We start from the raw sequence: 72089 nt of genomic DNA, 5'->3' as shown, positions 1-72089 counted from the left end.
TTGAAGAGGAGAGAGAGAGAAAGCAGGAGAGCACTCCGTCCGCTCAGCCAGAAACCCCCTCATCGTATCCCCCAGAGAGTCCCCAGTCCATTCACTCAGATGGGCCAGCTGAGTGGCCACATAGTATAGTCTGAGATCTGGGAGGCTTGCTCCGCCAGACATCTGAGATCTGCACATCGTTCTTATAGAGACCCGCGCCTGCCTGCCACTCCATATAAATGAGGATAAAACTCCCTCAATAACAGTAAAGATCTTCTTGGGAAGGTAGACCGGGGAATTCTGTAGAGCATAGAGAAACTTTGGCTGCATCACCATTTTAAATAAATTGACCCTACCCAGGACAGACCGCGGTAATTTTTTCCAGCTATGTGCCTTTTCTTTAAATGTCGCTAGTATGGGGTCAATATTTTGGGCCATATAGCTACGCGCCATAGGAGTAATCCAGATGCCTAGATATTTGAATCGCAGTGTCCATTGCAAAGGATACGCCCCCTGTGTGTTTTCGGGAAGAAGGCCAGAGATAGGAAAAATGTGGGACTTGTCCCAGTTAATTAGCAGACCGGAAAAGATACCAAAATTCTCCACTACCTGTAATGCTGTTCGTAGGGAGTCATCAGAGTCTTGCAGGAAGAGTAGCATGTCATCCGCGTATAGCGCCACCACATCCACATGACCCCCAATCTCAACTCCCCTGACCCCGCCATCACCTCGCAGCAGGGCGGCCAACGGCTCCACGGCCATCGCAAACAGAGCAGGAGACAGGGGGCAGCCCTGTCGAGTGCCCCTCTCCAGTGCAAAAAGCTCAGACGTGAAACCATTGGCCGTCACACGAGCCACAGGCAAGGAATACAGTAATTGGATAAAGCCAATAAATCGAGGACCAAAGGCAAATTTCTCCAGCACCCCCCATAGGTACCTCCACTCTACGGAGTCGAACGCTTTGGCCGCATCAAGGGACACCACCACCGCGTCCGATCCCCCCACATCATTTCTCTGGAGATGACAGAACAATCTACGTAAATTTTGGGCCGTGGACTTGCCCGGCATAAAGCCCGTCTGGTCTGGATGAATTATCGTTGTAATTACCAAATTCAATCGAGATGCCAAGATTTTTGCCAGTATTTTTACATCAGTGTTGAGGAGGGAAATGGGTCGATAGGACTCGGGGTGCAGGGGGTCTTTCCCTGGTTTCAGCAGGACAATTATATTGGCCTCGGCCATAGAGCGCGGGAGGGCCCCACCCTTTAAGAGTAGTTCAAACAGTTGTAGGAGATAGGGGGCAAAAAAAGTAATGTATTTTTTATAGACCTCACCCGGAAGTCCATCTGATCCCGGTGCCTTAGACGCCGGGAGAGACAGGATCGCGGCCTCCACCTCCTCCACCGTGATAGGCGCATCCAGAGCCCCAGAGTCCTCCCGGGACAAGCATGGCAAGGTCAGCTGAGCCAAAAAATCCCCCAGCTGATCATCAGAGTAACCGGCTCGGGAGGCATAGAGCGAGGAATAATAACTACGGAAAGTCTCCGCCACCTTTGATCCAGAGTAACACATTTGGCCAGCAGAGTTTTTCACACACTGAATTACTGTTCTAGGGGAATCAGACCGGGCCAAAAAGGCCAAATAGCTGCCATTCATCTCAGCCCGAAAATACTGCTCATGTCCCGCAAAAAGGAGTCTACGCCTGGATTTCTCAAATAAACAATCCGACCACTCACTCTGCGCGTTCTTCCACAACAATTCATCAGACCGCAAATGGGTATTAAGATATTGAGATTCCAACTGCTGGCACAAATATTCCAACCGCATCTCCTCCCTCTTACCGAACGCTTTAACTTCAGAGATCCGCTTTATAAAGGAGCCCCGCAGAAACGCCTTAAAGGCATCATGCTTCATTGTCAGAACACTGTATAGTGAATTATCTTCCTGGAACCCTTCCCAGGCGGCCATCAGATCCTCACCCTTCCCCAGCAGAGTCAACCAAAAGGGATTAAGCTTCCACATTTTTGCTCCCCGCTCCCAACCCATATTAACTGTGACCAAAACAGGAGAATGATCCGATATGCCCCTAGGGAGATAGTCCACCGCCAGCACGTCCGGGGACAAACCATGGGAAACCAACACCAAATCAATACGAGAAAAAGCGTGATGGGTAGCGGACTGACAGGAGAACCGAGTGGCCGCGGGATTTCGCCATCTCCATATATCCACCAGCCCCATCTCCCCCACCAGTCTTGCGAATGAGGTAGGGGACGCCAGGGGAGGGGAAGATGCAACCGACTCCCTCCACCTGTCCATGCCACCATCCATGACATTGTTAAAATCTCCTAGACATATCACAGGGGTAGCAGGGGACCGGGCCAGAAAACGGGCAGCGTGCCGGAGGACCTCATTGTTATATGGCGGCGGGACATATACTGCTAATATATTAAACAGTCGGCTGTTAATATGGGCTCGTAGGAAGACGTACCTGCCATACTGGTCAGTTTCACATTCATCCATATGAAATTGTACGGACTTTTTAATCATTACAGAAACGCCTCTAGCATTGCTAGAGAAGGTGGAATGATACACGTGACTGACCCAGGGCTTTCTAAGCGCCAACACTCTACCTCCATGCAAATGTGTTTCAGAAAGACAAATTATGTCTGCCTGATATTTTTTAACCTGAGTCAGGACTAACGATCTTTTGATTTTTTCATTCAATCCCCGAACGTTCCAGCTGAGCAGACGGAGCCCCTCAGAAACAGTAGACATAGAAATCATAACGGAGAGGGATAACAGGATAGGTTAAAGAGACATATAGCGGAGCCTGGCATCGCAGCATAGCAACGTTGAGCCAACAGTACATAGGGACAGGAATAACCAGTCCCCCTACGTTCCTGGAGGCATAAGAGCACAGAGCAACATAATGCAGAAAATACGCGTCTTTGCAAAATACGCACAGAGCTAAAAAGTGATGGCTTGGAAAAAAATAAACTAACCCCCCCCGCACCCACCCTATATCACCTAATAACGCAGTGTAGCAGAACACACACATAGGCAAAGATTGATGGCATGAAAAAAAACAAACTAACCCCCCCCACACCCACCCTGTATCACCTTGCGAACATAAGGTATACCTGGATCCCATAACTCCCACCAAAGTAACTAAGCTAAGGGATAGGGGCCTAACTAAGATCCCAAAGAAATGCCCCTACACTATCTTCGGCATAAACTCTCCACAGAGTACCAGTAGAAGTAGTACCCTAACCCTGGGGGAAAAAAAAAGAAAAACATATCTAGCAGCGTACCCCAACGTATAAAAACGAAACAAGGATTAATATCAACATTAGGCTGCTCAGCATTACCCCCCTGGTACATTGCATATATATCCACAGCATGACTAGCGTAACATGATTTGAAACAGTTAGGCTTAGCCAGCAATAAGAAAGTAACAAATCAACAAATGTATGATAATACATCAACGAGGAGGACGAGGCTGTCGTTCCAACCATGCAACAGCATCTTGAGGAGTGGAGAAGAAATGAGTGGTGTTATCGGACACCACCCTCAGTTTGGCCGGGAACAGCATAGAGTATTGTATATTGCGGTCACGGAGTTGACGCTTAACATGCAGAAACTGTGATCTACTCTTTTGCACCTCCAGGGCAAAGTCAGGGAAAACGGATATATTATGTCCATCTAGTTGGATAGGGCCCTGTGTCCGGGCCATGCGGAGTATAGCGTCACGGTCCTTAAAATGTAGGAAACGAGCAATAAATGTTCTAGCCGGAGCCCCGGGTGGTGGCGGTCTAGGCGGGAGCCTGTGCGCTCGTTCCACCGCGAATTGAGAGGTAAATGCTTCTTTGCCAAATAATTTAATAAGCCAATTTTCCAGAAAGGATTCCGGGGAGGTGCCCTCTGCCCTCTCAGGGAGCCCAACAAACCGAACGTTGTTGCGCCGTAGTCTCCCCTCGATATCGGACATTTTACTCTGCATAGATATCACCTGGGTAGACAAATCGGCCACTTTCAATTGTAAGGGTGATGTAGTATCTTCTAGAGCCGATATCCGATGCTCAGTTTCACCCACTCTTTCTCGGATTTTCTGTAGATCCTGTCTTAGGAGAGAGACGTCCGCCTGGACTTGCCCAATCTTGTCCGTGACCCTCTGCTCAGACGCAAAAATGGCCTGTAGTATTTGCTGGGTAGACTGAACCTGCTCAGTGGGGTCGGGGGCAGCGACCTCAGCCGCAGGCGGGGATGGGTCAGTGTCACCCTGCTTTGCCGAGTGAGTTGCCTGTTGTGACCTAGCAAATTTCGCCAGTTTTGCAGCGGCGTTCGCCGCGCTCTGACCTCCTTTCACCATTGCAGCACTGGACGCGAAGTCAGGACCCCAAGGATATTACAGCAAAAAAGTCCCTGAGCAGTGTCAGGTCAGCACAGGTGCTGGAGCCGCTCGGATCGGGCAGATATGATAAATAATAATGTAGCAGAGTAGAGCAGGCTTATGGGCACACACCGCAGAGTAGGTTATATGCAGAGAATAGGAGCTCAGCTGGTTCAGCACAAGAGCAAAACTATGTGGTTATTGCAGATTTGCAGGGAGTATATAAGGACTGTGCTGTTTCCTTCCTTATTATTGCCCTCTATTCCCTTCCTCCTTCTGTATATTCAGGAACTCCTCAATGGATGTAGGGGGGAGTAATATTTTTTTTTTTTTTTGGGGCACCACACTTTTGAGCATTTATTAAGCCCAGGAGGGAGATAGAGAGGCAGCCCCAGCCACAGCTCAATTCACTGTACTGCACCACAGGAAGGCGCTGGGAGACAAGCTTCACATAAGGAGAATAGAAAAAAAAAAAAAAAAAAGGAAGATGGCGGCTTCGCGGGCTTTCCTCCCCGCACTCACCCGCCCGCTGGGTCTTCTGGCAGGTACCGCTGCTCCCGGCCGTCAGTCAGGATCTCCTCCGTCTCCGATCCCCAGCTGGGGGATCACTGCAGGGCCGCCGTCAGGAGCGCTGTCACGTGTCTTACGCGTCTTCCCTCGAGCTCCGGCACGCAGAGAGGCAGGGAGCCGGGCTAGCACACTGGAGGGGTCAGATATAAGGAGCCGCTTCACGCTCCCGGCCAGCGCGGATGACAGCAGGGGTAGCACACCTTCCTATGCCTGCAGGCAGATCTCAGGAGTCACGGGTTAGGGGTATACGGATATTTGAGCAGGATTATTATGGAGAGCTAGAGCTGCACACTGCTACTCCATTCCGATCCAAGCCACGCCCCAACTGCCACAAATTTACCACAAGAGCATCCTGCACACACAAGGCAGAACAGGAAGCCGGTTTGGTTAATGTGAATGGACAAGTCCTGCTTACCAGCAGCTGCATAATGCTTCTACAATGACAACTCATCCTTCATGTCTCCTCTGTCTTCTTATTCCAGGCGACAGTGGCGGCTTTATAATTATTGGTCGATAATGTTGCTGCCATGCAGACTCCACACCCACTTCCCCCACTACCAGCTGTAATAGTTATTCCGCTACCAGATGCATTCAATATTTCCCGCACCTTTTGGATTGTAAGCTCATTTGGATGTTATTTATTTGCGTCATGGTCCACCCACTGTGACGGAAGCGTCGGAGGTCGGCACAGGAAGACACCCCAGGTGAAGGTCTGGAATCACCCTTAGAAGCTCTCACTTCTCATGAAGAAATGCAGGCGCACACAGGCAGGGAGATGGGTTGAGGTGGGAGGGTACCGCACCCTGGAGTGGCAAGGGAGGTTGTCACCTGTCCCCATTGGGAGATACTAGGCAGCTATCACAGTCAAAAGGCACTTAGCCTAAAGTCCCATCCCTAAAAATAAGATTTTACTCACCGGTAAATCTATTTCTCGTAGTCCGTAGTGGATGCTGGGAACTCCGAAAGGACCATGGGGAATAGCGGCTCCGCAGGAGACTGGGCACAACTAAAGAAAGCTTTTAGGTCACCTGGTGTGCACTGGCTCCTCCCACTAAGACCCTCCTCCAGACTTCAGTTAGGATACTGTGCCCGGACGAGCTGACATAATAAGGAAGGATTTTGAATCCCGGGTAAGACTCTTACCAGCCACACCAATCACACCGTATAACTCGTGATACCATACCCAGTTTAACAGTATGAAAACAACTGAGCCTCTCAACAGATGGCTCAACAATAACCCTTTAGTTAACAATAACTATGTACAAGTATTGCAGACAATCCGCACTTGGGACGGGCGCCCAGCATCCACTACGGACTATGAGAAATAGATTTACCGGTGAGTAAAATCTTATTTTCTCTGACGTCCTAGTGGATGCTGGGAACTCCGTAAGGACCATGGGGATTATACCAAAGCTCCCAAACGGGCGGGAGAGTGAAGATGACTCTGCAGCACCGAATGAGAGAACTCAAGGTCCTCCTCAGCCAGGGTATCAAATTTGTAGAATTTTGCAAACGTGTTTGCCCCTGACCAAGTAGCAGCTCGGCAAAGTTGTAAAGCCGAGACCCCTCGGGCAGCCGCCCAAGATGAGCCCACCTTCCTTGTGGAATGGGCTTTTACTGATTTAGGATGCGGCAGTCCAGCCGCAGAATGCGCCAGCTGAATTGTGCTACAAATCCAGCGAGCAATAGTCTGCTTAGAACCAGGAGCACCCAGCTTGTTGGGTGCATACAGGATAAATAGCGAGTCAGTTTTCCTGACTAGCCGTCCTGGAAACATAAATTTTCAAGGCCCTGACTACGTCCAGCAACTTGGAATCCTCCAAGTCCCTAGTAGCCGCAGGCACCACAATAGGTTGGTTCAAGTGAAAAGCTGATACCACCTTAGGGAGAAACTGGGGACGAGTCCTCAATTCCGCCCTATCCATATGGAAAATCAGATAAGGGCTTTTACATGACAAAGCCGCCAATTCTGACACACGCCTGGCCGAAGCCAAGGCCAATAACATGACCACCTTCCACGTGAGATATTTTAGATCCACGGTTTTAAGTGGCTCAAACCAATGTGATTTTAAGAAACTCAACACCACGTTGAGATCCCAAGGTGCCACTGGAGGCACAAACGGGGGCTGAATATGCAGCACTCCTTTCACAAACGTCTGAACTTCAGGTAGTGAAGCTAGTTCTTTCTGGAAGAAAATCGACAGAGCCGAGATCTGTACCTTAATGGAGCCTAATTTCAGGCCCATAGTCACTCCTGCTTGTAGGAAATGCAGAAATCGACCTAGTTGAAATTCCTCTGTTGGGGCCTTTTTGGCCTCACACCAAGCAACATATTTCCGCCATATGCGGTGATAATGCTTTACAGTTACATCTTTCCTGGCTTTAATCAGCGTAGGAATGACTTCCTCCGGAATGCCCTTTTCCTTCAGGATCCGGCGTTCAACCGCCATGCCGTCAAACGCAGCCGCGGTAAGTCTTGGAACAGACAGGGCCCCTGCTGCAGCAGGTCCTGTCTGAGCGGCAGAGGCCATGGGTCCTCTGAGATCATCTCTTGAAGTTCCGGGTACCACGCTCGTCTTGGCCAATCCGGAACCACGAGTATTGTTCTTACTCCTCGTTTTCTTATTATTCTCAGTACCCTTGGTATGAGAGGCAGAGGAGGGAACACATAAACTGACTGGTACACCCACGGTGTCACTAGAGCGTCCACAGCTATCGCCTGAGGGTCCCTTGACCTGGCGCAATATCTCTCTAGTTTTTTGTTTAGGCGGGACGCCATCATGTCCACCTGTGGTCGTTCCCATCGATTTACAATCAGCGTGAAGACTTCTGGATGAAGTCCCCACTCTCCCGGGTGGAGGTCGTGCCTGCTGAGAAAGTCTGCTTCCCAGTTGTCCACTCCCGGAATGAACACTGCTGACAGTGCTAGTACGTGATTTTCCGCCCATCGGAGAATCCTTGTGGCTTCTGCCATTGCCATCCTGCTTCTTGTGCCGCCCTGTCGATTTACATGGGCGACTGCCGTGATGTTGTCTGACTGGATCAGTACTGGCTGGTGTAGAAGCAGGGATTTTGCCTGACTTAGGGCATTGTAAATGGCCCTTAGTTCCAGAATATTTATGTGTAGGGAAGTTTCCTGACTCGACCATAGTCCTTGGAAGTTTCTTCCCTGTGTGACTGCCTCCCAGCCTCGAAGGCTGGCATCCGTGGTCACCAGGACCCAGTCCTGTATGCCGAATCTGCGGCCCTCTAGAAGATGAGCACTCTGCAGCCACCACAGCAGAGACACCCTGGTTCTTGGAGACAGGGTTATTAGGCGATGCATCTGAAGATGCGATCCGGACCATTGGTCCAACAGGTCCCACTGAAAGATTCTGGCATGGAACCTGCCGAAAGGAATTGCTTCGTAAGAAGCTACCATCTTTCCCAGGACCCGCGTGCAGTGATGCACCGATACCTGTTTCGGTTTCAGGAGGTCTCTGACTAGAGATGACAGCTCCTTGGCTTTCTCCTCCGGGAGAAACACTTTTTTCTGGACTGTATCCAGAATCATACCCAGGAACAGTAGACGTGTCGTCGGAACCAGCTGTGATTTTGGAATATTCAGAATCCAACCGTGCTGGTGTAGCACCTCCTGAGATAGTGCTACTCCCACCAACAACTGCTCCTTGGACCTCGCCTTTATTAGGAGATCGTCCAAGTACGGGATAATTAAAACTCCCTTTCTTCGAAGGAGTATCATCATTTCCGCCATTACCTTGGTAAACACCCTCGGTGCCGTGGAGAGTCCAAACGGCAGCGTCTGGAATTGGTAATGGCAATCCTGTACCACAAATCTGAGGTACTCCTGGTGAGGATAGTAAATGGGGACATGCAGGTAAGCATCCTTGATGTCCAGGGATACCATGCAATCCCCCTCGTCCAGGCCTGCAATAACCGCCCTGAGCGATTCCATCTTGAACTTGAATTTTTTTATGTATGTGTTCAAGGATCTCAAATTTAAAATGGGTCTCACCGAACCGTCCGGTTTCGGTACCACAAACAGTGTGGAATAGTAACCCCGTCCTTGTTGAAGTAGGGGCACCTTGACTATCACCTGCTGGGAATACAGCTTGTGAATTGCCTCTAGCACAGCCTCCCTGCCTGAGGGAGTTGTCGGCAAGGCAGATTTTAGGAACCGGTGGGGTGGAGACGCCTCGAATTCCAGTTTGTACCCTTGAGATACTATTTGCAGGATCCAGGGATCCACCTGTGAGCGAGCCCACTGATCGCTGAAATTTTTGAGGCGGCCCCCCACCGTACCTGGCTCCGCCTGTGGAGCCCCACCGTCATGCGGCGGACTTGGAAGAAGCGGGGGAGGACTTTTGCTCCTGGGAACCTGCTGTTTGTTGCAGCCTTTTTCCCCTACCTCTGCCTCTGGACAGAAAGGACCCGCCTTTTCCACGCCTGTTTTTCTGAGTCCAAAAGGACTGTACCTGATAAAACGGCGCCTTTTTAGGCTGTGAGGGAACATGGGGTAAAAATGCTGACTTCCCAGCAGTTGCTGTGGAAACTAGGTCCGAGAGACCATCCCCGAATAACTCCTCACCCTTATAAGGCAAAACTTCCATGTGCCTTTTTGAATCTGCATCTCCTGTCCACTGGCGAGTCCATAAGCCTCTCCTAGCAGAAATGGACAATGCACTTATTTTAGATGCCAGCCGGCAGATCTCCCTCTGTGCATCTCTCATGTATAAGACTGAGTCTTTTATATGCTCTATGGTTAGCAGAATAGTGTCCCTGTCTAGGGTGTCAATATTTTCTGACAGGGAATCTGACCACGCAGCGGCAGCACTGCACATCCATGCTGACGCAATAGCTGGTCTAAGTATAATGCCTGAGTGTGTATATACAGACTTCAGGATCGCCTCCTGCTTTCTATCAGCAGGTTCCTTGAGGGCGGCCGTATCCGGAGACGGTAGTGCCACCTTTTTAGACAAACGTGTGAGCGCTTTATCCACCCTAGGGGGTGTCTCCCAACGTGACCTATCCTCTGGCGGGAAAGGGAACGCCATTAGTAACTTCTTAGAGATTACCAATCTTTTATCAGGGAAAGCCCACGCTTCTTCACACACTTCATTTAATTCTTCTGATGGGGGAAAAACTACGGGTAGTTTTTTCTCCCCGAACATAATACCCTTTTTAGTGGTACCTGGGTTTATATCAGAAATTTGTAACACCTCTTTCATTGCTTCAATCATGCAACGAATGGCCTTAGTGGACATTAGACTAGACTCGTCGTCGTCGACACTGGTGTCAGTATCCGTGTCGACATCTGCGTCTGCCATCTGAGGTAGCGGGCGTTTTAGAGCCCCCGATGGTCTTTGAGACGCCTGGACAGGCACGAGCTGAGAAGCCGGCTGTCCCGCATTTGGCATGTCGTCAAATTTTTTGTGTAAGGAGTCGACACGTGCACGCAATTCCTTCCATAAGTCCATCCACTCAGGTGTCTGCCCCGCAGGGGGTGACATCCCTTCTATAGGCATCTGCTCCGCCTCCACATCATTATCCTCATCAAACATGTCGACACAGCCGTACCGACACACCGCACACACACAGGGAATGCTCTAACAGAGGACAGGACCCACCAAAGCCCTTTGGGGAGACAGAGTGAGAGTATGCTAGCACACACCAGAGCGCTATATAATGCAGGGCCTAACTGAATTATGTCCCCTATAGCTGCTGTTATATATACTGTGCCTAAATTTAGTGCCCCCCCTCTCTTTTTTACCCTTTTCTGTAGTGTAGACTGCAGGGGAGAGCCAGGGAGCTTCCTTCCAGCGGAGCTGTGAGGGAGAAATGGCGCCAGTGTGCTGAAGGAGATAGCTCCGCCCCTTTTTCGCGGACTATTCTCCCGCTTTTTTATGGATTCTGGCAGGGGTAATTATCACATATATAGCCTCTAGGGCTATATATTGTGGTATTTTTGCCAGCCAAGGTGTTTTTATTGCTGCTCAGGGCGCCCCCCCCTAGCGCCCTGCACCCTCAGTGACCGGAGTGTGAAGTGTGTATGAGGAGCAATGGCGCACAGCTGCAGTGCTGTGCGCTACCTTGGTGAAGACAGAAGTCTTCATGCCGCCGATTTTCCGGACCTCTTCTTGCTTCTGGCTCTGTAAGGGGGACGGCGGCGCGGCTCCGGGACCGAACACCAAGGCCAGTTCCATGCGGTCGATCCCTCTGGAGCTAATGGTGTCCAGTAGCCTAAGAAGCCCAAGCTAGCTGCAAGCAGGTAGGTTCGCTTCTTTCTCCCCTTAGTCCCTCGCTGCAGTGAGCCTGTCGCCAGCAGGTCTCACTGTAAAATAAAAAACCTAATTATATACTTTCTTTCTAGAAGCTCAGGAGAGCCCCTAGTGTGCATCCAACCTCGGCCGGGCACAAAATCTAACTGAGGCTTGGAGGAGGGTCATAGTGGGAGGAGCCAGTGCACACCAGGTGACCTAAAAGCTTTCTTTAGTTGTGCCCAGTCTCCTGCGGAGCCGCTATTCCCCATGGTCCTTTCGGAGTTCCCAGCATCCACTAGGACGTCAGAGAAATAATGACTATAATAGGATAATAGTGACAGTAGCCCCAGACACTGACAGCCATCTTCCCAAAGGTAATTATCTCTGAGAGTATTAGGGTTAGGACCGAGGGGGAGATGGGAGCTTAAGCCACCCCCTTCTAAATGTAGCCCTTGCCGCCACCAGAGGACAGTAAGGGTTAGGGTGGGTGTGGGAGGGTTGAGCCTACTTGCCCCCCTAACTTGTCAGGATTCCTGGGTTCAGGATGCCAGGGTCAGTCATGTGACATCCCGAACACCGGGATATTGTATCACACCCGTTCCAAGATGGCGGCAGCAGCAGCCTGAAACGACACAGGACTCACCCCAGACTATGACGACCACCACAAGCAGCATCAGTCACCATGCAGGTGTTTCTGACTCTGGCGTGTGGATAAAGCAGCAGAGACCACGGCTGCCGCCCCCTGCGATCTGCGGCTCTGCATAGAGCCCGGCCTCCCTTAGTGAATCAGGCCCAGACTGCGGCGGAGAGATCTGGGAGCAGATTGTGGTTCAGTAGGGTTCCCCGGCTTCTCTGCTGACTGCAGTACTACACAGCGGGTGTCGCCACCTCTCAGTACCACAAGAACCGCGGCACAGCAGTGGCAGGCTGTGGAGCGCAGAGAACATGCAGCCAACGCTGATGGCTGCCAGGCCACTGGGACTGATGGTTTCAAGCATACATTTTATCTGCAATCATTGGAAACCTCCAGATGACCCACCACCAGTGGTATTCCAAGGAGACAATTCATCTCACAGAAATATATAAGCAGATATGGTGGGGAACGTCGGGGTTTGGTGCAGCAAACGTCTGCCAGACAGATCTCAGCGTCATTATACTCCCTCTGGTAGTAAGGATGTTGACAGCTTAAGGGTTAGAATGACGCTGCGGGTAGGAATGCTATGTCAACATGCCGACATTGTGGCAGTGTCGACATAACATCAATATTTGACATTCTGGATGCTGATATTTTGTACCACAGCCCTCCCCCTGGGAATCCTAGATGTGTTCCACAGACACTAAATATCCTCAGTGGATATAGAAAAATAGCGGACCGGATTATTAGATCTACAATAAAAAGGTCTACAGTCAATAGGTCTACCACTAATGCTAGACATGCATTAGGTCAAAAGGTCACCACAGAATAGGTAGACAGTAGAAAAGGTCGACATGGATATGGTCGACACAAAAAAAAGTAGTCACAATTTTATCTTTTTGGGTGTTTTGTCACTTTTCTGCCACAACATTAGTGTACTGCTTCGCTCGCCATGCCGGCCAGGTGGCTCGCTCCACTACCGCTGCGCACAGCACAAGTTACTAATCCCAATCGTAGTCCACGTGGATGGGAAAGTATGTAAACATTGAAAAATAAAAAAACTTATGTCTACCATGTGTGTCGACCATTATGTCTACCATTAGTGGTAGACCTATTGACTGTAGACCTTTTTAGTGTAAATCTACAGTCCAGATACCAAAAATAGCGCTGTGTAATATTGCCTCATTTGTTGCTATCAATATTGGAAACAAAACTATAAGTGGCCGCACCCTTAAAACAGTAACAGCACCAAAACCAGGAACGGTCTGTGGCCAGAACCAGTTCCAGGGTACAGCATGCAACCGGCCCCTACCGAGTCCTGACGCGTTTCAGCAATCCTAAATACACACACAGGTAAAACACACACATCCTTGAAAAAAGTTGTACTAAACAACTAAAACATTGGAAGTACCCTGATGTGTCTGCTATACTTTTATTGGAGTCCTTGGAGTACTGCCCCTATGAAGAGACATACCTTGACGTTCAGCTTGTCTCTCTTTATTTAAGGATTCCGTGGCTTTTTACCATTCTCACTATCCCTCCGTTTAGTCTTGGTGCTGATTTTCCTCTTGCGGCCGCATCCAGTGATGTTGGCTACAGTACAAGGACTTGCAATTTAAAAAAAATAAAAAAATATTTGCATCTGTAATCACAGGAACACCAAGCTGTTTGGAGATGGTGACATAGCCTTTACCTTTACAATATTTGTCTATCATTTTCTTTCTGGTCTTCTCCGGCAACTCTCTCCTTTGCTTTCTTTGGTTCATGTTCAGTGTGGTACACACAATGATACCAAACAGCAGTGACTACTTTTCTCCATTTACATAAAGTGAATGACTGATTAGACATTTGAAGATATGTGGGATGGGAATTCAAGAAAGCAATTAGTTTGAAATATCACTAGAATACATGTACTATCTTTTCTAACGGGTAATAAATCTTGCCAGGCCACTTTCAAATACATTTGGTTTTATTCTATGACATAGTAAAGGCCTGCAGGTGTACATGGGACAATCACATGTCATCACTTTTCAGGAGGAATGACACATGATGTCAATGACCTGTATCTGGTCTGATAAATCACCCCTAAGACTGGTGGTTCTGCAGGCATGGGGGTATATGCAATTGCGGTCGAATTCCCGAAATTGTCGAATTTCGGGTCATTTTCGACCAAAAAAAAAAATCGCCTATGCAATTCAGTGCTTTCCGACCAAAAAACGGACTTTCAAAATTCGACTTTTTGAAATTCGAATTTTTGCAAATTCGACTTTTCTGCAATGATACAAGTGCTGCAATTCGACCAAAGCATATTCAATTCAAGTTTGGAAATTCGACAGCAGTGCTTTTAGACAGCAAATTCGTCATTTTCAATCCGCCACACTTTGGAGGGTGAAAACAAATAAAAAAAATTTAAACATGTTTTTTTTTGTGTTTTTTTTTTGGGGAATAGCAGATCTATTTATATTAGAAGGGATTAGGTACTTTTTTTTTTTTTTTTGGAGGCACAAATATTATTTATATATTTTTTTAAATATTATTTTTATTTATTTATTTTTTTTATGCTGGAACGGTGAAATCATAAAAAAAAATGGCGTGGGGTCCCCCCTCCAAAGCATAACCAGCCTCGGGCTCTTCGAGCTGGTCCTGGTTCTAAAAATGCGGGGAAAAATTGACAGGGGATCCCCCGTATTTTTAAAACCAGCACCGGGCTCTGCGCCTGGTGCCAAAAATACGGGGGACAAAAAGAGTAGGGGTCCCCCGTATTTTTAACACCAGCATCGGGCTCCACTAGCTGGACAGATAATGCCACAGCCGGGGGTCACTTTTATGCCGTGCCCTGCGGCCGTGGCATTAAATATCCAACTAGTCACCCCTGGCCGGGGTACCCTGGGGGAGTGGGGACCCCTTCAATCAAGGGGTCCCCCCCCCCCAGCCACCCAAGGGCCAGGGGTGAAGCCCGAGGCTGTCCCCCCCCATCCAATGGGCTGCGGATGGGGGGGCTGATAGCCTTTTGTGATAATAAAAAGATATTGTTTTTTCCAGTAGTACTACAAGTCCCAGCAAGCCTCCCCCGCAAGCTGGTACTTGGAGAACCACAAGTACCAGCATGCGGGAGAAAAACGGGCCCGCTGGTACCTGTAGTACTACTGGGGGAAAAATACCCAAATAAAAACAGGACACACACACCGTCGACAGTAAAACTTTATTTCATACGTCGACACACACATACTTACCTATGTTCACACGCCGACATCGGTCCTCTTCTCCATGTAGAATCCACGGATACCTGAAAAGAAAAGATCAATATACTCACCTCAGCCATGGTCCAGAGATAAATCCACGTACTTGGCAAAAAAACAAACCGAACACCCGCTCCATGCCGGACTGAAAGGGGTCCCATGCTGACACATGGGACACCTTTCCACGAATGAGACCTGTCAGTGACAGCTGTCACAGAAAGGTCTCTAAGCCAATCAGGAAGCGCAACTTCGTTGCGCTCACCTGATTGGCTGTGCGCTGTCTGTACTGTGACAGCACATCGCAAAGCCGCTCCATTACTTTCAATGGTGGGAACTTAGCGGCTAGCGGTAAGGTCACCCGCCGGTCAGCGGCTGACCCCACCGCTACCCGCAAAGTTCCCACCATTGAAAGTAATGGAGCGGCTTTGCGATGTGCTGTCACAGTACAGACAGCGCACAGCCAATCAGGTGAGCGCCACGGAAGTAGCGCTTCCTGATTGGCTGAAGGGACTTCAGTGACAGGAGTCACGTGATGTCCCGGCATTCGGGAGAAAGGGGTCTGATGTGAAAGCATTGGACCCCTTTCTAGTCCGGTATGGAGCGGGTATTTGCGTTTTCTTTTTTTTTTACAAGTACGTGGATTTATCTCTCTGGACGTGGATTTATCTCTGGACGCTGGAAGGTGAGTATCATTTTTTCACAGGTACCCTCGGATCGTCGGAGACCGTGGCAGTCGGCGTGTCAACATAGGTAAGTATGTGTGTGTCGGTAGTGTGTAATAAAGTTTTACTGTCACGGTGTGTGTGTCCCCTGTTTTTTTTGGGGTATTTTTTTCCCAGTAGTACTACAGGTACCAGCGGGCCCGTTTTTCTCCCGCATGCTGGTACTTGTGGTTCTCCAAGTACCAGCTTGCGGAGGAGGCTTGCTGGGACTTGTAGTACTACTGGAAAAAACAATATCTTTTTATTATCACAAAAGGCTATCAGCCCCCCCATCCGCAGCCCATTGGATAGGGGGGGGGACAGCCTCGGGCTTCACCCCTGGCCCTTGGGTGGCTGGGGGGGGGACCCCTTGATTGAAGGGGTCCCCACTCCCCCAGCCAGGGGTGACTAGTTGGATATTTAATGCCACGGCCGCAGGGCACGGCATAAAAGTGACCCCCGGCTGTGGCATTATCTGTCCAGCTAGTGGAGCCCGATGCTGGTGTTAAAAATACGGGGGACCCCTACTCTTTTTGTCCCCCGTATTTTTGGCACCAGCACCAGGCGCAGAGCCCGGTGCTGGTTTTAAAAATACGGGGGATCCCTGGCCAATTTTTCCCCGGATTTTTAGAACCAGGACCAGCTCGATGAGCCCGAGGCTGGTTATGCTTTGGAGGGGGAACCCCACGCCATTTTTTTTTCTGGTTTTTCCCGTTTTTTCCCGTTTTTTAAAATCGCGGCAAAATCCGCCAAATCGGCCGATTTTCGCCCGCGACTCTGGCGAATCCGTTTTTCATTGAAAATGGTGAATTCCGGAAGCCACCTTCCGGAATTCACCTGGCGAATTTAGTCGAATTAAAAAACGGCGAAAAATTGCCGCGATTCGCCGTGAATTGCATATACCCCATGGTCTTCAGCGGTTTGGGGAGAAGGCTCCATGGCTGCAGACATCCTCCTGGTGCGGTGTTTCTCAGCAAAGCCATCATTGTGTGCACAGCAGCTTTCTGGCAGTCAGCACAGTGGCCCGCCCCGGAGCCGCTGTCAGATCCTGTGTCGGTATCCATGGGCAGAAAGGTAGAACCAAGTCTCTAGGACTCCCGTTTGCTACTAAGAACTAGTTACCCAGGGAGTAACTTATCCCTGCTTACACTGCCAGAGGTGCGTCGCTGGGAGACACTAAGTACTGTGACTAGCAACACAAAGAACACACCACACTTACACACATGCTCGCCTGTCACAGCTGACACACAGGAATGATACATCAGGAAAAGAGGAAGTCACACTACACACCATACAGGGTTTTCTTCATGTCCTGACAAAGGCAGCGCTTCTCAAACCTGGTCATTAACAGGCCAGGTTTTAAGGATATCCATTGCTTGCGCACAGGTGAATTAATTAGTACCAAAGTCATTTTGATTTAACCATTTGTGACCAACCACGGATATCCTTAAAACCTGGACTTTCGGGAGCCTTGAACACAAGAGTTTCTGAACCACTGGGCCAACACATTTATTGATGGCTGGGAGTTCAGACTGAAAATACACCTCATCCGTTCCGGTGTATGGCGGCTTCTCTGTGTATAATAATAATGGGAGGATTTACTGCAACAAGCCAGAACCAGTTATATGGGTGCGGAGGGCTGAACAGGACCGAGGGTTATTACAGGTGGGTGGAGGAACTAGAATATATTCTACACACATACAGCATGGAGAGGATCATTCCGCATTGTTGCTAGGAGACAGGAACAGATGAAAGCGCCAAAGTCAGGTTTTTTTTGTTCTTTTAATCTAATTAACAAGAAGGTAGTTGGAACGACAGAACTGAAATGATGGTTTAGGAATGTGGGAGACAACAAATCCAGGTGGAAGACAATAGGACCGACCGTCTCCAGGATGACGTGTGTAAAGGCGGAACAGCGGAGTGCTTTATCAATGGTCTGTAATGTTTACTGTAACACTAGTGATCCTAGGACCAGCGCCACCTGCTGCCAATATGGAGCCTATGCGGCTATAGCTTGCTGTATAAAGGTTAAACATCACCGGCACATAATCTTCCCTTTGTTGGTCTGATGTTTATAATAAAGCGCTGCGAATATACTGGTGCTATGTAAATAACGTTTAATCTTCTCCTCTGATTCGGGACAGATAGGCCTCCCACCCGGCTCTCCGGTACATCTCAGCCGCTTCGTGTCGATTGGCTGCTGACAAGATTCCACGTCCCACAATGATGATGTCAGATCCTCTGCTAGCGATGACCTCATGAGGCGTACGATACTGCTGACCTAAAGCGTCGCCTATAATGGAAACAGGAAAAAAACCTCAGTGAGTGGCCACAAAGGAGGAATAAAAATAGGATTTTAATTACCTACCGGTAAATCCTTTTCTCGTAGTCCATAGAGGATACTGGGGTCCACATTAGTACCATGGGGTATAGACTGGTCCACTAGGAGCCACAGGCATTTTAAGAACTTGATAGTGTGGGCTGGCTAGTCCCTCTCTGCCCCTCCTACCAGACTCAGTCTAGGAAACTATATCCTTTGAGAGAAGGATATAAAAAGGATAGTGGTGAGATTCCGAACCAGCACACACAAACCAGAGGAAAGCCAAGCTAACCAAACTTTAAAACCAGGAACAGCAACCACTGAACCAGCAATACTTAACCAAGTAACAGTGCAGGAAGAAACGAAGCAGTGGGCAGGGGGGCCCAGCATCCTCTACAGACTACGCGAAAAGGATTTACCGGTAGGTAATTAAAATCCTATTTTCTCTTACATCCTAGAGGATACTGGGGTCCACATTAGTACCATAGGGATGTACCAAAGCTCCCAAACCGGGTGGGGGAGTGCTGAGGTTCCTGCAGAACTGATTTACCAAACTGAAGGTCCTCAGAGGCCAAAGTATCGAACTTGTAGAACTTCGCAAACATGTTCGAACCTGACCAAGTAGCAGCTCGGCAGAGCTGTAGAGCAGAGACACCCCGGGCAGCCGCCCAGGAAGAACCCACGACCTAGTAGATTGGGCCTGTACAGATTTTGAACACGGCAAACCTGCCGTGGAATAAGCATGTTGGATAGTGAGCCTGATCCAGCGTGCAATTATCTGCTTTGAAGCAGGACACCCAATTTTATTGGGATCATAGAGAACAAACTGAGTCAGATTTTCTGTGATGAGCTGTCCGCTTCACAAATCTTCAAAGCCCTTACAACATCCAAGGAATTTGAAGTAGTAGAGGTGTCGGTAACCACCGGGACCACAATAGGTTGGTTGATATGTAATGCAGACACCACCTTTGGAAGAAATTGCTGACGAGTTCTCAATTCAGCCCTATCTTCATGAAAAATTAAATATGGGCTTTTGTGAGACAACGCCCACAGCTCCGACACACACCTCGCAGAAGCCAAGACCAACAGCGTGACGGCCTTCCGCGTAAGAAACTTGACGTCAACGTCCTGTAAAGGCTCAAACCAATCAGACTGCAGGAACTGCAACACCACGTTGAGATCCCAAGGTGCTGTAGGAGGCACAAAGGGCGGGTGGATGTGCAGAACTGCCTTCAAAAATGTCTGAATCTCAGGGAGAGAAGCCAATTGTTTCTGGAAGAAAATGAATAAGGTCGAAATCTGGACTTTTAAGGAGCCCATCCATAGGCCCACATCCACATCTGACTGCAGAAAAAGGAGAAAACGTCCCCGTTGACATTCCACCGCAGGAAATCTCCTGTTCTCACACCGAGAGACGTATTTTTTCCAGATACGGTGGGAATGTTTAGACGTTACCCCCTTTCTGGTTGTATCAGGGTTGGAATAACCCTATCCGGGATCCCTTTCTGGGCTAGAATTTGACAATCAACCTCCATGCCGTCAAACGAAGCCGCGGTAAGTCTTGATACACGGATGGCCCCTGTTGGAGAAGGTCCTCACGAAGAGGTAGAGGCCACGGGTACTCTAGGAGCATCTCCAGTAGATCCACATACCAGGCCATTCTTGGCCAGTCCGGGGCAATGAGAATTGCTTGAACCTTTTCCCTTTTTATTGAGAATCTTTGGGATCAATGGGAGTGGTGGAATCACATACACCATCTGGTAGACCCACTGATTGTGGGTCCCTCGACCTGCAACAATACCGATTGAGCTTCTTGTTGAGACAAGAGGCCATCATGTCGATTTGTGGAATTCCCCACCGACGTGTCAAGCACCCGATCACCTCCGGGTGAAGGCCCCACTCTCCTCAGTGGTCTACTCCCGGAATGAAGATTGCAGACAACGCCACAGCGTGCCTTTCTTCCCAGAGGATAATCCTTGTTACCTCTGACATTGATGCTCTGCTCTTCGTTCTGGCCTGTCGGTTTATGTACATTACTGCAGTCACATTGTCCGACTGGACCTGAATGGCTTCATCTTGAAGAAGATGTGATGCCTGTAGACTGGCGTTGTATATGGCCCTTAGTACCAGAAGGTTGATCGGAAGAAAGGCTTCCCGACTTGACCATCCTCCTTGGACCTGTTCCCCCTGGGTGACTGCTCCTCAACCTCTGAGGCTTGCGTCTGTGGTTAGCAGATTCCAATTTTGAATCCAGAACCTCCGGCCTTCGGTCAGGTGTGAAGTCTGAAGCCACCACAGAAGAGAAAGCCTGGATTTTGGCGACAGACGGATCCTCTGGTGCATGTGAAGATGCGATCCGGCCATTTGTCCAACAGATCCGGCTGGAAGGGCCTTGTGTGAAACCTTCCGTACTGCAGCGCCTCGTAAGCTGCCACCATCTTCACCAGAAGGCGAATGCATAGATGCATCGATATCCAGGTTTGTCTTAGAACATCTCGCACCATCGACTGGATCACCAATGCCTTTTCTAACATATCCAGTATCATCCCCAGGAACGGAAGCCTCCGTGTTGGTTCCAGATGAGATTTTGGTAGGTTCAGAATCCACCCGTGATCCTGGAGCAGTCGGGTTGAGAGGGCAATGTTGTCCAACAACCTCTTCCTGGATGGTGGTTTTATTAGCAGTTCATCCAGGTATGGTATGTTCACTCCCTGTTTGCGGAGGAGAAACATCATCTCTGCCATTACCTTGGTGAACACCCGTGGTGCCGTAGAGAGGCCAAATGGCAGGGCCTGGAACTGGTAGTGACAGTCCTCTAAGGCAAACCTTAGATAAGCTTGATGAGGCGGACAAATTGGAATATGAAGGTACGCATCCTTGATATCCAGAGACACCAAGAATTCCCCTTCCTCTAGATCTGAGATCACCGCTCTCAGAGACTCCATCTTGAACTTGAACACCCGTAAGTACGGGTTCAACGACTTGAGAGTTAAAATGGGCCTTAACGAACCGTCCGGTTTCTGAACTACAAACAGGTTGGAATTACAACTCTGACCTTGTAGCTGAAGTGGAACTGGAACAGTGACCCGAGTCTGTACCAGTTTCAGAACTGCTTCCTGTAAAGTCATACTTGCTTCTTGAGAAGCTGGTAAGCATGATTTGAAAAATCTGTGAGGTGGGAGTTCCTGAAACTCCAGTCTGTAGCCCTGGGCTATAAGATCTTTGACCCAGGAATTCTGGCATGATGTTGCCCATATGTGACTGAAGAGTCTCAAAACGGGCTCCCACCTGCCTGTCTTCCAGGCAGTGCGGTCCACCGTCATGCTGAAAGCTTAGAGGAAGCAGAGGGGTTCTGTTCCTGTGGACCTGCAGTTGCTGGTTTTCTGTGTTTACCTCTATTGCCTTTAAAGGCTGTAGAAGAACCTTTGGTTTGTTTCTAAACTTCGCTGTCCGAAAGGACTGCAGAGTTGGAGCAGTGTAGGATTTTCTAGCTGGGGGTGCTGAGGAAGAAAGGTATGTAGACTTACCCACCGTAGCCTTGGATATCCACGTATCCAGCTCATCTTCAAAAAGGGCCTCACCTGTGAAAAGTAGGCTTTCCACGCCTTTCCTGGAATACGCATCTGCAGTCCACTGGCGTACCCACAAGCCCCTGCGTGCTGACACTGCCATGGCAGTGGTGCGTGCGTTGAGTAAACCAATTTCCTTTATGGCCTCCACCATAAAGTTAGCACAATCCTGTATATGTTGTAGGAGTAAAATTATCTCCCCCCTGGATAAGGAATCTAACCCTTCAATTAGATTACCTGACCATTTAGCAATGGCCCTAGAGATCCATGCACAAGCTATAGTGGGTCTCTGGGCCACCCCAGCAGCTGTGTAGAGATTTGAGGGTGGTCTCAATCTTACGGTCTGCAGTATCCTTCAAGGAAGCTGCACCAGGAACAGTTAAAACCACGAGACAGCCTAGAAACCGATGCGTCAACTATCGGTGGGTTTTCCCATTTTTCCTATCATCCTGAGGAAATGGGAAGGATGTAACAGTTTTGGGACCTGAAACTTCTTGTCAGGATTTACCCAAGTTGCTTCAAATAGGGAATTTAATTCCTTAGATGCAGGGAAAGTAACTGAGGATCTCTTTGTCACATTAAAATAAGATTCCTCCTCGTCCTCAGATACCTTATCAGGGATGTGCAGGACCTCTCTAAAAGCTTCTATCAGAGCCTGTATTCCCTGTGACAAAGCTGCATCCCCCCTCCCAAATCCACCTCTGGGTCTGATACATCGTCATCATCGGTATCAGCCTGCATGATTTGGGCCAGGGTACGCTTCTGTGGACAAATGGTAGGGGTCTGAGATGCCGGAATGACCACTGAATCTCTATTTATCAGGTCATCCACAGATGATGTTAAGTATTGCATCTCCTTCTCATTTTGGGATAATTTATTTGAAATATTTGAAATCATCCCTTTTAATGAATCTAACCATACTGGTTCAGATCCAGTAGCCTGAGAATGTGTACTATCCTGAGTACACTGTAGTGATCCCTCAGATTGAGAGAAGCACTTTGCTGTGCATGAAACACATTCCTTTGACATAGTAAATGTAAAAACACACACATACAGTGATGAATAGGTTAAAAGCTCAGTTAACCCACGCAAAACCCCCTAGTGAGACAGAGTATGAGGGAGCCAGCCACACAGCACCCTGACAGCTAATTATATTGTAGCTGGGTTGCAAACTAAGCATTTGTAATTAAGGCTCAGTATTCTAATACTGCTCCCCCCCCCCAACCCTTTGCTATGACCCCCTGGTACCGCTGAGGCAAGCTGGAGTCCTTGTGGAGGGGCTGCGCTTCCCTGCCAGACTGTCTGTGCAGAGCTGCAGAGGGAAAATGGCACTGGTGAGCTGCTGGATTGGCTCATAGTGAAGCCCCGCCCCTGTAATGGCACGTGGTCTTCCCATTTTTTTTTATACTGGCTGAGGGATGTTTGTTGCTTAACAGTGGGTTAGAACCCCTGTAAGCTAGTTTGCCAGTGTGGGTAATCATTAGTGACTTAGCGCGCCCCTCACAGCGGGACACACACACCGCATGTCATCCTGAGCCCCGGAGCGCAGCCTGCATGTCAGCGCTGCGCTCCATACCCTCGTGCCGCCATTGAAGCCGGTGACCCGCTAACCGGGACACCGGCCGTCTACTCACCACTCTTCTGGCTCTGTTAGGGGTGGCGGCGTGCTGCGGGAATGTACGCTCGGCGTGGTGGGGTTTGTGAATAGTTCCCTCAGGAGCTCAGTGTCCTGTCAGCGGGGAACGGGACCATTAACCCGTGAAGAATTTGGGCCGTCCCCCTTCCCTAAGTCCCACGAAGCAGGCAGGCTGGTGCCATCCAGCCCTGCCTGAAAATAACAAACCTAAAATAAGTGCAGAAAACTCTTCAGGAGCTTCCATAAGCGTGACCGGCTCCTCCGGGCACATTTTCTAAACAGAGTCTGGTAGGAGGGTCAGAGGGTGCACTGGCTCACACTTTTAAAGTTCTTAAGTGCCCATGGCTCCTAGTGGACCCGTCTATACCCCATGGTACTAAATGTAACCCCAGTATCCTCTATGACGTAAGAGAAAGGAAGCATTTCTGTAAGAATCATCCTGAGAGTCACAGTATCATGTGGTGGCATTACATGGGGGTGATAGCACCTGATCCCGAGTGCGACACTACAGGTTGTCCCCCACAGCGCACTACTGCCGGATATGGGCGAGATCCCTGCGGATGGGGTGTTTGGTATATGAAGGGAGAAGGTTTGGATAATAAGAATTTACTCACCGGTAATTCTATTTCTCGTAGTCCGTAGTGGATGCTGGGTACTCCGTAAGGACCATGGGGAATAGACGGGCTCCGCAGGAGACTGGGGACTCTTAAAAGAAAGATTAGGTACTATATCTGGTGTGCACTGGCTCCTCCCTCTATGCCCCTCCTCCAGACCTCAGTTAGGGAAACTGTGCCCGGAAGAGATGACATTACAAGGAAAGGATTTGGAATCCAGGGTAAGACTCATACCAGCCACACCAATCACACTGTACAACTCGTGATAACTATACCCAGTTAACAGTATGAACAACAACTGAGCCTCACTCAACAGATGGCTCATAACAATAACCCTTATTGAAGCAATAACTATATACACGTATTGCAGAAAGTCCGCACTTGGGACGGGCTCCCAGCATCCACTACGGACTACGAGAAATAGAATTATCGGTAAGTAAATTCTTATTTTCTCTGACGTCCTAGTGGATGCTGGGGACTCCGTAAGGACCATGGGGATTATACCAAAGCTCCCAAACGGGCGGGAGAGTGCGGATGACTCTGCAGCACCGAATGAGCAAACACAAGGTCCTCCTCAGCCAGGGTATCAAACTTGTAGAATTTTGCAAAAGTGTTTGAACCCGACCAAGTAGCAGCTCTGCAAAGTTGTAAAGCCGAGACCCCTCGGGCAGCCGCCCAAGAAGAGCCCACCTTCCTTGTGGAATGGGCTTTTACTGATTTAGGATGCGGCAGTCCAGCCGCAGAATGCGCAAGCTGAATCGTGCTACAGATCCAGCGAGCGATAGTCTGCTTTGAAGCAGGAGCACCCAGCTTGTTGGGTGCATGCAGGATAAATAGCGAGTCAGTTTTTCTGACTCTAGCCGTCCTGGAAACATTGATTTTCAGGGCCCGGACTACGTCCAGCAACTTGGAATCCTCCAAGTCCCTAGTAGCCGCAGGCACCACAATAGGTTGGTTCAAATGAAACGCCGATACCACCTTTGGGAGAAATTGGGGACGAGTCCTCAATTCCGCCCTGTCCATATGGAAAATCAGATATGGGCTTTTACACGATAAAGCCGCCAATTCTGACACACGCCTAGCCGAAGCCAAGGCCAACAGCATGACCACCTTCCAGGTGAGATACTTCAACTCCACGGTTTTAAGTGGCTCAAACCAATGTGATTTAAGGAAATCCAACACAACGTTGAGATCCCAAGGTGCCACTGGAGGCACAAAAGGGGGCTGAATATGCAGCACTCCCTTGACAAATGTCTGAACTTCAGGCAGTGAAGCCAGTTCTTTTTGAAATTCCTCTGTAGGGGCCTTCCTGGCCTCACACCAAGCAACATATTTACGCCATATGCGGTGATAATGTTTTGCTGTCACATCCTTCCTAGCTTTTATCAGCGTAGGAATTACTTCATGTGGAATGCCTTTTTCCGTTAGGATCCGGCGTTCAACCGCCATGCCGTCAAACGCAGCCGCGGTAAGTCTTGGAACAGACAGGGCCCCTGTTGTAACAGGTCCTGTCTGAGAGGCAGAGGCCATGGGTCCTCTGAGATCATTTCTTGTAGTTCTGGGTACCAAGTTCTTCTTGGCCAATCCGGAACGATCAGTATTGTTCTTACTCCTCTCCTTCTTACTATCCTCAGTACCTTGGGTATGAGAGGAAGAGGAGGGAACACATAAACCGACTGGTACACCCACGGTGTCACTAGTGCGTCTACAGCTATCGCCTGAGGGTCCCTTGACCTGGCGCAATATCTTTTTAGCTTTTTGTTGAGGCGCGATGCCATCATGTCCACCTGTGGCCGTTCCCAACGATTTACAATCAGTGTGAAGACTTCTGGATGAAGTCCCCACTCTCCCGTATGAGATTGTGTCTGCTGAGGAAGTCTGCTTCCCAGTTGTCCACTCCCGGAATAAACACTGCTGACAGTGCCAGTACGTGATTCTCCGCCCATCGAAGAATCCTTGTGGCTTCTGCCATCGCCATCCTGCTTCTTGTGCCGCCCTGGAGGTTTACATGGGCGACCGCCGTGATGTTGTCTGACTGAATCAGCACCGGTAGGTTTTGAAGCAGGGGTTCCGCTTGACTCAGGGCGTTGTAAATGGTCCTTAGTTCCAGAATATTTATGTGTAGGGAAGTCTCCTGACTTGACCACTGTCCTTTGAAGTTTCTTCCCCGAGTGACTGCCCCCCAACCTCGGAGGCTTGCATCCGTGGTCACCAGGACCCAGTCCTGTATGCCGAATCTGCGGCCCTCGAGAAGATGGGCACTCTGCCGCCACCACAGTAGAGACACCCTGGCCCTCGGGGACAGGGTGAGCAACCGATGCATCTGAAGATGCGATCCGGACCATTTGTCCAACCGATCCCACTGAAAGATCCTTGCATGGAACCTGCCAAAGGGAATTGCTTCGTAAGAAGCCACCATCTTTCCCAGGACTTGCGTGCAGTGATGCACCGACACCTGTTTTGGTTTCAGGAGATTCCTGACCAGAGATGACAATTCCTGGGCCTTCTCCGCAGGGAGTAACACCTTCTTTTGTTCTGTATCCAGGATCATGCCCAAGAACAATAGACGTGTCGCAGGAATCAGCTGCGACTTTGGTATGTTCAGAATCCAACCGTGTTGTTGCAGCACTTCCCGAGCTAGTGCTACGCTGGCTAACAACTGTTCCTTGGACCTCGCCTTTATCAGGAGATCGTCCAAGTACGGGATAATTATAACTCCCTTCCTTCGAAGGAGTATCATCATTTCGGCCATTACCTTGGTAAATACCCTTGGTGCCGTTGAGAGACCAAGCGGCAACGTCTGGAATTGGTGATGACAGTCCTGTACCACAAACCTGAGGTACTCCTGGTGAGGTGGATGAATGGGGACATGCAGGTATGCATCCTTGATGTCCAATGATACCATAAAATCCCCCTCTTCCAGGCTTGCGATAACCGCCCTGAGCGATTCCATTTTGAACTTGAACTTCCTCAGATAAGTGTTCAAGGATTTTAAATTTTGAATGGGTCTCACCGAACAGTCTGTTCCATTGTGGAATAGTAACCCCGTCCCTGTTGAAGGAGGGGAACCTTGATTATCACGTGCTGAAGGTACAGCTTGTGAATAGCCGCCCGCACTACCTCCCTTTCCCTGGGAGCAGTTGGCAAAGCTGATTTGAGGTAACGGCGAGGGGGAGTCGCCTCGAACTCCAACATGTATCCCTGAGATACCACTTGTAGGGCCCAGGGATACACCTGTGAGCGAACCCACTGGTTGCTGAAGTTCCAGAGACGGGCCCCCACCGCACCGGGCTCCGCCTGTGGAGCCCCAGCGTCATGCGGTGGACTTAGAGGAAGCGGGGGAGGACTTTTGTTCCTGGGAACTGGCTGTCTGATGCAGCTTCTTTCCTCTACCCCTGCCTCTGGGCAGAAAGGAAGCGCCTCTGACACGCTTGCCTTTCTGAGGCCGAAAGGACTGTACCTGATAATACGGTGCTTTCTTTGGTTGTGAGGGAACGTGGGGTAGAAAAGTTGATTTTCCAGCTATTGCTGTGGATACCAGGTCCGAGAGACCATCCCCAAACAGTTCCTCACCCTTATAAGGCAAAACCTCCATGTGCCTTTTAGAATCAGCATCACATGTCCACTGCCGAGTCCATAATACTTTCCTGGCAGAAATGGACATTGCATTAATTCCCAATGCCAGTCGGCAAATATCCCTCTGTGCATCTCTCATATATAAGACTACGTCCTTTATATGGTCTATGGTTAGCAAAATAGTGTCCCTGTCGAGTGTATCAATGTTATCTGACAGGGTGTCGGACCAAGCTGCTGCAGCACTACACATCCATGCTGACGCAATAGCAGGTCTCAGTATAGTACCCGAGTGTGTATATACAGACTTCAGGATAGCTTCCTGCTTTCTATCTGCAGGCTCCTTTAAGGCGGCCGTATCCTGAGACGGCAGTGCCACCTTTTTTGATAAGCGTGTGAGCGCTTTGTCCACCTTAGGGGATGTTTCCCAACGTAGCCTATCCGTTGGCGGGAAAAGGTACGCCATCAGTAACTTCTTAGGAATTACCAGTTTTTTTATCAGGGGAACACCACGCTTCTTCACACAATTCATTTAACTCCTCAGATGGGGGAAAAGTCACTGGAAGCTTTTTCTCCCCAAACATAATACCCTTTTTAACGGTAACGGGGTCAGTGTCAGAAATGTTCAATACATATTTCATTGCCGTAATCATGCATCGGATGGCCCTTGTGGACTGTACATTTGTCTCATCCTCGTCGACACTGGAGTCAGACTCCGTGTCGACATCTGTGTCTGCCATCTGAGGTAGCGGGCGTTTTTGAGCCCCTGATGGCCTCTGAGACGCCTGGGCAGGCACGGGCTGAGATGCCGGCTGTCCCAAGGCTGTCACGTCATCCAACCTTTTATGTATTGAGTTGACACTGTTGGTTAAAACCTTCCACATATCCATCCACTCCGGTGTCGGCCCCGTAGGGGGCGACATCACACTTATCGGCTCTTGCTCCGCCTCCACGTAACCCTCCTCATCAAACATGTCGACACAGCCGTACCGACACACCGCACACACACAGGGAATGCTCTGACTGAGGACAGGACCCCACAAAGTCCTTTGGGGAGATAGAGAGAGAGTATGCCAGCACACACCAGAGCGCTATATAACCAGGGATTTACACTAAAGTGAGTGATTTTTCCCTATAGCAGCTTATTATACACAGTTTGCGCCTAAATTTAGTGCCCCCCCTCTCTTTTTTACCCTTGAAGCCTGGAAACTGCAGGGGAGAGCCTGGGGAGCTGCCTTGCAGCGGAGCTGTGAAGAGAAAATGGCGCCGGTGTGCTGAGGAAGATAGCCCCGCCCCTTTCTCGGCGGACTTCTCCCGCATTTTGATATGCTTTATGGCGGGGGATTATGCACATATACAGTTTATTAGCTGTATTATGTGCTATTTAGCCATGTAAGGTAATCTAATTGCTGCCCAGGGCGCCCCCCCCCAGCGCCCTGCACCCATCAGTGACCGGAGTGTGTGGTGTGCTGTGGGAGCAATAACGCACAGCTGCAGTGCTGTGCGCTACCTTAATGAAGACCGGAGTCTTCAGCCACCGATTTTCAACTTCTCTTCGGTTCTTCTGGCTCTGCAAGGGGCACGGCGGCGCGGCTCCGGACGACCGAGGACTGGGCCTGTGTTCGATCCCTCTGGAGCTAATGGTGTCCAGTAGCCTAAGAAGCCCAAGCTAGCTGCAAGCAGGTAGGTTCGCTTCTCTCCCCTCAGTCCCACGTAGCAGTGAGTCTGTTGCCAGCAGATCTCACTGAAAATAAAAAACCTAACATACTTTCTTTCTAGGAAGCTCAGGAGAGCCCCTAGAGTGCATCCAGCTCTGGCCGGGCACAGATTCTAACTGAGGTCTGGAGGAGGGGCATAGAGGGAGGAGCCAGTGCACACCAGATATAGTACCTAATCTTTCTTTTAAGAGTGTCCAGTCTCCTGCGGAGCCCGTCTATTCCCCATGGTCCTTACGGAGTACCCAGCATCCACTAGGACGTCAGAGAAAATAAGAATTTACTCACCGGTAATTCTATTTCTCGTAGTCCGTAGTGGATGCTGGGGACTCCGTAAGGACCATGGGGAATAGACGGGCTCCGCAGGAGACTGGGCACTCTCTAAGAAAGATTTGGTGCTATCTGGTGTGCACTGGCTCCTCCCTCTATGCCCCTCCTCCAGACCTCAGTTAGGATACTGTGCCCGGAAGAGCTGACACAATAAGGAAGGATTTTGAATCCCGGTTAAGACTCATACCAGCCACACCAATCACACCGTATAACTCGTGATATTATACCCAGTTAACAGTATGAAATATAACTGAGCCTCTCAACAGATGGCTCAACAATAACCCTTTAGTTAGGCAATAACTATATACAAGTATTGCAGACAATCCGCACTTGGGATGGGCGCCCAGCATCCACTACGGACTACGAGAAATAGAATTACCGGTGAGTAAATTCTTATTTTCTCTGACGTCCTAGTGGATGCTGGGGACTCCGTAAGGACCATGGGGATTATACCAAAGCTCCCAAACGGGCGGGAGAGTGCGGATGACTCTGCAGCACCGAATGAGAGAACTCAAGGTCCTCCTCAGCCAGGGTATCAAATTTGTAGAATTTAGCAAACGTGTTTGCCCCTGACCAAGTTGCAGCTCGGCAAAGTTGTAAAGCCGAGACCCCTCGGACAGCCGCCCAAGATGAGCCCACCTTCCTCGTGGAATGGGCTTTCACTGATTTAGGAGAATGCGCCAGCTGAATTGTGCTACAAATCCAGCGAGCAATAGTCTGCTTAGAAGCAGGAGCACCTAGTTTGTTGGGTGCATACAGGATAAAAAGCGAGTCAGTTTTCCTGACTCCAGCCGTCCTGGAAACATAAATTTTCAAGGCCCTGACTACGTCCAATAACTTGGAATCCTCCAAGTCCCTAGTAGCCGCAGGCACCACAATAGGTTGGTTCAAGTGAAAAGCTGATACTACCTTAGGGAGAAACTGGGGACGAGTCCTCAATTCTGCCCTATCCATATGGAAAATCAGATAAGGGCTTTTACATGACAAAGCCGCCAATTCTGACACACGCCTGGCCGAAGCCAAGGCCAATAACATGACCACTTTCCACGTGAGATATTTCATATCCACAGTTTTAAGTGGTTCAAACCAATGTGATTTTAGGAAACTCAACACCACATTGAGATCCCAAGGTGCCACAGGAGGCACAAAAGGGGGCTAAATATGAAGCACTCCCTTTACAAAAGTCTGAACTTCAGGCAGTGAAGCCAGTTCTTTCTGGAAGAAAATCGACAGAGCCGAAATCTGGACCTTAATGGAACCCAATTTTAGGCCCATAGTCACTCCCGACTGTAGGAAGTGCAGAAAACGACCCAGCTGAAATTCCTCTGTAGGGGCCTTCCTGGCCTCACACCACGCAACATATTTTCGCCAAATGCGGTGATAATGGTTTGCGGTTACTTCTTTCCTGGCTTTTATCAGCGTAGGAATGACTTCCTCCGGAATGACCTTTTCCTTTAGGATCCGGAATTCAACCGCCATGCCGTCAAACGCAGCCGCGGTAAGTCTTGGAACAGACAGGGCCCCTGCTGTAGCAGATCCTGTCTGAGCGGTAGAGGCCATGGGTCCTCTGACAACATTTCTTGAAGTTCTGGGTACCAAGCTCTTCTTGGCCAATCCGGAACCACGAGTATCGTTCTTACTCCTCGCCTTATTATTCTCAGTACCTTTGGTATGAGAGGCAGAGGAGGGAACACATAAACCGACTGGTACACCCACGGTGTCACTAGAGCATCCACAGCTATTGCCTGAGGGTCCCTTGACCTGGCACAATATCTCTCTAGTTTTTTGTTGAGGCGGGACGCCATCATGTCCACCTGTGGCCTTTCCCAACGGTTTACCAACAGTAGGAAGACTTCTAGATGAAGTCCCCACTCTCCCGGGTGTAGTGTCTGCTGAGGAAGTCTGCTTCCCAGTTGTCCACTCCCGGAATGAACACTGCTGACAGTGCTAGTACGTGATTTTCCGCCCATCGGAGAATCCTTGTGGCTTCTGCCATCGCCATCCTGCTTCTTGTGCCGCCCTGTCGGTTTACATGGGCGACTGCCGTGATGTTGTCTGATTGGATCAGAACCGGCTGGTTTTGAAGCAGGGGCCTTGCCTGACTTTGGGCATTGTAAATGGCCCTCAGTTCCAGAATATTTATGTGTAGGGACGACTCCTGACTTGACCAAAGTCCCTGGAAATTTCTTCCCTGTGTGACTGCGCCCCAGCCTCGAAGGCTGGCATCCGTGGTCACCAGGACCCAGTCCTGTATGCCGAATCTGCGGCCCTCTAGAAGATGAGCACTCTGCAGCCACCACAGTAGAGACACCCTGGTCCTTGGAGACAGGGTTATCAGTTGATGCATCTGAAGATGCGATCCTGACCACTTGTCCAAGAGGTCCCACTGGAAGGTCCTTGCATGGAACCTGCCGAATGGAATTGCTTCGTATGTAGCCACCATTTTTCCCAGGACTCGTGTGCAGTGATGCACCGATACCCGTTTTGGTTTTAGGAGGTCTCTGACTAGAGATGACAGCTCCTTGGCTTTCTCCTGCGGGAGAAACACTTTTTTCTGTTCTGTGTCTAGAATCATCCCCAGGAACAGTAAGCGTGTGGAAGGAACCAGTTGTGACTTTGGAATGTTTAGAATCCAGCCATGCTGTTGTAGCACTTCCCGAGATAGTGCTACTCCGACCAGTAACTGCTCCCTGTACCTCGCCTTTATAAGGAGATCATCCAAGTACGGGATAATTAAAACTCCCTTTTTTCGAAGGAGTATCATAATTTCTGCCATTACCTTGATAAAACACCCTCGGTGCCGTGGACAGTCCAAACGGTAGTGTCTGGAATTGGTAATGGCAATCCTGTACCACAAATCTGAGGTACTCCTGGTGAGGAAGGTAAATTGGGACATGCAGGTAAGCATCCTTGATGTCCAGGGATACCATGTAATCCCCCTCGTCCAGGCTTGCAATAACCGCCCTGAGCGATTCCATCTTGAACTTGAATTTTTTTATGTATGTGTTCAAGGATTTCAAATTTAAAATGGGTCTCACCGAACCGTCCGGTTTCGGTACCACAAACAGTGTGGAATAGTAACCCCGTCCTTGTTGAAGTAGGGGTACCTTGACTATCACCTGCTGGGAATACAGCTTGTGAATTGCCTCTAGTACAGCCTCCCTGCCCGAGGGAGTTGTCGGTAAGGCCGATTTGAGGAAACGGCGGGGGGGAGGCGCCTCGAATTCCAGCTTGTACCCCTGAGATACTACTTGAAGGATCCAGGGATCCACCTGTGAGCGAAGCCACTGATCGCTGAAATTTTTGAGGCGGCCCCCCACCGTACCTGGCTCCGCCTGTGGAGCCCCACCGTCATGCGGCGGATTTGGAAGAAGCGGGGGAGGACTTTTGTTCCTGGGAACCTGCTGCGTGTTGCAGCTTTTTTCCCCTTCCTCTGCCTCTGGACAGAAAGGACCCGCCTTTTCCCCGCCTGTTTTTCTGGGGTCGAAAGGACTGTACCTGATAATACGGCGCTTTCTTAGGCTGTGAGGGGACATGGGGCAAAAATGCTGACTTCCCAGCTGTTGCTGTGGAAACAAGGTCTGAGAGACCATCCCCGAATAACTCCTCACCCTTATAAGGCAAAACTTCCATGTGCCTTTTAGAATCTGCATCCCCTGTCCACTGCCGAGTCCATAAGCCTCTCCTAGCAGAAATGGACAATGCACTTATTCTAGATGCCAGCCGGCAGATCTCCCTCTGTGCATCTCTCATGTACAAGACTGAGTCTTTTATATGCTCTACGGTTAGCAATATAGTGTCCCTGTCTAGGGTGTCAATATTTTCCGACAGGGAATCTGACCAAGCAGCAGCAGCACTGCACATCCACGCTGAAGCAATAGCTGGTCTCAGTATAACACCAGTGTGTGTATATATAGACTTTAGGATAGCCTCCTGCTTTCTATCAGCAGGTTCCTTTAGGGCGGCCGTATCCGGAGACGGTAGTGCCACCTTTTTAGACAAACGTGTGAGCGCTTTATCCACCCTAGGGGGAGTTTCCCAACGTGACCTATCCTCTGGCGAGAAAGGGAACGCCATTAGTAATTTTTTTGAAATCACCAATTTTTTATCGGGGAAAGCCCACGCTTCTTCACACACTTCATTTAATTCTTCAGATGGGGGAAAAACTATTGGTAGTTTTTTCTCCCCAAACATAATACCCTTTTTTGAGGTACCTGGGTTTATATCAGAAATGTGTAATACCTCTTTCATTGCCTCAATTATGCAACGAATGGCCCTAGTGGACATTAAATTTGACTCATCGTCGTCGACACTGGTATCAGTATCCGTGTCGACATCTGTGTCTGCCATCTGAGGTAGTGGGCGTTTCAGAGCCCCTGATGGCCTTTGAATTGTCTGGGCAGGCACGAGCTGAGAAGCCGGCTGTCCCGCATTTGGCATGTCGTCAAATTTTTTATGTAAGGAGTCGACACTTGCACGTAATTCCTTCCATAAGTCCATCCACTCAGGTGTCTGCCCTGCAGGGGGTGACATCACATTTATAGGCATCTGCTCCGCCTCCACATAAGCCTCCTTATCAAACATGTCGACACAGCCGTACCGACACACCGCACACACACAGGGAATGCTCTTAAAGGAGACAGGACCCCACAAAAGCCCTTTGGGGAGACAGAGAGAGAGTATGCCAGCACACACCAGAGCGCTATATAATGCAGGGACTAACTGAATTATGTCCCCTATAGCTGCTATAATATTTACTGCGCCTAATTTTAGTGCCCCCCTCTCTTTTTTACCCTTTTCTGTAGTGTAGACTGCAGGGGAGAGTCAGGGAGCTTCCTTCCAGCGGAACTGTGAGGGAGAAATGGCGCCAGTGTGCTGAGGGAGATGGCTCCGCCCCTTTTTCGGCAGACTTTTCTCCCGCTTTTTTCTGTATTTTGGCAGGGGTAATTACCACATATATAGCCTCTGGGGCTATATATTGTGGTTATTTTGCCAGCCAAGGTGATTTTATTGCTGCTCAGGGCGCCCCCCCCCCCCCCCCCCCAGCGCCCTGCACCCTCATTGACCGGAGTGTGAGGTGTACATGAGGAGCAATGGCGCACAGCTGCAGTGCTGTGCGCTACCTTGGAGTAGACAGAAGTCTTCTGCCGCCGATTTTCCGGACCCTCTTCTTGCTTCTGGCTCTGTAAGGGGGACGGCGGCGCGGCTCCGGGAACGAACACCAAGGACGGGTCCTGCGGTCGATCCCTCTGGAGCGAATGGTGTCCAGTAGCCTAAGAAGCCCAAGCTAGCTGCAAGCAGGTAGGTTCGCTTCTTCTCCCCTTAGTCCCTCGCTGCAGTGAGTCTGTTGCCAGCAGATCTCACTGTAAAATAAAAAACCTAAATATACTTTCTTTCTAGGAGCTCAGGAGAGCCCCTAGTGTGCATCCAGCTCAGCCGGGCACAAGATTCTAACTGAGGTCTGGAGGAGGGGCATAGAGGGAGGAGCCAGTGCACACCAGGTAGTACCAAATCTTTCTTATAGAGTGCCCAGTCTCCTGCGGAGCCCGTCTATTCCCCATGGTCCTTACGGAGTGCCCAGCATCCACTAGGACGTCAGAGAAAAGGGGTTATATCCGCACCTTGTACTGTGACAACACGCACTGATTCTCTAGAAACTTCTTGGAGGGTTTGGTTTAATCTGATGTTAGGTCAGTAGGCGATACGCTCTCTTTTCATTACACCGGTGGCTCCCAGGTGTGGTCCTTCAGGCACCCTAACAGTCCAGGTTATAAGGATATCTATAGCGGAGCACAGATGGTATACTCACACTGACTTGGGTAGTAATTAAGTCACCTGTGCTTTAACATGGATATCTGTAAAACCTGGACTGTTACGTGCCTCGAGGACTGCGCTCGGGAACCACTGCATTAAAACAAACAGCGGAACCTTTCTTTACACAAGTCACTCAGAAGTTGCTCAGCACATGTAGTGTTAGGCAGCCAGTCATAGACCCCAAGTCACCGACTTGGATCAAAAAATCCCCTGCAGCAGTAATGCATTACATAGCAGGTGGGACTACCGCGTCTGCAGGTTACTCAGGGGCAGATGTATTAAGCCTGGAGAATTGATAAAGCAGTGATAAGTGCAGGGTGATAACGCACCAGCCAATCAGCTCCAATATGTAAATTTACATATTGGAGCTGATTGGCTGGTGCGTTATCACCTTGCACTTATCACTGCTTTATCTCTTCTCCAGGCTTAATACATCTGCCCCTCAGCGCTGTGCTGACCATTCAGCATTCCCAGGGTTTCATCTCAGAGAGATTCTGTCTGTATAAGACCCCAACTGCTACGGTATTACGGGAACAAGAAGCTATCTATCTATCTATATCTTTCTTTTTAGGGGCCAATTCAATTGTGGCGCGCCCCATCTGCTGGTCATCTAAAGTAATAGATGTCTATCAGCGCTATTCAATTGTTGCTCCGATAGTTGCCGATTATCTGCGGCGCACACACTTTTTTCACAGGCTCCGGAGGTGCGAGTACAAATGTGATTAAAGTCTGTCGTTTGGGCGACCATACTTGGACTTTTAGACGCGCAAACGGCAACTTTTGATGGGTTCGGCCGCTTTGCGCAGCTAAACCTGGAGCCTTCAGCAGAGTAAAATGCTAATGGCCGTCTGATTGGAGCAAGAACTGAATAGCTCCGATAGACGCCCATTAGCACAGACAACCAGCGAGAGGGGGGTCCAACAACTGAATCTGCCCCATAAAGTCCTAAGAAGATTTATCCATAGAGGGAAAAGTAACAGAGGGACGTTCCAGCGGCTCTGTACAAACTCAGCCGGGGAGAAAGCGGTCAGGAGAACATTGTAGGGTGGGTGGAGTGACCCCAGCTAGTTGTATCTGACATGAAGGGGACCCATGGAATGGCGCGCAGGCAGACGCGGCTCATGTGATTACATACTCTCAGCACGCTCAGGGTCACATAAGACATGCTGGACGACCATGGTCGCTGTGCCTTATGCTCCCTCCTCTCGTGTCCTGGCCGGAGGTGACCGCACTCAGCACTCCCCCCATAGAGTCTCTCTCCAGACCAGAAGCCGCTCAGTCACCAGATGTCACCCAGACTGAGCACAGATGGGATATTCATAGACAACCCCTGAGCTCGGTGACTTACTTGTGGTTCTGCGTCCTCCGGTAGATGCTGGGCGACCCAGTGACCCCAACACCTACTGGCTTTATACTGGTATTTAACCCCCACTCACCTCCCCGCCAGTGCTGTGCAATGAGTAGGAAAGTTTAATTACAGGTTAAAGTCCGCAGCAACTCAAATGACCTTTCACAGAACCTATGGCAGCAGGTAGTGAGCAACCATTGAATCATTTTCTGAAGAAACAAATCAGTACGGCTATTAGAGAAAGCTAAGAAACTGTGACCCTGTAACGATCACAAAATGCTGATACAGAAGTGTCCCCTTCTAGCCATGCCGTGGCGTGACTTTGTAGCGCAGAGCATCTTTACCGTGTGACTGTTTCCCATTAAGATGCATCTTATTCGCAGAATGACACGGACACGACACACAAATAGCTCTTGCTGATTAAAGTGATATGCGGCATGCCTATATTGCGTGTGCGGCCGGACCTGTATCTGTGTCAGGGGCAGTTTCACATGCAGATACAGCCGCAGTCACACACAGAATATAGGTGTGCCGCATATCGGATTAATCAGCGGAGTCTGCTTGTGCCTCTTAATTGTATAGCAATGCAAATAAGAAGCGTTTTTGGCAAAAAAAAAATGCTGGAAGATAACAGAATTGCGCAGGACCCGTCAGCTCACTGGCACCCGGCATCTCCTGTGTGGCGTGTTGAGGATACATGTATGAGGACATATCTGTATATGGTTTATCCCGGTTAGGATTATTCCATGTTACATGCATCCCAAGACCGTGGCCAAGTAACTCCACATTCTGGGTTGTTATTTGGGGGTAGGGGGGTCTCTGCCATCTCCACTCGTGGGCCGCAGTGTCCCACGGGTGGAAAAAGTTGCAGTTTAGCACTCACCACCAGGTGAATAAAATTGATGAGTACAAGATGAGCGCGGCCGGGTTGCCGGTGGTCAGAATACAGACCGCGTCATAACACTGGCTGGAATACAGACAGGGGGGAGGTAAGTATACTTTCCTCCCCCCAATGGCCCCCCTAAGCCTAACCGTCCCTACCCGTAGCCTAAACATAACCCTTCACCACCCACCTCGCAGCATAAGACTAACCCTCCCCATTGGCGCCTGAACCTTACTTCCCTCCCCTTCCGTAGCCTAAACCTGACCCTCCACCCACCCCCCCCCCAGCCTAAACCTACCCCTCCTCCCAGCCACACCCCTTTTGGGCACTTCTGCACGTGCTCAGTTTCCCACACGGCGCCATGCCCACTCTTCGCCCTAGATTGAACGCAATATGAAATAACTGGATAACGTTCCTCACCTCCGGCCTGCAGCTGGACTCCGGGGGTCAGGTGGAGATACTCCGGTCTCTCACTCACTTTTCCACCAGAAATAAAGCCAAACACAAAGGCCGGGTGACCCTCCGCCAGCGCCACCTGAACAAGAGAGAAATGGGAGCGTGTACAGCTTATTACACATCTTACACACAACACCTACAGTCCAGTATAATGTGGGAGCACTCACACTCCCTCAGGCCAGGGCCCAAATATGTCATTATTCCCATAGGGATACACACTGATCACCGAGTCTCACCTGAAGACCAGATCTCTCCACTGCAGCCCTTTCCCAATCCCCCAGTGTATATCCCCGCAGTACCAGACAGGACAAGTGCTGGGTCCACCAGCTGGCTGACATTTCACCGGGGTGGGCAATAAGTGGCCCTCCAGCTGCTGTTGAACTTTCAGGGCATGCTGGGATGTGTAGTCTCCCAGCAGCTGGAGGGCAGTTTATTGCCCACCAGTTTCAGAGCATTTGAGTCCTGCACTCCATATCGGTTCCCCAGTATAAGTGTCCAGAACCAACAAAAACAGCATGAGCCCTATACAGAGGTCTTGTCACTTAATAAACCCCCCACTGAGGGTTGGGTACGGAATCCCCACCATCAGAATGCCAGCAGCAGGATCCAGATGGTGGCAATGCGGCAATCTTAGGCGAGTATTTTAAGGGTAACCCCCACTCACCCCCCACAGCCCAACCCTAACCTTCCCCTTGGACAGCCCTCCCCTCCTCCTCTCTCGCAGCCTAACCCTAACCCTCCCATCCCTAAATCCTAACAGTCCCCTTTGGTAGCCTAACCCTTACCGTCCACTTCCGTAGCCTAACCCTAACCACCCCCTTCAACTGCCTAACCCTCCCCTCCCGCAGCCCAACCCTGCCTCTCCCCCCTCCTGCAGACTAACCCTGACCCCCCCCCCCCACCCCGTAACGCTTAGCCTCCCGCAGCTTAACTCTAACACTCTCTCCGCATCCTAACCTGCCCCTCCCCTCCAGCATCCCAACCCTCCCCCGCCGCAGCAGTCATCCCCTCCTCTGCAGCCTAACCCTCCTCTCCCGCATACCAACCTTATCCCCCCCACCCATGCAGCAGCCATCCCTTCCTCCTCCTCTGCAGCCTAACCCTAACTTTCCCCAACCCGCAGCCTTAGCCTCCCCCCTAACCCTTGTACATACCGCTTCAAATTGCCAGCATTTACACCCATCGGGATCCCGCCACCGGTAATCTGACAGTAGGGATTGTGACCATCCCCCCCCCCCCCAATTCAGATATAACATTGATAAAAATAAAAGTCAAATAAAACATCTTATAAAGCTGTATTTCAGGTCCCTCGCCCTCCACTAGGTCTCAGCTGTGATACGTTTCATGGCTGACCCGTTACCCATCCCCAATCAGATACACACCCAGCCACCGGAGAGTTGAGCCGCCATGTAGTATTACAGGATAAGAGTGAGGCACGGTGAAGGTGCCTCGCCCACTACTACCGCAGCAGAGAGGACACAGCCCTGCGGATCTACAGGGAGGACAATAAAGAACTAGAGGGGCCAGCTGTAACATGTTGACACCGCCGCGCCCGTTCTGACAGGTCCACACAGGACTCCAATCACACAGTAAGCAGGCACCATCTCACCCCTCTGTCTACATACCGCCGCCTTCGTGTACTCTCCAGTCGCCAGCGACCCCTGAGAACTCATCTCTGCGATCACCAGGCAGCCTCTACCCAAAGCATCGCCAACCTCTTGCAGCCCTTGTACCACTCCAGGGCCGGGCACCGCGTGGGCATTCACCACGTCAGCCCAAGACGAGATTCTGTAGATACCACCTGGGGAAAAAAAATAAAAATGGAAGAATTCCGGTCACCGAGTACGCACAGGACAGCCGGTTACGATGCATTTATAAAGGGTAATTACCCGTGTACTGGGATTTCACAGTGTTCCCAATGTCGGCAAACTTCCGATCCTCAAATAAGAGGAAGTCGTGTTGATCTGCGAGGGCTCGGAGCCTGGAGGCGACCTCAGGGGTGAAGTCTGATAAAATGTCCACGTGAGTCTTTAGCATACATATAGAAGGTCCCAGCTCTGCCGCCAGCTGGAGGAGACCTGCAGAGTCTGTGACATCTGCTGATACGCAGAGATTACTCTCCTTCTTCTCCATAATGGCCAGGAGTCGCTTTGCCAGCGGGTGCGTGTCCGGGAGGGCAGCGCGGGAGGAGTAGCTCATGGCTGCGCCGGGTTTCCGGACTGCGAGTGCTGCTGGGTGGATGACCTGATTCTCTAAGATGAAGCGTCTCACATCCTCCACCAACTCCACATCCACCTTCCCCAGCTGGTGCAGAATGGTGAGGAGCTGTGTCAGGGTGTAGATGGAGTGCAGCCTGATGCCATTCTCTGCCAGCCTCTCCCTGCCACCCTGCTCTCGATCCACCAAGACGATGGCATCGGTCACCTGGAGACCCTCCCTCCGCAGCACCTCTACTGTCTCCAGGACACTAGACCCGCTCGTCACTACATCCTCAATGATCAGACAGGTCTCTCCAGGGGTGATTGTTCCTTCAACCAGACGTTTGGTTCCTGTAATACAAGATACAACCAAGGTAAAGGTGGATCTGAGCATTTATACCTGGGAGCAGAGACGCAGCTGCACCCTACAACAAAACTAGTGTGTACATTCATACTGTCACCTATAGCTCCGGACGGTGACAGGAAAAAGCTTATGTAAGTGCAACAAGTGTGTACATTCATACTGTCACCTATAGCTCCGGACGGCGACTGGAAACTGCTTATGTAAGTGCAACAAGTGTGTATATTCATACTGTCACCTATAGCTCCGGATGGCGACTGGAAACGGCTTATGTAAGTGCAACAAAACTAGTGTACACATTCATACTGTCCCCTATAGCTCCGGATGGCGACTGGAAACTGCTTATGTAAGTGCAACAAGTTTGTACATTCATACTGTCACCTATAGCTCCGGACGGCGACTGGAAACTGCTTATGTAAGTGCAACAAGTGTGTATATTCATACTGTCACCTATAGCTCCGGATGGCGACTGGAAACGGCTTATGTAAGTGCAACAAAACTAGTGTACACATTCATACTGTCCCCTATAGCTCCGGATGGCGACTGGAAACTGCTTATGTAAGTGCAACAAGTTTGTACATTCATACTGTCACCTATAGCTCCGGACGGCGACTGGAAACTGCTTAAGTGCAACAAAACTAGTGTACACATTCATACTGTCCCCTATAGCTCCGGATGGCGACTGGAAACGGCTTATGTAAGTGCAACAAGTGTGTACATTCATACTGTCACCTATAGCTCCGGACGGCGACTGGAAACTGCTTATGTAAGTGCAACAAGTGTGTACATTCATACTGTCACCTATAGCTCCGGACGGCGACTGGAAACGGCTTATGTAAGTGACCTCCGGTATGCAGAGCCTGAGGTAATTCATCAGACAAGCTATTGTGCACAATACCGTAATAAAGGTTGTGATTGGTTGGGGAGGAGATTGATCAGCGCCCATGTGACTAACCATTTCAGGTTGTAGAGCTGTAGGGGGCAGCATTGCTGCGGTACAGGTAGAAGTCAGTGTGGGGGCAGGATACAGTGTAGACTATTGTTATGTAAGTGTTATACAAGAGGAGCATCAGCCAGGACTAGAAAACAACGCTCACAGGGTAATACACACTCAGAGGACAGCTGCATGATCCGCAGTACATCCAAACGCACCGTAGTCTTTGGCCTCCTTCCTGCGGATTAGCATTGGCAGCAGGTGGGTAGAGCAGACAATGGTGGCCAGGGGGAGAGCGGTGTAGGGGACCCCACATACTGAATGGTACTGGAGCCCGGCAACCTGGGCTGTGCGGTACAGAAGCTCAGCGACCTGCAGCGGGACAATGAGGTGATAAGACAATTATTATATGAAACCTTTCCATGCACCGATGTCACTGCCCACAGGCAAAGCCCCCGTGAGGCCCTGATCACATGATTAAAGTCCAAAACTGGTAAATGGTGACTGGCAAGATGGAACCTAGTCTGTGCTCCAGCAGTAGGGGATATAAGGAACCAGACCCTTCCCCTGATTATATCATTACGTAGACCAGGCCTGGCCAACGTGTAGCTCTCCAGCTGTTGTGCAGCTAAAAGTCCAGGAATGCTTTACCAGCTCATCAGTGGGAATGTAGGATGGGACTTGTAGTTCCACAACAGCTGAAACCACAGTTTGGCCTGGCTTAACTTAAATCATAGAGCCATGTGGTGACTTAATACCCAGAATATTTTACCGTGAGGATAGGACACAACATACAAGTGTAACATAAAACAAAGCAAGTGACACGTATGTGGTGACAACTATATATCCGTCATGCAGCACCCTTCTAACCCCCACCAAGACCCCTCCACAGAGTGCTCCCCTCTGCACAACGACCTCTCCCATCTCCTCTAAAGCTCCCCCAACAAGTAGGGATGGCCACAGACGATTGAAATCATTGATGGTGTATGGCTGATGGTAACTACTTTTTACCATCGAGAACCAGATAGTTTCCCGCCATCGATGTTACACGGCAACCGAATATATTTATTTCCCCCCCCAAGGCGTTCGGACAGGGAGCCTAGCTCCGCCCCTGATACCACAAAGCCCCACCCCCGAGCTCCTACTGGCCTGCGGCTCGTGGTACACTAAAGCAGGTGTGACCATTGGTGGGTGAAACCGTCAACGGTTCCCTTCCAGATGGTTTCACACCATCATAGATATCCATGAATGGTACCATCGATGCATTGCTCCCCCTCCCCCCCTCTATTCCAAAGCTCCCCTCTATACTCATTTAGCCAAAGGGTTCTATTGCACTAGGCCTTATTTATTAAATATCATGATATAGCCCCTATTGTCACATTTCCGTACTCTTGGATGTATTTTAAAGACGGGACGGCAAAAGGGGGTGCTGCCACCGACCTGTTTGGTACGAATTAACACATAGAAGAGAGAAGTCCGCATCATGCGCACTGAAGAACAAAAACTATACCAGTTTTAAAATGTCAGTATTTATTAGGTCATTTTAAAATTGTAATATCTATTTAGGTTTACATGTAGACCGTGAAATATAGGTTTAAGCAATGGTGAAAAGTGAACTAAAGAAAATTAAATGCGAGTTTAAAATCGACTGTGTACCGAGTCGTGTCCGTCTTTTATTTCTAATTTATGGCAATCCGACTCGTTATCGCCTCTCCAGTGGTATAGTAGTGCGGGTGATGCTAAAAGAAAGGACCCAAAATATACTAAGGGTCTCCGTAATACCCCTTTCACATCAAAATCCCAGGTCTGACCCAGGATTTGGAACACGGTTCCAAGCTGGGCGAGACCCGGGACTCCCCCCCTTTACACCGCAGTATCGATACAGGATATTCCCAGATTGGCACCGTACCTGGTAGATGACGTGCGCAGTGACTCCCAGTGTGGCTGGTCAGGTCTGCCATGCTGGAAACGGGTACCGGGTCGGATGACTCAGCTTACCAGTTTACACCGTCTCCTACCCCGGGTGTTACCCGTGTCCAACCCTGTACGCAAGCCGGGTTGAATTCCTGGGAAGATGGAGCCGGCATTTTAGAGAAGGAACCTTTCACACCGCCTGCAATCCCGGGATTTTGCAGGCTCCCGTACAAAATGCTTGTATATTTCAGGCGGTGTAAAAGGGGTATGAATTAGGTGTTGGAATACAATCTTTCTGGCAAATTATTGGGTGTATTCCTTTACCTGAGGTGGTTCATTTATTGTCAAAATAAAGATTTATTTCTCCTTCATCAACTAGGGGCCACTGGAGTGCAGATACAATGGGGATATAGTAGGCAGTAACTGGGAGCTGGCACTTTAAATTTATAACCATGTGAATAGCTCCTCGCCTACTATGTCCCCACTCCAAGCCAGTCTTATAGGCCCTACACACATGCCGATTTTCTGAAAGATATGAACGATCTCGTTCATAAATGAACGAGAACTCGTTCATATCTTTCAGTGTGGAGACTCCAGCGATGAACGATGTGCGGCCCCGCGCTCGTTCATCGCTGGTCTCCCGTCGGCTGTGCATGCAGGCCAATATGGACGATCTCGTCCATATTTGCCTGCACTTCAATGCAGTGAAACTTCACTCCCCCCGTCACTGCCCCCCCGCCGCCGGGTCGCTCGTCGGCCGTATCGGCCGTCGGGCACCTCGGCGGCGCATCGAGATATGTGTAGGGCCCCTTAGTCTTAGTTTAGTGCCCAAGGGAGCTGGTTCACTTGGGTCTTCTCTGAAGAATATTTATTTATTTTTAATTATTTTTCTTTCTTGCACGCAGACTGGCAGCTCTGCCACTGCCAGTCTGCACCGTGGGAGCTGCCAGCAGGGTCCCATCGCAGCTGCGTGCGGCTCGGGATGGGCCCTGGCTGAAGGAGACACTGAGCTCTCCGGAGACTGGCCGGACACCGCTGCGTGCGGCGCGTGTCGGGGCCGCTCTGTCTGCAGAAGATTCTGGCAGCAAGGCAGCGGTGAGTATGAGTGGCTGGACACAACTGCGTGCGGCGCGTGTCGGGGCCACTCCATTATCCTGCAGAGCCGTGGACTTCCAAGCAACAGCGGTGAGTACAAACGCTCCTTCCCCGCTCGGAACTCTGTCCACCGGCCTCCGCTCATATTGCAGGCAAGGGAACACCCTTTAAAAATACTTTTTTCAATTTGGCGCCATTATAGAGGGGGTGGAGCTTAATCCCGCTCTGCACTGCGGGTTCAGCACCCCCCAGCTCGACCCCTGTTAGATGCGCTGCAGGTTGTAAGCCTAGTCCTGCTCTGTACAGCGGGTTCGGCACCTTCCCCCGCTCCCCAGCCGCGGCTCTCTTCGCCGGCGGGGGATGCAGGGCGCCCTCCGCTCTGATGGTTTTAAAGATTTAAAATGGGCGCCATAGTGTGTGTGTGTGGGGGGGGGGGGGGGCGGAGCCTAGTCCCGCTCTGTACAGCGGGTTCGGCACCTACACCCACTCCCCGGCCCGCTTCGCCGGTGGGGGATGCAGGGCGCCCCCCACTCTGATGGCGCTGGAGGTTTTTAAGAGTTAAACGGTGCGCCATAAGGGGGGGGGGGGGGGGGCGGAGCTTAAGCACGACAGAGGACCTCAGCTCCCGGCGGCTCTGCACACTCTGGCCATTTCCTCTACTTGCTGTGTAGTTTTTTCCCAGTAATTACAAGGTAATATTAACTTCACAGTGTTCCCTTGACAATTTTTTACCGCGCTAGCGCAGTTGATTTTAAACATAGGTGCCATAGCGGGGGGCGGGGCTTAAACCAGACTTCGGCCTTTAGTCACTGCCCCATTGTCCAAAGGGGCCAGTACTGTTAATTAAACACGGAGCCCAGTTATGCTCACTGAGTATTTAATGTTCTAATAACGTATATAGTGGTTGCAGCCGGCAGCGGCTCACAACTCCCACCGCAATTTATTATAATAACATGGACATCCAGGTACAGACCGGGGGTTCACGTCCCACATAACTTCACCTCGCCACATCAAATTTTCCCCGGCTTTTCTCACAGGCTGGCCACCATTTTGGGCAACCAGCGGATCTTCTGAGAAACATGTATTGCACCTGTTCTTCCCAATTTAGCAGTACTCTACATACAGGGCGGGTGTTACCTTCCCTTTATTATTCCTTGGTTTCACTTGGTACTATTGCTGTTTGTAATTTGGGGACGGTGTGTGGCATCAGACAAATAGCTGCTGTGGCTCGGTACGCTTATAGCGGGGACATCTGACGACAGAGGAGGGAAACGTGTGTCACTGCACGTTGTAGTGCAGAGAGTACATAGGGCTACGCTTCTTTAACTCTACTTTTCTCTTTTCATTTAACTAAACGTAACACCCAGGACAGTCAGAGATTTCCCTGTGGTGTGAGGTTTGTGCGGTGGAACCATCTGCTCAGCCCTCAACGCAGCTGCAGCACACTCCTGTTTGAACAGCTCGGCTTATGCAGGTAAGGTCATTGTTAACCAGAGACCACGTCCGTCATTTCTCTTCTCCAGGTTTCTATAAGGAGCTTGCTAACCTCCAGGTTACACGACTGCGGATGAGAGGCCTCTCTTGGAGGAGGCGATAGATGTCCAGAATACTGATGACGTTGATTTTCGGTGGAGTCTGAACCAGTGTCTCAGGGTATCGAGGCGCTTTTTTACAGCAGTTCGTCTGGTGCAGCAGGTAAAGGAGTCAGAACTGGACACTTCAGGTTCCTCGGGGTTCGGCGCCAATGAAGAAATGACAGCGACTTTTCCTGTTTCGGATGAGCTGGAGATGCTTTGGTCGGCGGCCTGGAAACATCCGGATGCACACTTTCAGGTATCAAACAATGTTTGTTTTCCTATCCTTTCCCCGCAGATAGCAGGAAACTATATGAGACCTCTCCAATTGTATACCCTCGATGTATCGCTGTCCAAGAAACTGCCGGTTCCTGGTGCAACCTTGCTGAAGGAGCCGTCTGAGAAATATGCGGCAGCAGGGGTTCTACCTTGTCCGGAACAGGTAGGTTGTGGAACATTTGTCCTCTGGGTTACAGGATGGTTTGCATCAGGATCAACTGATTCCGTGGGCAGATCAGAGTCACGATTCTGCTTTATGTTCTTTTGAGGTCTCCAAGGACGTCTTTAGACTCGGAGCCTGAATTTCCGCTTGGCCTGTCTTAACCCGACGACCTTTATGGCTGCAACAGTGACAGGCGAATATTGAATCCTATTGGACAGCAGAGGCGTGGTTCATTACGGGTCTGGTCGGGAAGGATCCACTTTTCTTTCCCCTACTGCTGCTTCAGCTCCAAGACGGACCTATACCGGTCTTTCCTTTGGATCTTTCCGTGCCCTTTCCAGGTTTCGAGCCCATGACAGGGGCGGTATCTCTGTCACCAAGGGATGTAAGAGGCAGAGGTTCAGCATCCGACCAGTCTTGTTGTAGGTCCTCCAACACACCCACCGCAGGTCGGACCTCCCTCCCACATGGGAGAACCCAGGGTGGACGCATGTCTGTGGATTTTCTGGGAGGCCTGGGTATGCTTGGGTTAGGTTTCTCATTGCTGGCGGTTACATACTCGATTTGGAGTCCAACCACCTCAGTGGTCCCTCACCACGGGTCTGCCGGTTTCCAACGACGAGAGTCGTAATGCAGGCGGCATTCCAGATGCTTCTAACCGCAAGGGTGCGGATCCCTCTTTCTGCACATCATTGGGTTTTCTCAGGCCTTTGTTTTTTTCAGTGCCGAAGCCAGATGGCTCGGCCAGGCCTATTCTGAACTTAGAATCCCTTCAGTCTGTGATTGCTAGTTTGGAGCAAAAAGGCGTTTAGGCGTCCTTAGTCATCAGTGATGCCTGTTTACTTCCATTGGGTTTCCTCATCGGGCTTTTCTCCGATTCGTAGTACAGAATATTCATTTCCATTTTCAGACCTTTCCGTTCGGTCTCTCTTCCGCTCCCACCGTGTTCATGAAGGTCACAAGATGGCTCTACTTCAAAGGCAGGGAGTGAGGTTTGTTCCCTAACTGGACAATCTAATGCTGGAAGAACACTCTGCAGATTAGGTTGTTTCTGAATATCCGGAGGATCCAGGATCTTCTGTTTCGACACGGGTCCCATTTATGCTCCTCGTACTGTTTTCTGTTTTTAGGGATGGTTCTCAACTCGGTCCGTCAGAGGACTTTTCCTTCTTCGGGACCAGTTCCCCTCTCTCTTCAGCCATGTGCGGCGCTGAGAGAGGTCACCTACATCCTCCTCTGAGCAGAGGATAACAGTCTTCATTCCAGATCAAGGCGCCAGGTCAGGCACCCGGGTGAGTGGACATTCCCCGGAGTTTTGTCAGCTGGTCCGCTGTTGGCGGAGAACTCGGATCGACCTCATGGCATTCCGACTGACTCTTTAACTGCCCCTTCATTACTCTCGGGCGAAAGCCCTGGCGGCGGTAGCCGTGGATGCCCTCACGGCTCCTTGGAGCTTCTGGTTAGTCTATCTTTCCTCCTTTCCTGTTACTACCTCAATTTCTGCAACGCATAAAAGGGAAAATGCGCGCTAGTCCTCCCGGTGACTCCAGTTTGGCCGCGCAAGACTTGGAAATCCACCCTGCACCTGTTGTCAGTAGAGGAGTCTTGGCTCCTACCTCTACGGGAATGTCTACTTCAATAGGGTCCTTCTCTTTGTTCAGTCTTACACAGGTTTCGTTTAACGGTGTGGCTGTTCACGAAACCTTCTCAGAAGGAAGGAGTTCCCTAGTTCGGTTATACCTACAGGGCCCCGATTTCGGAAGTCAGTTACCTCGTCTCACTTTTGGAAACTTTATGCGGCCTGGTGTGGATAACGAGGGTTTTTCCTTTCGTTTTTTTCATTTAGCCGCCTTCTTTGGTTTCTCTGGGTGGTTTGCTCGGCTGCGCTTCGACTAGATTGACCTGAGTTTCAGGTCTCTGCTCTTTCGGTTTTCTTCCAAAGGTGATTAGTCTGATGGCCGGAAGTTCTGGCTTTCTTGCAGGAAATACTCTACTGGCAACCCCCCTTTTTCTAATAAGGTTACAGCTGAGCTTCATACTCAGCTGTCGTTTCTTCCAGGGGTGATGTCCGCTTTTCATATAAATCTGACACTTGTGTTTTTTCGGCCCTCTCGGCGGTTTCACCGGATTTGTGACCTTTGGATGTTGTCAGGGCTCTCCGACTCTCTGTACAAAGGTCTTCGGCTATTCGTCAAATTGAATTCTTCTTTGTTCTGTACGATGCTCCCGTCCTAAATGGCCAGGGTCCCAACAGCTGTTGGGTCATTGGATACGTCTGACCATCAGACAGTCTTATTTGGCGGTTGCTCGAGAGCCTCCGTTTTCCTTTTCGGGCAATCCACAAGCTCTGGAGGACCTTCGGGGCGGCTGCCCAGGGGGTTTCCGTAAATGTTTTATGTTGCGATGCCGCATAGTCGGGACATTTGACTGTGTCACAGTTTGGCCGAGCATTTTTTGCAAGACTCTCAGCGCTCTACCTCCCGTCTTGGGAGCTCTGGGACGTCCCCATTGTATCTGCACTCCAGTAGCCACTAGTGGATGAAGGAGAAATCAGGATTTTGGTACTTACCGATAAATCCCTTTCTCCGATTCCACAGGGACCACTGGACGCCCACCCAGCGCTGTTTCCTCCTTCTACACTTATCGGGTTGCATGTCACTGTGTGACTGCACGTTTTGTTCCGATAACCCTATCACTATGTTTCCAGGTTTCCTTGGTATTATTTTGTTTTAGTTGGCTTAGCAAACCTCCTCTACTTTGACGTTGGTCTTTTTCAGCTCTCCCCGGGCACAGTTTTGACTAGACTGGCTTGGAGTGGGGACATAGTAGGGGAGGAGCTAGTCACATGGTTATAAATGTAAAGTGCCAGCTCCCAGTTACTCCCTACTATATCCCCTTTGTATCTGCACTCCAGTGGCCCCTGTGGAATCGGCGAAAGGGATTTATCGGTAAGTACCAAAATCCTGATTTCTAAAAAGTATTATATACTTATTTGGCAAGTGGGACACTGGCTAATAAAGGCGATCTTAAGTCCTGCTCCGTATAACCAGCTATTACTATGTTATGTCCGTGAGGTTAATTCTAATGATGGTAATTGCTATTAATCACAATATATACCCAATTATACTGGCACTGGAGAAGGTCCTGAGTATTATGGGTTGGTTGAGGGTATCTAGTGTCCTGCACCCGTTCATAACTCTTAATAGATCAACAGACACTGGAGGAGATACTCACTATTGTGTGTCCTGATAACATTCATAGCTCATAACAGATTAGTGTTCATTCTAGCACCCTGCACCTTTCAAAACACGTGCAGTTCCTCTTTCCTGCCAGGGGTGTCACTCTCTGCTCTGTATCACTACACTAAAATACAGACCAGAATGTGCTGAGAAGCACCAGAGAGTGACACCCCAGGCAGGAAAAAGCAACTGCACTTTTTTTTGAAAGGTGCAGGGTGCTAGAATGAACGCTAACAGATCAATAGACACTGGAGGAGTCACTATTGTGTGTCCTGATTACATTTCCAGCTCTATGCTGATATTTTAATCATATCTAGTTCAATTTTCACTGCAGAAGATTAATTTCAGTGGCTTTTCCAGTGTTTACTTTTGTTGCAGTTGATACTGCCACACGTTTAAATGTAGCTACTCCGATATACCGCTTTTACACCGCGAGCTTGTATCACGTGTTACTGCACATGAGCGTGCATAGCCCGTGTTGCCGTTTGGTGTGAAAGGGCCCAGCTGGAATAATACGGATAGAGTGACTCGGTATTCCAACTCGGGTAGTTTGTAGGGTTGGACATAGGTTTTACCCGGCAAGCTTTGCTGTGTAAACGGGGCTCCCGTTAACAGTTTATGTACGGGCGGCGCTTGGAGATTACGAGCGCTGCCCCCAACACGTCACCAACCCGGTTGGAAAGTACAGCGGTGAGGGGTCTGAGACGGGTCGCGCCCGGGAAGCTCCCATGTCGTATTATATATCCGTGGACACCGAGGAGGTTATCCCCAATTACGTGTCTTTCATATGTTCTTCATTTTATCCCGTATTCACTTGATGGTATCTATCTAAACAGTCACATTAGAATCATTTTATCCAAACAGGTGCTATGGAATCAGTGCTCCGGCTGTGTTACGTATTCACTGGAGTAGATTTACGAAGTCAGGAGTTTTTTTTTTTTTTTATTAGAACTGGTGAGGTTGCCAATAGCAACCAATCAGATTCTATCTTCTAGAAGCCGCTAGATAAATGTTAAGTAGAATCTGATTGGTTGCTATTGGCAACCTCACCTGTTCTTAAAAAAAAAAAAATCATAAAAAACCTCCCACCTTAGTAAATTTACACCACTGCTGGGTGTAACATTGGGCGGCTGTCTTGCTTTTCCAGACGCTGGAGATAATGCGCACTAGGTTACGTCTGTAAACCTAAATAGATATCACAATTTTAAAATGACCTAATAAATATTGAAATTTTAGAACTCAGTTTTTGTTCTTCAGTGTGCCAGATACGGAGTTCTCTTTCTTCTATGTGTTAATCCCCTCTGAGACGCCCCCCCCCCTCTCCTCCAACGCTCCCCCCACCAAGACCCCTCCATCTTCTCCAATACTGCCTCACTGACACCCCAACCCCGCTACTCACTCAGAGACCCCCATCCCTTCCTTCAATCCTCCAGCTCCACCCCCTTCTACTTAGACAGTCCCCCACCACACTCAACCCATTCAGGGAGACCCCACCAAATCCAATAACCCCATCCCCCCTTACATAAGACTTAATCTTCTCATTACATAACCTGGGTCCCCCCATGCTCCCACTACTCAGTCAATAGCCCCACACTCAGGAATCCCCATCCTCCCGGTACTCACTCGGGCCCCCCCCCCCCCCTCCCCTACCATTACATACCCAGGGTCCCCGTCCCCCCCCATCCTACCATTACATACCCAGGGTCCCCGTCCCCCCCCATCCTACCATTACATACCCAGGGTCCCCGTCCCCCCCATCCTACCATTACATACCCAGGGTCCCCGTCCCCCCCATCCTACCATTACATACCCAGGGTCCCCGTCCCCCCCATCCTACCATTACATACCCAGGGTCCCCGTCCCCCCCATCCTACCATTACATACCCAGGGTCCCCGTCCCCCCCATCCTACCATTACATACCCAGGGTCCCCGTCCCCCCCATCCTACCATTACATACCCAGGGTCCCCGTCCCCCCCATCCTACCATTACATACCCAGGGTCCCCGTCCCCCCCATCCTACCATTACATACCCAGGGTCCCCGTCCCCCCCATCCTACCATTACATACCCAGGGTCCCCGTCCCCCCCATCCTACCATTACATACCCAGGGTCCCCGTCCCCCCCATCCTACCATTACATACCCAGGGTCCCCGTCCCCCCCATCCTACCATTACATACCCAGGGTCCCCGTCCCCCCCATCCTACCATTACATACCCAGGGTCCCCGTCCCCCCCATCCTACCATTACATACCCAGGGTCCCCGTCCCCCCCTTCCTACCATTACATACCCAGGGTCCCCGTCCCCCCCATCCTACCATTACATACCCAGGGTCCCCATCCCCCCCATTACATACCCAGGGTCCCCGTCCCCCCCATCCTACCATTACATACCCAGGGTCCCCGTCCCCCCCATCCTACCATTACATACCCAGGGTCCCCGTCCCCCCATTGCATACCCAGGGTCCCCGTCCCCCCCATCCTACCATTACATACCCAGGGTCCCCGTCCCCCCCATCCTACCATTACATACCCAGGGTCCCCATCCCCCCCATCCTACCATTACATACCCAGGGTCTCCGTCCCCCCCATCCTACCATTACATACCCAGGGTCTCCGTCCCCCCCATCCTACCATTACATACCCAGGGTCCCCCCATCCTCTCAGTACTCACTTAAGCCCCTCACTCCCCCACCTGGTTGAGCAGCGCCGGGTGGGACACGATCACCCTCAGATCGAAGTACACCGGGGAGGTGATGCCGCTCTTCAGCTGGAAACGGCCGAATTTCACCGCCCGGACCCGGTGCAGCTGCTCAGCCAGAGACTCCATGGCAGACACGTGCTGCAGGCGACGCGCTGCGGTGACGTCATACCCCAGCGCCCGGCGCTAACACTAGCGATGTCACACACCCATGTGACCATCCGTCCCCATTGGGGGGGGGGGGTCAGTTTTCCCGTCTCTCCCACTGCTGCATAGTTCCCACACATGTTACTGTCTCCCCTGCATAACGCTGACATGAGGTACGGTCACCCTGTGCCCTGGCTGTACCACCCCCTGCTGCCCTGTGCCCTGGCTGTACCACCCCCTGCCGCCCTATACCCATACTTGCCTACCTGACCCTCTCCATGAGGGAGAAAATGCTCTGTTCTTGGACTTTCCTGGTAATGTATGATTGCCATCACCTGTGGTGAGCTGGGTAATTGATAAGAAAGGTGTTTCACCACAGGTGATGGCAATCATACATTACCAGGAAAGTCCAGGAACAGACGATGCTGAAGTTAAGTTAGCTTCTTATTCACTTCTTATTCGAACTCCAGCTTCTTATTCAGATCATTCAGTTTTGCAAGGGTTAATGAGTCTTGGGTAACAAATTTGACACCTGAAATCAACAGAGTAGGTTCCCTTACATATGACCCGCTTGTATTTCGCCTGGCTCAACGCTGTTTTGGGCATGAAATACACTGGCAAAGTGGGCACACATACCATATTTCTCTAACGTCCTAAGTGGATGCTGGGGACTCCGTCAGGACCATGGGGATTAGCGGCTCCGCAGGAGACAGGGCACAAAAGTAAAAGCTTTAGGATCAGGTGGTGTGCACTGGCTCCTCCCCCTATGACCCTCCTCCAAGCCTCAGTTAGATTTTTGTGCCCGGCCGAGAAGGGTGCAATCTAGGTGGCTCTCCTAAAGAGCTGCTTAGAGTAAAAGTTTGTTAGGTTTTTTATTTTCAGTGAGTCCTGCTGGCAACAGGCTCACTGCTACGAGGGACTTAGGGGAGAGAAGTGAACTCACCTGCGTGCAGGATGGATTGGCTTCTTAGGCTACTGGACACCATTAGCTCCAGAGGGAGTCGGAACACAGGTCTCACCCTGGGGTTCGTCCCGGAGCCGCGCCGCCGACCCCCTTGCAGATGCCGAAAAGTGAAGAGGTCCAGAAACGGCGGCAGAAAACTCTGCAGTCTTCATAAGGTAGCGCACAGCACTGCAGCTGTGCGCCATTGTTGTCAGCACACTTCATAGCAGCGGTCACTGAGGGTGCAGGGCGCTGGGGGGGGGCGCCCTGGGCAGCAATGATAGTACCTTATTCTGGCTAAAAATACATCACATATAGCCCCTGGGGGCTATATGGATGTATTTAACCCCTGCCAGGTCTCAGAAAAACGGGAGAAGAAGCCCGCCGAAAAGGGGGCGGGGCCTATTCTCCTCAGCACACAGCGCCATTTTCCCTCACAGAAATGCTGGTGGGAAGGCTCCCAGGCTCTCCCCTGCACTGCACTACAGAAACAGGGTTAAAACAGAGAGGGGGGGCACTTATTTGGCGATATGTATATATATATATATATATTAAAATGCTATAAGGGAAAAACACTTATATAAAGGTTGTCCCTGTATAATTATAGCGTTTTTGGTGTGTGCTGGCAAACTCTCCCTCTGTCTCCCCAAAGGGCTAGTGGGGTCCTGTCCTCTATCAGAGCATTCCCTGTGTGTGTGCTGTGTGTCGGTACGTGTGTGTCGACATGTATGAGGACGATGTTGGTGAGGAGGCGGAGCAATTGCCTGAAATGGTGATGTCACTCTCTAGGGAGTCGACACCGGAATGGATGGCTTATTTAAGGAATTACGTGATAATGTCAACACGCTGCAAGGTCGGTTGACGACATGAGACGGCCGGCAAACAAATTAGTACCTGTCCAGGCGTCTCAAACACCGTCAGGGGCTGTAAAACGCTCATTTACCTCAGTCAGTCGACACAGACACGGACACTGACTCCAGTGTCGACGGTGAAGAAACAAACGTATTTTCCTTTAGGGCCACACGTTACATGTTAAGGGCAATGAAGGAGGTGTTACATATTTCTGATACTACAAGTACCACAAGAAGGGTATTATGTGGGGTGTGAAAAAACTACCTGTAGTTTTTCCTGAATCAGATAAATTAAATGAAGTGTGTGATGATGCGTGGGTTTCCCCCGATAGAAAATTATTGGCGGTATACCCTTTCCCGCCAGAAGTTAGGGCGCGTTGGGAAACACCCTTTAGGGTGGATAAGGCGCTCACACGCTTATCAAAACAAGTGGCGGTACCGTCTCCAGATAGGGCCGCCCTCAAGGAGCCAGCTGAGAGGCTGAAAAATATCCTAAAAAGGTATATACACACATACTGGTGTTATACTGCGACCAGCGATCGCCTCAGCCTGGATGTGCAGCGCTGGGGTGGCTTGGTCGGATTCCCTGACTGAAAATATTGATACCCTTGACAGGGACAGTATTTTACTGACTATAGAGCATTTAAAGGATGCATTTCTATATATGCGAGATGCACAGAGGGATATTTGCACTCTGGCATCAAGAGTAAGTGCGGTGTCCATATCTGCCAGAAGATGTTTATGGACACGACAGTGGTCAGGTGATGCAGATTCCAAACGGCACATGGAAGTATTGCCGTATAAAGGGGAGGAGTTATTTGGGGTCGGTCCATCGGACCTGGTGGCCTCGGCAACAGCTGGAAAATCCACCTTTTTTACCCCAAATCACATCTCAGCAGAAAAAGACACCGTCTTTTCAGCCTCAGTCCTTTCGTCCCCATAAGGGCAAGCGGGCAAAAGGCCAGTCATATCTGCCCAGGGATAGAGGAAAGGGAAGAAGACTGCAGCAGGCAGCCCATTCCCAGGAACAGAAGCCCTCCACAGCTTCTGCCAAGTCCTCAGCATGACGCTGGGGCCGTACAAGCGGACTCAAGTGCGGTGGGGGGTCGTCTCAAGAGTTTCAGCGCGTAGTGGGCTCACTCGCAAGTGGACCCCTGGATCCTACAAGTAGTATCCCAGGGGTACAGACTGGAAATTCGAGACGTCTCCCCCTCGCAGGCTCCTGATGTCTGCTTTACCAACGTCTTCCTCCGACAGGGAGGCAGTATTGGAAACAATTCACAAGCTGTATTCCCAGCAGGTGATAATCAAAGTACCCCTCCTACAACAAGGAAAGGGGTATTATTCCACACTATATTGTGGTACTGAAGCCAGACGGCTCGGTGAGACCTATTCTAAATGGGAAATCTTTGAACACTTACATACAAAGGTTCAAATCAAGATGGAGTCACTCAGAGCAGTGATAGCGAACCAGGAAGAAGGGGACTATATGGTGTCCCTGGACATCAAGGATGCTTACCTCCATGTCCCAAATTGCCCTTCTCACCAAGGGTACCTCAGGTTCGTGGTACGGAACTGTCACTATCAGTTTCAGACGCTGCCGTTTGGATTGTCCACGGCACCCCGGGTCTTTACCAAAGTAATGGCCAAAATGATGATTCTTCTTCAAAGAAAAGGCGTCTTAATTATCCCTTACTTGGACGATCTCCTGATAAGGGCAAGGTCCAGAGAACAGTTGGAAGTCGGAGTAGCACTATCTCAAGTAGTTCTACGACAGCACGGGTGGATTCTAAATATCCAAAATCACAGCCGTTTCCGACGACACGTCTGCTGTTCCTATGGATGGTTCTGGACACAGTCCAGAAAAAGGTGTTTCTCCCGGAGGAGAAAGCCAGGGAGTTATCCGAGCTAGTCAGGAACCTCCTAAAACCAGGAAAAGTGTCAGTGCATCATTGCACAAGAGTCCTGGGAAAAATGGTGGCTTATTACGAAGCGATTCCATTCGGCAGATTCCACGCAAGAACTTTTCAGTGGGATCTGCTGGACAAATGGTCCGGATCGCATTTTCAGATGCATCAGCGGATAACCCTATCTCCAAGGACAAGGGTGTCTCTCCTGTGGTGGTTACAGAGTGCTCATCTTCTAGAGGGCCGCAGATTCGGCATTCAGGATTGGATGCTGGTGACCACGGAGGCCAGCCTGAGAGGCTGGGGAGCAGTCACACAGGGAAAAAATTTCCAGGGAGTGTGATCAAGTCTGGAGATTTTTCTCCACATAAATATACTGGAGCTAAGGGCAATTTACAATGCTCTAAGCTTAGCAAGACCTCTGCTTCAAGGTCAGCCGGTATTGATCCAGTGGGACAACATCACGGCAGTCGCCCACGTAAACAGACAGGGCGGCACAAGAAGCAGGAGGGCAATGGCAGAAACTGCAAGGATTTTTCGCTGGGCGGAAAATCATGTGATAGCACTGTCAGCAGTGTTCATTCCGGGAGTGGACAACTGGGAAGCAGACTTCCTCAGCAGGCACAACCTCCACCCGGGAGAGTGGGGACTTCATCGGGAAGTCTTCCACATGATTGTGAACCGTTGGAAAAGACCAAAGGTGGACATGATGGCGTCCCGCCTGAACAAAAAACTGGACAAGTATTGCGCCAGGTCAAAAGACCCTCAGGCAATAGCTGTGGACGTTTCTGGTAACACCGTGGGTGTACCAGTCGGGGTATGTCTTCCCTCCTCTGCTTCTCATACCCAAGGTATTGAGAATTATAAGACGTAGAGGAGTAAGAACTATACTCGTGGCTCCGGATTGGCCAAGAAGGACTTGGTACCCGGAACTTCAAGAGATGCTCACAGAGGACTCATGGCCTCTGCCGCTAAGAAGGGACTTGCTTCAGCAAGTACCATGTCTGTTCCAAGACTTACCGCGGCTGCGTTTGACGGCATGGCGGTTGAACGCTGGATCCTAAGGGAAAAAGGCATTCCGGAAGAGGTCATTCCTACCCTGGTCAAAGCCAGGAAGGAGGTGACCGCACAACATTATCACCACATGTGGCGAAAATATGTTGCGTGGTGTGAGGCCAGGAAGGCCCCATGAAGAAATTTCAACTCGGTCGTTTCCTGCATTTCCTGCAAACAGGAGTGTCTATGGGCCTCAAATTGGGGTCCATTAAGGTTCAAATTTCGGCCCTGTCGATTTTCTTCCAGAAAGAATTGGCTTCAGTTCCTGAAGTCCAGAAGTTTGTCAAGGGAGTACTGCATATACAACCCCCTTTTGTGCCTCCAGTGGCACTGTGGGATCTCAACGTAGTTCTGGGATTCCTAAAATCACATTGGTTTAAACCGCTCAAATCTGTGGATTTAAAATATCTCACAGGGAAAGTGACCATGCTGTTGGCCCTGGCCTCGGCCAGGCGAGTGTCAGAATTGGCGGCGTTTGTCTCAAAAAAGCCCATATCTGATTGTCCATTCGGACAGGGCAGAGCTGCGGACTCATCCCCAGTTTCTCCCTAAGGTGGTGTCAGTGTTTCACCTGAACCAGCTTATTGTGGTACCTGCGGCTACTAGGGACTTGGAGGACTCCAAGTTGCTAGATGTTGTCAGGGCCCTGAAAATATAGTTTCCAGGACGGCTGGAGTCAGGAAAACTGACTTGCTGTTATCCTGTATGCACCCAACAAACTGGGTGCTCTTGCTTCTAAGCAGACGATTGCTAGTTGGATGTGTAGTACAATTCAGCTTGCACATTCTGTGGCAGGCCTGCCACAGCCAAAATATGTAAATGCCCATTCCACAAGGAAGGTGGGCTCATCTTGGGCGGCTGCCCGAGGGGTCTCGGCTTTACAACTTTGCCGAGCTGATACTTGGTCAGGGGCACACCCTGACTGAGGAGGACCTGGAGTTCTCTCATTCGGTGCTGCAGAGTCATCCGCACTCTCCCGCCCGTTTGGGAGCTTTGGTATAATCCCCATGGTCCTGACGGAGTCCCCAGCATCCACTTAGGACGTTAGAGAAAATAAGAATTTACTTACCGATAATTCTATTTCTCGTAGTCCGTAGTGGATGCTGGGCGCCCATCCCAAGTGCGGATTGTCTGCAATATTTGTACATAGTTATTGTTACAAAAATCGGGTTATTATTGTTGTGAGCCATCTTTTCAGAGGCTCCGCTGTTATCATGCTGTTAACTGGGTTCAGATCACAGGTTGTACAGTGTGATTGGTGTGGCTGGTATGAGTCTTACCCGGGATTCAAAATCCTTCCTTATTGTGTACGCTCGTCCGGGCACAGTATCCTAACTGAGGCTTGGAGGAGGGTCATAGGGGGAGGAGCCAGTGCACACCACCTGATCCTAAAGCTTTTACTTTTGTGCCCTGTCTCCTGCGGAGCCGCTAATCCCCATGGTCCTGACGGAGTCCCCAGCATCCACTACGGACTACGAGAAATAGAATTATCGGTAAGTAAATTCTTATTTTTACCATTTTGAATAAGTAGCTGTAGTTTTGCAAGGGTTAACCAGTCTTGGGCCACAAATCTGACACCTGAAATCAACACAGGGTGGTCACTTACATATGACGCAGTTGTATTTTGCTTGGCCCAACGCTGTTTTGGGCATGAAATACACTGGCAAAGTGGGCACACACCATATTTTGCCATTTTGAATAAGTAGCTGTAGTTTAGCAAGGGTTAACTAGTCTTGGGCCACAAATTTGACCCCCAAAAACAACAGAGGGTGGTCACTTACATATGACGCAGTTGTATTTTGCCTGGCACAACGCTGTTTTGGGCATGAAATATACTGGCAAAGTGGGCACACACACCATATTTTACCATTTTGAATAAGTAGCTGTAGTTTTGAAAGGGTTAACTAGTCTTGGGCCACAAATTTGACCCCCAAAAACAACAGAGGGTGGTCACTTACATATGACGCAGTTGTATTTTGCCTAGCCCAACGCTGTTTTGGGCATGAAATACACTGGCAAAGTGGGCACAGACACCATATTTTACCATTTTGAATAAGTAGCTGTAGTTTTGCAAGGGTTAACCAGTCTTGGGCCACAAATCTGACACCTGAAATCAACACAGGGTGGTCACTTACATATGACGCAGTTGTATTTTGCATGGCCCAACGCTGTTTTGGGCATGAAATACACTGGCAAAGTGGGCACACATCATATTTTACCATTTTGAATAAGTAGCTGTAGTTTAGCAAGGGTTAACTAGTCTTGGGCCACACATTTGACCACCAAAAACAACAGAGGGTGGTCACTTGCATGTGACCCACTTGTATTTTGCTTGGCCCAACGCTGTTTTGGGCATGAAATATACTGGCAAAGTGGGCACACACACCATATTTTGCCATTTTGAATAAGTAGCTGTAGTTTTGCAAGGGTTAACCAGTCTTGGGCCACAAATCTGACACCTGAAATCAACAGAGGGTGGTCACTTACATATGACGCAGTTGTATTTTGCCTGGCCCAACGCTGTTTTGGGCATGAAATATACTGGCAAAGTGGGCACACACACCATATTTTACCATTTTGAATAAGTAGCTGTAGTTTTGCAAGGGTTAACTAGTCTTGGGCCACAAATTTGACCCCCAAAAACAACAGAGGGTGGTCACTTACATATGACGCAGTTGTATTTTGCCTGGCCCAACGCTGTTTTGGGCATGAAATACACTGGCAAAGTGGGCACACACACCATATTTTACCATTTTGAATAAGTAGCTGTAGTTTTGCAAGGGTTAACCAGTCTTGGGCCACAAATCTGACACCTGAAATCAACAGAGGGTGGTCACTTACATATGACGCAGTTGTATTTTGCTTGGCCCAACGCTGTTTTGGGCATGAAATACACTGGCAAAGTGGGCACACACACCATATTTTACCATTTTGAATAAGTAGCTGTAGTTTTGCAAGGGTTAACCAGTCTTGGGCCACAAATCTGACACCTGAAATCAACAGAGGGTGGTCACTTACATATGACGCAGTTGTATTTTGCTTGGCCCAACGCTGTTTTGGGCATGAAATACACTGGCAAAGTGGGCACACACACCATATTTTGCCATTTTGAATAAGTAGCTGTAGTTTAGCAAGGGTTAACTAGTCTTGGGCCACAAATTTGACCCCCAAAAACAACAGAGGGTGGTCACTTACATATGACGCAGTTGTATTTTGCCTGGCCCAACGCTGTTTTGGGCATGAAATACACTGGCAAAGTGGGCACACATACCATATTTTACCATTTTGAATAAGTAGCTGTAGTTTTGCAAGGGTTAACCAGTCTTGGGCCACAAATCTGACACCTGAAATCAACAGAGGGTGGTCACTTACATATGACGCAGTTGTATTTTGCTTGGCCCAACGCTGTTTTGGGCATGAAATACACTGGCAAAGTGGGCACACACACCATATTTTACCATTTTGAATAAGTAGCTGTAGTTTTGCAAGGGTTAACTAGTCTTTGTTTGTAAATTTTTCCTACCTTATATCTGTCTGTTTTTACCCAGTTTTGTTTTTTCACAGTTGTTTACAATTGTAAAGTTCAACGGAATTTGCTGCGCTATATAAGAATCTGATAATAAGGAGATTTATTTTCAGAACTTAACTTTGTTAAATCTCTTTCTGCGAGGTACACTGGATTCCGCAGGGAATAACATTGGGGTGTAGAGTTGGATATTGATCCGAGGCACCAATAGGCTAAAGATTCGACTGTTCCCAGGATGCCTTGCACTGCCTCCTCTATAACCCCGCCTGCATGCACAGGAGCTCAGTTTTGTTAACCAGTCCAATGCAGTAGCAGGTAAAAGATACGACAACAGTTAGTAGCCACACAGACCCACATTCTCACAACAGGAGAAGGTACCAGCGGCTAATGCCATACAAACCCAAAGAAGCTAAGTGTGTCAGGGTGGGTGCCCTGTGGAATCCAGTGTACCTCGCAGAAAGAGATTTAACAAAGGATAAGTTCTTTCCATAAATCTCCTTTTCTGCAGCTGGGTACACTAGTATTCCACAGGGAATAACATCGGGGATGTCCTAAAGCAGTTCCTCATGGGTGGGGATGCAGTGTAGCGGGCACAAGAAACTCGCATCCAAAGGAAGCATCAAGGGAGGCGGAATAATCAAAGGCATAGAACCTAATGAACGTGTTCACTTAGGACCACGTAGCCGCCTTGCACAATTTTTCGAGGGAGGAGCCACGGCAGGCCGCCCAAGAAGGTCCAACAGCCCGAGTAGAATGGGCCTTGATAGTTGCAGGAGCTGGAAGACCAGCCTGTACATAAGCTTGTGCAATCACCATTCTAATCCATCTGGCCAAGTTCTGCTTATTAGCAGGCCAGCCACGGTTTATGAAAACCAAAAAGAACAAATAGAGAATCCGATCTCCTAATGGAAGCGGTTCTCTTCACGTAGATACAGAGAGCCCGTACCACATCCAAATACCGCTCTTTGGAGGACAAATCAGGAGAGATAAAGGCCGGAACCACAATCTCTTGGCTAAGGTGGAATGATGACACAACCTTAGGTAAATAACCAGGGCGAGTTCTAAGAATCGCACGGTCACAGTGAAAAATCAGAAAGTGTGACCAACATGACAAGGCACCCAAGTCCGAAACCCGTCTAGCAGAGGCAATAGCCAGCAAAAACAAAACCTTAAGCGTAAGCCACTTAAGGTCCACAGACTTAAGAGGTTCAAACGTAGCCTCATGCAGGGCATCTAGAACAACAGACAAATCCCAAGATGCCACAGAAGGGACATAGGGAGGTTGAATCCTTAGAACACCCTGAGTGAAAGTATGAACGTCAGGCAGAGACGCAATTTTTCTCTGAATCCATATCGACAAGGCTGAAATATAAACATTGAGGGAGGCCAGACGAAGGCCTAAGTCCAGGCCCTGTTGCAGGAATGCCAAAAGTTTTGCAGTACTGAACTTGTACGCATCATAATTCTTAGCCACACACCAGGTGAAGTAAGAATTCCAGACTCTATAATAAATCCGAGCCGAAGCTGGTTTACAGGCTTTCAACATCGTTTGAATGACCACCTCAGAAAAAACTTTGGCACTCAGGACGGAAGCTTCAAGAGCCACGCTGTCAAAGCCAGACGGGACAAATCCTGGTAGACACAGGGGCCCTGAACTAGGAGGTCTGGGCATTGTGGAAGTAGAAGAGGACGCTCTATCGAGAGACCCTGTAGGTCTGAGAAGCAATGTACTCTGGGACATGCTGGAGCGAGTAGAAGTAGGATTCCTCCTTTTTGCTTGAACTTCCTTATTACCCTGGGCAGGGGTGACACCGGAGGGAACACGTACGGCAGCCGAAAGTTCCATGGAATTGACAGTGTGTCTACGAACGCTGCTTGAGGATCCCTTATTCTTGCTCCGAAGACCGTAACCTTGTCATTGTGTCGAGACGCAATCAGGTCTACATCTGGTAGACCCCACTTGTCTACTAGGAGTTGAAATACTTCAGGATGAAGGCTCCACTCTCTGGCGTGTATGTTCTGACGACCGAGGAAGTCCACTTTCCAGTTGACCCCCAGAATGAACACTGCCGATATGGCTGGCAGATGGCGTTCCGCCCAGTGAAGGATCTTTGACACTTCCAACATTGCCATGCGGCTTCGAGTGCCGCCTTGATGGTTTATGTACGCCACCGTGGTAGCATTGTCCAATTGTACTTGAAAAGGCCTGTTCTGCACCAGAGTCAGGGCAAGTTTCAGAGCATTGAACACTGCCCGCAACTCCAGAATATTTATCGGGAGGAGAGATTCCTACCTGGTCCACCGACCCTGAAGAGAATGTAGTTCCAACACTGCACCCCAACCCCGCAGACTGGCATCCGTCGTCAGAAGGACCCAGTTGGAGATCCAGAAGGGACGACCCCTGCTCAATTGTTGGTCCTGTAGCCACCAGGTCAGTGACAGACGAACCTCTGGAGTCAAGGATATCATGCGAGATCTGATCCTGTGAGGCAGGCAGTCCCACTTGGCAAGGATTAGCTTCTGCAGAGGGCGAGAGTGAAACTGAGCATACTCCACCATGTCCAAAGCCGACACCATGAGGCCTAGTACTTGCATCGCCTAGTGTATCGACACTCGTGGGCGAGAAAGGAAGTATTGTATACTGTCCTGACGCTTCAGGACCTTCTCCTGAGACAAGAACAACCGTTGGTTGAGTGTGTCCAACAATGCCCCCAGGTGCACCATGCTTTGAGCAGGGACCAGGGAGGATTTCTTCAAGTTGATAAGCCACCCGTGGGCTTGCAGAAATTGGACCGTCAGTTCCAGATGATGGAGGAGAACCTCTGGGGAGTTTCCCAGGATAAACAAATCGTCCAGACCTGTTGGGATCCTGATACCCTAACAGCGGAGTAGGGCAGTCATAACTGCCATGACCTTGTTGAAGATTTGTGGAGCCGTGGTCAGGCAAAAAGGTAAGGCCTGGAATTGATAATGTAGGTTGCCAATAGCAAACCGCAGGTTTTGTTGATGCGATATGGCAATAGGTATATGTAGGTAAGTTTCCTGTGTGTCCATAGATACCATATAGTCCATGGGCTCCAAAGCCAGAACAATAGAGTGAAGGGTTTCCATACAGAACTTGGAAACCTTCACAAAATTGTTCAAAGAATTGAGGTTTAGAATAGGTCGGGAGGATCCATTCGGTTTCGGAACTAGGAACAACGTTGAATAGTACCCCCTGCCTCTCTGAGCCAGAGGCACCGTTACTATCACTCCTGTGTCCAGAAGGGATTGTACCACCAAATGGAGATTTTTTGCTTTTACCGGGTCTGAGGGGATGTTTGTCAAGCAAAACTGGCAAGGGGGACATTTCTTGAAAGAGATAGCGTATCCGTGAGTGACGACTTCCCTTACCCAGTCATTTGAAGTGGTCTGTAACCATACCTGTGCGAACCTTAGAAGTTGGCCTCCCACCCTGGGATCCCCCAAGGGGAGGCCCACCCCATCATGCAGCAGGCTTTTCTGGTTTAGAAGCAGGCTGACGGCCCACCCAGGAACATTTAGGTTTGGGCTTAGAGGTTTTGGAAGTGTAAGCCTGTTTTCAGTACGCCTGACCCTTTGCTTTACTTGGAGGTAGAAAGGAATGAAAAGTGGTACTTTTAGCCTTCGGAGCGGAAGGATTAGTACACGTCATACATGCAGTTGTAGCAGACGCTGAGTCAGCAACAATTTTGTTCAAATCTTCCCCAAAAAGGATGTCTCCCTTAAAAGGGATAACCTCCAAGGTCTTTTTAGAGGGTGGTCTTCTGTTTGCCGGCGGTCGGGCTCCCGGCGCTCAGTATACCGGCGCCGGGAGCCCGACAGCCGGCATACCGACAATTATTTTCCCTCGTGGGGGTCCACGACCCCCATAGAGGGAGAATAAAATAGTGTGGCGCGCGTAGCGCGCCACCGTGCCCGTAGCGTGGCGAGCGCAGCGAGCCCGCAAGGGGCTCATTTGCGCTCGCCAAGCTGTCGGTAAGCCGGCGGTCGGGCTCCCGGCGCCGGGATGCTGGTCGCCGGGAGCCCGACCGCCGGCCAGCCGTAGTGAACCCCTTTTTAGAGTCTGGATCCACAGACCAGACATGCAAGTCCACTGGTGGCAGAGTTTCCCAATTCATACTTAACTCTGCAGCGAGGGGATAATGAGCTAGCATTTTCTTAGAGAGGGCAAATTTCTTCCCTGGAGACTCCCAGGATTCCTGACGTATGTCAACTAAATGGTCAGAATGGTGCAAAATTAATTTAGTGACCTTCTGACGTTTGAACTTATCAGGTTTCTTAGACGTATCTTGAGGTGCAGATTCATCATCAAAAGAATCAGCCTGATAGCCTCAAGGAGGTCAAGAACATCCACCTGTGAAATAGATTACCCATCAGAAGCATCTGCATCAGTGTCTGTGGGGTCAGTGTATACACCATCTTCATGTGATGAAGTATCCGTTACATGCGTGGATTGTGAGGAGGTAATTGTCCGCTTAGATTACCCTTTGGTCTTAGGGGGCGCGAGGGCTAGGTTTTTGTTTAACCAGAGACCGATTTAATTGCTGTACATGAGTTGACAGCATATCTGCCCAAGGCGGATTAACTGCAGGGACAATATGTGGCTGTAATGGCACAGGAGGTCCCACAGGGGGCGTAAGTCTCGTTATTAGCATAGTCAGCACATTAGAAAAGGCAGTCCGAGGTGGTTCTTGGTAAGCCACCAGTGCTACAGGCTGACTGAGGGGTACATAGCCCCCGGTACTTCGACCCTCAGCTGGAATATTTTCCTTAGATAAATCCTCGGCGTCAGCACTGCATGACGCAGGATTCGCCATGGATCTCTCGCCCTGTGATGCAGACATAATATAGAAACGTAGACTTAGGGCGTAACAGTACAACATAGCCAGACGCACTACCTGACATAAACCCCCTGTGGAGTGTGACTGCAGATGCAGAACACAAATAGAGGATTTAAGCAGTATATGGTGACTGAAATAGACAGAAAAAGATACCGATGTAGTATTTCCTGTGAAACTCTCTCTCTATCTATCTATCTATATATATATATATATATTTATGATCCTGACTTACATAGCCCCCTCAGGGTACAGAATATAGGGAGAGATACATGGAATAAGAACCACACAGCAGCTATTGGCACACACAGTCACAGGTACAATGCAGAAATTATTACAAACAATAAAACTGCACCAGAAAGGCTCATCCTCACCTGCCTCACCCCACCGCACGTCACTGCAGTGTACCCCGCTACAGAAAAATAAATACATTGTGAAACTCATAGATTGCACAGGTTCTGTGGCTGATTAAAACAAAGTGAAATGCAGGCTTGAAGTCAGCAGCCACAGAACCTGTGTAATTCATGAGTTTCCTTGTTTAAAGGGATAGTATGTTAAATATATATATAGTGAATGTTGATAACTTAGACTGTTGCTTTAAGGAGAGGTCATCTGGCTTGACTGACCCTCCCCAGCTACTTATTCATTATTGCAGTCATATGTAAGTGACCACCCTCTGTTGATTTCAGGTGTCAGATTTGTGGCCCAAGACTGGTTAACCCTTGCTAAACTACAGCTACTTATTCAAAATGGTAAAATATGGTGTGTGTGCCCACTTTGCCAGTGTATTTCATGCCCAAAACAGCGTTGGGCCAAGCAAAATACAACTGCGTCATATGTAAGTGACCACCCTGTGTTGATTTCAGGTGTCAGATTTGTGGCCCAAGACTAGTTAACCCTTGCAAAACTACAGCTACTTATTCAAAATGGTAAAATATGGTGTGTGTGCCCACTTTGCCAGTGTATTTCATGCCCAAAACAGCGTTGGGCCAAGCAAAATACAACTGCGTCATATGTAAGTGACCACCCTATGTTGATTTCAGGTGTCAGATTTGTGGCCCAAGACTGGTTAACCCTTGCAAAACTACAGCTACTTATTCAAAATGGTAAAATATGGTGTGTGTGCCCACTTTGGCAGTGTATTTCATGCCCAAAACAGCGTTGGGCCAGGCAAAATACAACTGCGTCACATGTAAGTGATCACCCTCTGTTGTTTTTGGGGGTAAAATTTGTGGCCCAAGACTAGTTAACCCTTGCAAAACTACAGCTACTTATTCAAAATGGCAAAATATGGTATGTGTGCCCACTTTGCCAGTGTATTTCATGCCCAAAACAGCGTTGGGCCAAGCAAAATACAACTGCGTCATATGTAAGTGACCACCCTCTGTTGATTTCAGGTGTCAGATTTGTGGCCCAAGACTGGTTAACCCTTGCAAAACTACAGCTACTTATTCAAAATGGTAAAATATGGTGTGTGTGCCCACTTTGCCAGTGTATTTCATGCCCAAAACAGCGTTGGGCCAAGCAAAATACAACTGCGTCATATGTAAGTGACCACCCTCTGTTGATTTCAGGTGTCAGATTTGTGGCCCAAGACTGGTTAACCCTTGCAAAACTACAGCTACTTATTCAAAATGGTAAAATATGGTATGTGTGCCCACTTTGCCAGTGTATTTCATGCCCAAAACAGCGTTGGGCCAGGCAAAATACAACTGCGTCATATGTAAGTGACCACCCTCTGTTGTTTTTGGGGGTCAAATTTGTGGCCCAAGACTAGTTAACCCTTGCTAAACTACAGCTACTTATTCAAAATGGCAAAATATGGTGTGTGTGCCCACTTTGCCAGTGTATTTCATGCCCAAAACAGCGTTGGGCCAAGCAAAATACAACTGCGTCATATGTAAGTGACCACCCTCTGTTGATTTCAGGTGTCAGATTTGTGGCCCAAGACTGGTTAACCCTTGCAAAACTACAGCTACTTATTCAAAATGGTAAAATATGGTGTGTGTGCCCACTTTGCCAGTGTATTTCATGCCCAAAACAGCGTTGGGCCAGGCAAAATACAACTGCGTCATATGTAAGTTACCACCCTCTGTTGTTTTTGGGGGTCAAATTTGTGGCCCAAGACTGGTTAACCCTTGCAAAACTACAGCTACTTATTCAAAATGGTAAAATATGGTGTGTGTGCCCACTTTGCCAGTGTATTTCATGCCCAAAACAGCATTGGGCCAGGCAAAATACAACTGCGTCATATGTAAGTGACCACCCTCTGTTGTTTTTGGGGGTCAAATTTGTGGCCCAAGACTGGTTAACCCTTGCAAAGCTACAGCTACTTATTAAAAATGGTAAAATATGGTGTGTGTGCCCACTTTGCCAGTGTATTTCATGCCCAAAACAGCATTGGGCCAGGCAAAATACAACTGCGTCATATGTAAGTGACCACCCTCTGTTGTTTTTGGGGGTCAAATTTGTGGCCCAAGACTGGTTAACCCTTGCTAAACTACAGCTACTTATTCAAAATGGCAAAATATGGTGTGTGTGCCCACTTTGCCAGTGTATTTCATGCCCAAAACAGCGTTGGGCCAAGCAAAATACAACTGCGTCATATGTAAGTGACCACCCTCTGTTGTTTTTGGGGGTCAAATTTGTGGCCCAAGACTAGTTAACCCTTGCTAAACTACAGCTACTTATTCAAAATGGCAAAATATGGTGTGTGTGCCCACTTTGCCAGTGTATTTCATGCCCAAAACAGCGTTGGGCCAAGCAAAATACAACTGCGTCATATGTAAGTGACCACCCTCTGTTGTTTTTGGGGGTCAAATTTGTGGCCCAAGACTAGTTAACCCTTGCTAAACTACAGCTACTTATTCAAAATGGCAAAATATGGTGTGTGTGCCCACTTTGCCAGTGTATTTCATGCCCAAAACAGCGTTGGGCCAAGCAAAATACAACTGCGTCATATGTAAGTGACCACCCTCTGTTGATTTCAGGTGTCAGATTTGTGGCCCAAGACTGGTTAACCCTTGCAAAACTACAGCTACTTATTCAAAATGGTAAAATATGGTGTGTGTGCCCACTTTGCCAGTGTATTTCATGCCCAAAACAGCATTGGGCCAGGCAAAATACAACTGCGTCATATGTAAGTGACCACCCTGTGTTGATTTCAGGTGTCAGATTTGTGGCCCAAGACTAGTTAACCCTTGCAAAACTACAGCTACTTATTCAAAATGGTAAAATATGGTGTGTGTGCCCACTTTGCCAGTGTATTTCATGCCCAAAACAGCGTTGGGCCAAGCAAAATACAACTGCGTCATATGTAAGTGACCACCCTATGTTGATTTCAGGTGTCAGATTTGTGGCCCAAGACTGGTTAACCCTTGCAAAACTACAGCTACTTATTCAAAATGGTAAAATATGGTGTGTGTGCCCACTTTGGCAGTGTATTTCATGCCCAAAACAGCGTTGGGCCAGGCAAAATACAACTGCGTCATATGTAAGTGATCACCCTCTGTTGTTTTTGGGGGTCAAATTTGTGGCCCAAGACTAGTTAACCCTTGCAAAACTACAGCTACTTATTCAAAATGGCAAAATATGGTATGTGTGCCCACTTTGCCAGTGTATTTCATGCCCAAAACAGCGTTGGGCCAAGCAAAATACAACTGCGTCATATGTAAGTGACCACCCTCTGTTGATTTCAGGTGTCAGATTTGTGGCCCAAGACTGGTTAACCCTTGCAAAACTACAGCTACTTATTCAAAATGGTAAAATATGGTGTGTGTGCCCACTTTGCCAGTGTATTTCATGCCCAAAACAGCGTTGGGCCAAGCAAAATACAACTGCGTCATATGTAAGTGACCACCCTCTGTTGATTTCAGGTGTCAGATTTGTGGCCCAAGACTGGTTAACCCTTGCAAAACTACAGCTACTTATTCAAAATGGTAAAATATGGTATGTGTGCCCACTTTGCCAGTGTATTTCATGCCCAAAACAGCGTTGGGCCAGGCAAAATACAACTGCGTCATATGTAAGTGACCACCCTCTGTTGTTTTTGGGGGTCAAATTTGTGGCCCAAGACTAGTTAACCCTTGCTAAACTACAGCTACTTATTCAAAATGGCAAAATATGGTGTGTGTGCCCACTTTGCCAGTGTATTTCATGCCCAAAACAGCGTTGGGCCAAGCAAAATACAACTGCGTCATATGTAAGTGACCACCCTCTGTTGATTTCAGGTGTCAGATTTGTGGCCCAAGACTGGTTAACCCTTGCAAAACTACAGCTACTTATTCAAAATGGTAAAATATGGTGTGTGTGCCCACTTTGCCAGTGTATTTCATGCCCAAAACAGCGTTGGGCCAGGCAGAATACAACTGCGTCATATGTAAGTTACCACCCTCTGTTGTTTTTGGGGGTCAAATTTGTGGCCCAAGACTGGTTAACCCTTGCAAAACTACAGCTACTTATTCAAAATGGTAAAATATGGTGTGTGTGCCCACTTTGCCAGTGTATTTCATGCCCAAAACAGCATTGGGCCAGGCAAAATACAACTGCGTCATATGTAAGTGACCACCCTCTGTTGTTTTTGGGGGTCAAATTTGTGGCCCAAGACTGGTTAACCCTTGCAAAGCTACAGCTACTTATTAAAAATGGTAAAATATGGTGTGTGTGCCCACTTTGCCAGTGTATTTCATGCCCAAAACAGCATTGGGCCAGGCAAAATACAACTGCGTCATATGTAAGTGACCACCCTCTGTTGTTTTTGGGGGTCAAATTTGTGGCCCAAGACTGGTTAACCCTTGCTAAACTACAGCTACTTATTCAAAATGGCAAAATATGGTGTGTGTGCCCACTTTGCCAGTGTATTTCATGCCCAAAACAGCGTTGGGCCAAGCAAAATACAACTGCGTCATATGTAAGTGACCACCCTCTGTTGTTTTTGGGGGTCAAATTTGTGGCCCAAGACTAGTTAACCCTTGCTAAACTACAGCTACTTATTCAAAATGGCAAAATATGGTGTGTGTGCCCACTTTGCCAGTGTATTTCATGCCCAAAACAGCGTTGGGCCAAGCAAAATACAACTGCGTCATATGTAAGTGACCACCCTCTGTTGATTTCAGGTGTCAGATTTGTGGCCCAAGACTGGTTAACCCTTGCAAAACTACAGCTACTTATTCAAAATGGTAAAATATGGTGTGTGTGCCCACTTTGCCAGTGTATTTCATGCCCAAAACAGCGTTGGGCCAAGCAAAATACAACTGCGTCATATGTAAGTGACCACCCTCTGTTGATTTCAGGTGTCAGATTTGTGGCCCAAGACTGGTTAACCCTTGCAAAACTACAGCTACTTATTCAAAATGGTAAAATATGGTGTGTGTGCCCACTTTGCCAGTGTACTGTATTTCATGCCCAAAACAGCGTTGGGCCAGGCAAAATACAACTGCGTCATATGTTAGTGACCACCCTCTGTTGATTTCAGGTGTCAGATTTGTGGCCCAAGACTGGTTAACCCTTGCAAAACTACAGCTACTTATTCAAAATGGTAAAATATGGTATGTGTGCCCACTTTGCCAGTGTATTTCATGCCCAAAACAGCGTTGGGCCAGGCAAAATACAACTGCGTCATATGTAAGTGACCACCCTCTGTTGTTTTTGGGGGTCAAATTTGTGGCCCAAGACTAGTTAACCCTTGCTAAACTACAGCTACTTATTCAAAATGGCAAAATATGGTGTGTGTGCCCACTTTGCCAGTGTATTTCATGCCCAAAACAGCGTTGGGCCAAGCAAAATACAACTGCGTCATATGTAAGTGACCACCCTCTGTTGATTTCAGGTGTCAGATTTGTGGCCCAAGACTGGTTAACCCTTGCAAAACTACAGCTACTTATTCAAAATGGTAAAATATGGTGTGTGTGCCCACTTTGCCAGTGTATTTCATGCCCAAAACAGCGTTGGGCCAAGCAAAATACAACTGCGTCATATGTAAGTGACCACCCTCTGTTGATTTCAGGTGTCAGATTTGTGGCCCAAGACTGGTTAACCCTTGCAAAACTACAGCTACTTATTCAAAATGGTAAAATATGGTGTGTGTGCCCACTTTGCCAGTGTACTGTATTTCATGCCCAAAACAGCATTGGGCCAGGCAAAATACAACTGCGTCATATGTTAGGGACCACCCTCTGTTGATTTCAGGTGTCAGATTTGTGGCCCAAGACTGGTTAACCCTTGCAAAACTACAGCTACTTATTCAAAATGGTAAAATATGGTATGTGGGCCCACTTTGCCAGTGTATTTCATGCCCAAAACAGCGTTGGGCC

General features: G+C 49.3%; 1 protein-coding gene across 3 annotated transcripts; it reads right to left on the bottom strand.

Annotated features, from left to right (window-relative positions):
* Positions 1 to 17266: 17266 nt before the first annotated feature.
* UMPS (uridine monophosphate synthetase) lies at positions 17267 to 53326 on the bottom strand. 3 transcript variants are annotated; one of them, XM_063932765.1, is made up of 6 exons: positions 53273 to 53326; positions 41743 to 41896; positions 39921 to 40580; positions 39657 to 39832; positions 37996 to 38110; positions 17267 to 18066 (listed from the first exon to the last, which is right to left on the bottom strand). In XM_063932765.1, the coding sequence occupies exons 1-6, from the start codon at positions 53273 to 53275 to the stop codon at positions 17891 to 17893; spliced, it is 1284 nt and encodes a 427-aa protein (XP_063788835.1). In that variant the 5' UTR covers positions 53276 to 53326; the 3' UTR covers positions 17267 to 17890. The 3 variants fall into 3 exon arrangements, with proteins under 3 accessions (XP_063788835.1, XP_063788834.1, XP_063788836.1); XM_063932764.1 differs by lacking the exon at positions 53273 to 53326 and adding an exon at positions 52484 to 52710; XM_063932766.1 differs by lacking the exon at positions 53273 to 53326 and adding an exon at positions 52463 to 52549.
* Positions 53327 to 72089: the final 18763 nt, after the last annotated feature.

The sequence above is a fragment of the Pseudophryne corroboree genome, chromosome 7 (genome assembly GCF_028390025.1).
Source record: "Pseudophryne corroboree isolate aPseCor3 chromosome 7, aPseCor3.hap2, whole genome shotgun sequence".
Classification (NCBI taxonomy): Eukaryota; Metazoa; Chordata; class Amphibia; order Anura; family Myobatrachidae; genus Pseudophryne; species Pseudophryne corroboree.
This window is presented reverse-complemented; position numbering and strand designations above follow the sequence as displayed.

What these genes read in the sequence shown, in the direction of transcription:
- UMPS (XM_063932764.1), bottom strand. Translation starts at nt 52,618, where the DNA reads ATGGAGTCTCTGGCTGAGCAGCTGCACCGGGTCCGGGCGGTGAAATTC. An exon ending in TGTGAAATCCCAGTACACGG is followed by an intron (nt 39,833 to 39,920) that starts GTAATTACCCTT and finishes TTTTTTCCCCAG; the next exon opens with GTGGTATCTACAGAATCTCG. An exon ending in GAGAGTACACGAAGGCGGCG is followed by an intron (nt 38,111 to 39,656) that starts GTATGTAGACAG and finishes TCTCTTGTTCAG; the next exon opens with GTGGCGCTGGCGGAGGGTCA.